Raw genomic sequence first — 72089 nt, 5'->3', positions numbered from 1 at the left:
ATGAAAATGAACTAATGAAAACACACAACTAAAGAATTGAAAACAATGAAAATCAAGAAACAATGAATAAAGAACAAGAATTAATATGAAACACGAATACTTGTAATCTGAAAAGCAAGACTTGAAACACATATATTCAGTAAGGAAAAACAAAACACTACACAGAATTTTAATGAAAGAAATGACAATAGGAAAAAAAATTATTAAACCAACAGGAATTAGAAATGATTCAACAAAATAGGAAATCTGTAATTAAAAAAAAAACAAAACCGTAACTCAAAGATTGAAATAACAAAAAATCGAATTGTAAACAAAACATGAAAAATGAAATACATTAACAGGAAATGACATAAAAAAATAACAGAAAATTAGACATTAATCAACAACAAAATCAAACAATGGCTGAATTGAAAACGTGAAATCATATGCAATGAAAGCAACAGTACATGAAAGCAATAGGAAATTAGGGAAGAATGCATCAAACAATTACTGAATCAATCAACAAAATCTAAAAAAAAAAAAAATACTGTAAACTAACAGATCGACCGATGAACAGAAGAAACATAATCGTGAATGTATATTTTTTTTTTCATTATCGTTTTTTTTTCAGTTTTTTTTTCTTTTTATTTCCGTTTTACAGATCTGAAGACTAAGAAGAAAAAGAAGAACAGGATTAATGGAAGAAGAAGTAGTTGAAGAAAAAAATATAGAAAAAAAAAATAGATCAGAAGAAGAAGAAAATAAAAAAAAATCAGAAAAAGAAGAAGAATAAGAAGAGGAATTGGTAGAAGAAGAAGAAGAATTGGAAGAAGAAGAAGAAGATGATGAAGAAGACTCACCGTGAACCGGAGGGGTTAGAAGAGAAGTCGGTCATCCACTGTGCGCCATCGCTGGAATGAGGATCCATCACCACCGGTTGCTGGAGTTTTAATAGAGGAATGGGGAGAAGAGGAAGGTAGGTCAAGAAGAAGCATCAGCGATGGTGGATGAGAGTGAGAAGAGAGGGAAAGAGGGGAAAGAGGGATTGGGTTTGGCGTACAGGGGAGACACCCCCCTTTTCATTTTTCTGGGTTTTAAAAACCTTTCAAACCGGCTGGAACCGGTTTGAAACAGACTTTTTCAGTTTTTACAAAAATGCAAACCGGTTCAAGCCGGTTTTGTTTATTATTTTTTTCAGTTTTTTAAAAAATGCAAACCGGTTTGAACCGGTTTGGTTTATTATTTTTTTTTTTAGTTTTTTTTCATTTTCAAAAATTACAAACCATGTAATGGCTTGTTTTTATATTTTTTTTTCAGTTTTTAAAAAAAAACAAAAACTATGTAAACTAGTTTATTAGAAAGTTTTCAAAAATTAAAATCAAAACTTATTTATAAAGAAACTAAAAAAAAAACTACTCTAACTATTTATATTTATATTTAATTTTTTTTTCTTTTCTAAAAAAAACAAACACTTAAAATGAATATAAAACTATTTTCTCCATTTTTTATTTTTATTTTTATTTTTAATAAAAAAAACTAAAACCAAACTACTATGACTATAACAAAAACTAAAATATGCATAAAAAATGTAAAATAAAACTATTTTTCATGCGTTTTCTATTTTTAAATCATTTTAGCATATTTACTCGAAAACTATCATAAAATTGGGTTTTTGAAACATTATTTTATAAAATCATGCATATCTTAATGTTAATAAACCCTGAATTATATGCATGATCAAATACCCCCATGCTTATGTTTTGCTAGTCCTCGAGCAAACTAGAAAAATGCATGAAATGAAAACTATCACCTAACTCACTTTCGTAGGAATCACGGTTGCATTTAGCTCATGCAACAAGCTCTTTCAACCCCTGGGTTACCCCAGTGGACGAGTAAGGTCTCGTGAGGGTTTGCAGTGATGCTACCCACAAACATCTCTATCATGTATGCAAAATATTACACATCCTCATAAGCAGTAGATAATCAAAGACTTTATTTTCACAAATATTTCCTATTATTTCAAAATCGAAATATAATTAGAGTCTTTTATGCACCACCACAGAAAAAGAATTTCTTTCACTTTTCTAAATATCACAATTATTTATGTTTTATTCTTAGAAAATCCAATAAAAACATATTATTATTTACTTATTCTCACTTATATGTTTTCTGCACAGGTTTTCTCAATCACACTTCTAAGCATTGAACTTTTCTTTCTTTTTCAGCTCTTTTCTCATTTTTTTCATTTTTTCACGCTTTTTCTTTTTGCGCACTTATTCTTCTCTTATAGCTTGCGTGTGGTCTGCTTCTATGCCTTGTGCAATGTCAATACCTTCTATACTTTTTTAATACAGACCAAAAGATATCAACTAAGACATAAAAGTGACTTCCGTCATTCACCTTTATAACATGAGAATCAAACATTTCAACTTGTATCTGTTCTCAGTTACTTAGGATCACGAAGTTTTCCACTCTCCTTTTCGAAAATGGAATTAAAAGTTTCAACTTACATCTAAGTTCCATCTACTAAGGATTGTGGAATTATCCAAACAACCTAACGCATGCTTCTTTTTTTCACTTTTTGAGCTCATTTTTACGCTTTTGTTCATTTGCTTAGTTTTTCAAAAATAGAACTGTGCATATTCATATTTATGATTCAAAATAAATTCTAACATGTATTTGTCATCATTTCTTTGAAATCCACATAAACAACCATAATTTTTAGATCTATGTCAGAAAAAAATTTCGTGGGGCTTAAAAATCCTCTAAAAACATCAGATTTGAAATAACATTCATATAAGTTCAAACTCTTTCTTTAAAAATTTACTTTTCATGAGAAATGTGTAAACATGTGCAAGAACGTAAACAGAAATATCAAGGTGTGCAAACTACACCCTCCCCCATGCTTGAATGACACTGTCTCAGTGACACTCCCCCATGCTTATATGAAACTACGTGAATGCACATGAGAAAAATAAATGAGGGAAAAGAGTAGAATGACCTGACATGAATTAAAAATACACGTTCTATGAATGTAATGAATGCAATGTATACATGACAAAACATGAAAACCCATGAATGAAACAAAAAGAACATGAAAAACTCATGAAGAAAAAGTAAAAACAACATAAAATCTATAAATTCTAATCAAATCTAATAATATACAAGATATGGGTTGCCTCCCATAAAGCGCTAAGTTTCACGTCCCCAGCCAGACGGATCCCTGGAAAAACCTTCATCGTCTATGAGATCAATGGACATGAAGTCAGACTCAACCGGGCTCTATGAAGAAAAGAGTGTCATTTGTGACACTACGCACTGTGTTTCCATCCCGTCTACCTCTAACTGTAGGATCATAACTCTCTCGACGTGAAGAACAGAGATTAGTCTCATTTGAGAGACTGGTCAAGAATCGAGAGTCTAGGACCGACCGACTATCAATGAATGCAACTTCAGACAAGTGGTGAATATGATCTGGCTTGACTTGGTCAAGCACCTTCTGCATCTGCACCTCTTGCTTACTAAAAACAATTGGTGATCCTACAGGCTGAGAAAATGGGGCTTTATATGATGATAATGCATGTTGTGAGTAAGGCCCCTTCTGTTGAGGTATCATGGAGATCGACTCGTCAGTAGAAATGATATGAGGTTCATGAGTCGATTCCTGAGTGGAGTGACACGCCTTCCCATACTGAAGGGATGTAATAGTTTTGATTTGCTCATGATGTGAATCAGTGGATTGCAAGTCAAATGACATGGAATCCTCTCCCTTTGAGACAACAGACTGACTATGAAGGTTCCTCTGGCTTTGCCTAGTGAAAGTCTCAACCAATTGTCCCATTTGAGTCTCTAGCTTAGCTATTGACTGCGTATGGGAGCTCAAAACTTGTAATATCCTATCTTGGAAGGATTTACTAAATGAAGGCTCATGAGGATGGGGTTGAGTATAAGCATGTTGGGATGGGGAATGAACCTATGGAAAAATGGGATGCGAGTAGCCTTGTGAAGGGTTACTGGGTCTATACTGTGTCTGGGAGGGCTGATGGGATGGGGAAATGAACTGGTTTCGCCAACCTGGGTTATATAATGATGTAAATGAATCAGGCAGGGGTATAGAGAAACCTTGGGCAGTATTCACCTGCTCTTGAACGAATTCAGGATATAATGGCGCTGCCGGACAATCCGCAACACAGTGTGCAGGGCTAGCACATAGCTCGCACACTCTTTCTACTGGATTTCTCGAGGAATTGGCTAGGAATTGATCTAACTTCCTAGTCAACTGGTCAACCTTGGTGCGCAAATCTAACTCGGACCCAACTTCGGAAATCCCAACTTTCCTAGGACCACTAGACAGAGATGTAGTCCTATCGAGCCGTGAAGACAAGGTATGATGCATCGTGTTTTCACTCAAGGTCTCGAATAGAGACCACGCCTCGTCCTCACTCTTGAGCATAAAAGTGCCCCCACAACACGAATCAACCATTTGACAGTGTTTTTCAGTAAGCCCGTCATAAAAATACTGCACCAACTGCCAACGAGGCACCTGGTGATGGGGACACTTGCGGAGAAGATCTTTCAATCTTTCCCAAGACTCGTGAAACTGTTCTCCCTCAATTTGAGAAAAACTGGTTATAGCTTTACGAAACTGGTTCGTCTTACTAATTGGGAAATATTTTTTTAAAAATTCTCTTTGCATTCCTTCTCAAGTAGTAATACGAACCGTCTCAAGAGATTTTAGCCAGTGCTTGGCTTTATCTTTGAGAGAGAACGGAAAGAAAGTCAACCGCATAGCATCATCTCCAAAGTTATTGATTCGCACAGTCGAGCAAATCTCAAGGAATTCGTCGAGATGACGATATGGGTCCTCATTGCTAAGGCCATAAAACGAGGGTAACATTTGAATTACACTGGCCTTAATCTCAAAATGGCTCGCTCCTACATCAGGTCTCGTGATGCAGGAGGCGGGAGTATACGTATTTGGCATGAAGTACTCCCTCAAAGGACGGATCAATTGATGATCGTCAGCCATTGCGTACACCTTGGAGTAGACCGGTGTAGCACACGTCCTAACTTTGGGTTTTCTACCTAACTAACGCACTAAGCGGCCAAACCACGCAAACCACAAAGAGAGTGAACTAAAAACAACAAAAACTAAACAAACACCACGCAGTTACACATAACAGAGATTATGCAAAGAAATATGAAATCTATGCGTACGGTACCAATCGTACACAATCACCTCTAAGGGGGTCCTAGTAGGTGGGCTGTGCAGAAAAGTAAGTTCTTCTCTAAGATATGCACATACGTGGTTCTAAACCTAAATGCAACACAAACACTAGGCAATAAAGTGAATACTAATATTACGCCGTTCCCCGGCAACGGCGCCAAAAATTTGATGTCTTCTTTATAATCGTTGTAATTTTGAAAAGATTTTAAAATGAAAAACATGTGAAAACCAGACATCAAATAATAAAAACCGGTTCTCACTAGTGGATGAGACCAGGTCGAACTCAGGGAATAGGAATATATCGTATTCAAGTACACAAATCTAAACTAATCTTTATTGCCGAATTATTGAAATGTAAAATGTTCAAGGAAAGGTGAAAACAACTAACTATTACAACAAATGAATACCCTTCGCAGAGGGCGTAAAGTGCAATATTTACAAACCCAATCAAATTCCTAATTCTAAAAATAAAAGCAAAAAGAAGCTTTATTCTTCGTACTTCGTGTCACGTAATCGCTTCCGCTCCAGGCCTGTGCTATCCTGCACAATTCAAATGAACACGAGCAGTACCAGAGATAGAAGTAAAAACAATATTAACTAGCTAAATGCTAAGAATACTGAAATATAGCATTACAAGAAACTAATGATCATTAAAACTATATTAAACTAATGTTAATTAACTAAGTAATTCTAACACTAATAGTAATATAAAAGACAATTAAGCAAATCTCACAAAACAGAGAATTCAATTAACTACTAATCTAATTATCAAAACATATGAAAATGAACTAATGAAAACACACAACTAAAGAATTGAAAACAATGAAAATCAAGAAACAATGAATAAAGAACAAGAATTAATATGAAACACGAATACTTGTAATCTAAAAAGCAAGACTTGAAACACATATATTCAGTAAGGAAAAACAAAACACTACACAGAATTTTAATGAAAGAAATGACAATAGGAAAAAAAATTATTAAACCAACAGGAATTAGAAACGATTCAACAAAATAGGAAATCTGTAATTTGAAAAAAAACAAAACAGTAACTCAAAGATTGAAATAACAAAAAATCAAATTGTAAACAAAACATGAAAAATGAAATACATTGACAGGAAATGACAGAAAAAATTAACAGAAAATTAGACATTAATCAACAAAAAAAATCAAACAATGGCTGAATTGAAAACGTGAAATCATATGCAATGAAAGCAACAGTACATGAAAGCAACAAGAAATTAGGGAAGAATGCATCAAACAATTACTGAATCAATCAACAAAATCTAAAAAAAAAATTACTGTAAACTAACAGATCGGCCGATGAACAGAAGAAACATAATCGTGAATGTATGTTTTTTTTTCATTATCGTTTTTTTTTCAGTTTTTTTTTTATTTTTATTTCCGTTTTACAGATCTGAAGATTAAGAAGAAAAAGAAGAACAGGATTAATGGAAGAAGAAGAAGTAGTTGAAGAAAAAAAAAAACAGAAAAAAAAAACAGATCGGAAGAAGAAGAAAATAAAAAAAAATCAGAAAAAGAAGAAGAATAAGAAGAGGAATTGGTAGAAGAAGAAGAAGAATTGGAAGAAGAAGAAGAAGAAGAAGAAGATGATGATGATGAAGAAGACTCACTGTGAACCGGAGGGGTTAGAAGAGAAGTCGGTCATGCACTGTGCGCCATCGCCGGAATGAGGATCCATCACCACCGGTTGCTGGAGTTTTAATAGAGGAAAAGGGAGAAGAGGAAGGTAGGTCAAGAAGAAGCATCGACGATGGTGGATGAGAGTGAGAAGAGAGGGAAGAGAGGGAAAGAATGGAAAGAGGGATTGGGTTTGGCGTACAGGGGAGACACCCCCCTTTTCGTTTTTCTGGGTTTTAAAAACCTTTCAAACCGGCTGGAACCGGTTTGAAACAGACTTTTTCAATTTTTACAAAAATGCAAACCGGTTCAAGCCGGTTTTGTTTATTATTTTTTCCAGTTTTTTAAAAAATGCAAACCGGTTTTGTTTATTATATTTTTTTTTCTGTTTTTTTTCATTTTCAAAAATTACAAACCATGTAATGGCTTGTTTTTATATTTTTTTTTCAGTTTTTAAAAAAAAACAAAAACTATGTAAACTAGTTTATTAGAAAGTTTTCAAAAATTAAAATCAAAACTTATTTATAAAGAAACTAAAAAAAAAAACTACTCTAACTATTTATATTTATATTTAATTTTTTTTTCTTTTCTAAAAAAAACAAACACTTAAAATGAATATAAAACTATTTTCTCCATTTTTTATTTTTATTTTTAATAAAAAAAACTAAAACCAAACTACTATGACTATAACAAAAACTAAAATATGCATAAAAATGTAAAATAAAACTATTTTTCATGCATTTTCTATTTTTAAATCATTTTAGCACATTTACTCGGAAACTATCATAAAATTGGGTTTTTGAAATATTATTTTATAAAATCATGCATATTTTAATGTTAATAAACCTTGAATTATATGCATGATCAAGGTTCAATTCTTATTTCTTTTCACAATATTGGGGCATCTTTTATTGTTTAAATTTTCATTTACACTTCAAAATATTCTTTTGCCATCAGGTTCCTATTCTTTTCAAAAATGCGGGACAATCCTGACATCATTCATTGGAGAAATGATATTACCTATGAGGGTCTTTCAAAAATCATGAAAATTTTTCATATTTTAGTCCAACCTTTTTCAAAGATCAACCCTCGTGTTGATCATCTTTTCCAAAAATTGGGTTTCAACCAATATATTCAAAGATCAACCCTTGTGTTGATCATATTTTCCAAAATTGGTTTTTCAAGCCATCACATTCAAAGATCAACCCTCGTGTTGATCATATTTTCTAAAAAAATGATTTCGAATCATTGCATCCAAAGATTAACCCTTGTGTTGATCATATTTTCTAAAAATTGATTTCGAATCATTACATTGAAAGATCAACCCTCATGTTGATCGTATTTTCTAAAATAATAGATTTCAAACCATTGTATTCAAAAATCAACCCTTGTGTTGATCATATTTTCTAAAAATTGATTTTGAATCATTACATTCAAAGATCAACCCTCGTGTTGATCATAATTTCTAAAAAAAATTAGTTTCAAACCATTGCATTTAAAGATCAACCCTCGTGTTGATCATATTTTCTAAAAATTAAATTTGAATCATTGCATTCAAAGATCAACCCTCGTGTTGACCATATTTTCTAAAAATTGGTTTTTAAATCATTGCTTCAAAAAATTAACCCTCATGAATGATCCCCTTTCAAAGATCAGCTCCCGCGGTTAATCTTTCTTTCTAAAAATGATTTTCTCATCTTCTTCTCTCATTTTAAAGATCCCACATGCAGGCAGGATCAAACTCTTTTTCTCAACTTTTATCAACTTTTTATTTATCAATCTTTATCAGTTTTATCAATTTTTATTCATTTTTATTGATTATTCATCCATTTTATTAATTCTTCTTGATTCTTATTTCAAAAATATCCTTTCAGGTTAAGGGATAAACCTGATGCCTCCTTTTAATGAGGTATTCCTGTTTATTATTTTACCCTTAAGGGATAAACCTGATGTCTCTTTCCCATGAGGTATTTCTTTTTCCTTCTTCTTTTCCCCCCATTTTAAGGGATAAACCTGAAACCTCATCCTACGAGGTCCTTCTTTCTTCAAGATAAGGGATAGTCCTGAATGACTTTCTCTTTTAAAGCTTCATTAATCTCTGCCAAATCTTTTTCTTTATCCAATTTTATCAATTTTATTTCTTTATCAAATTTTAATTCTTCCAATTCTTTAACAAAGTTTTTTTTTAATTTTATTCCTTTCCCATTCGGGATAAGGGATAATCCTGGAACCCCTCATAGGAGCGACAATGCTACCTGTGAGAATTCTTTTACAAAGATAATTTCCATAAAATCTTCTTGATTCTTCTCTTTCGTCAAATCTCCCATCAATTTTTATCTCTTCTCATTAGTTCTTCTCAAATTTTATTTTCTCCCCAGTCAAGATAAGGGGGCAATCAGATCACATGCAAATAATTCAGTCCTCTAAATGATCATTTTCAATCCCAGGTCTGGTCCTCGCACTGGCAAATTTTTAAAACTCAATCTTTTGATTAAAAACTTTCTGTCAAAAACCAGAGTTCCCACTTGGGCTTCTCCCTTTATTCTTTCATTTGAAGTTCCGAGTTTCGACTTGGACTTCCTTTTGAATCCAATCCTCGCGTTGGAAACCAATCATTTCTTTAAGAAATTTGAGTTTTCAAAACTCGGGTTTCTCTTTTATCTTCTATTCTCTGAAGATCCGAGTTTCAGCTCAGGTTTTTCCCTCTATTATTTTGTTTGAAGTTCCGAGTTCCGACTTGGACTTCCTTTTGAATCCAATGCTCACGTTGGAACCAACTGATTGCGTCGAGAATTCGAGTTTTTCAACTCAAAATTTCTCTCTTATCTTTTATCTTGAACATCCGAGTTCCGACTCGGGTTCTCCCCTTTTATTTTCATCTTCCTTTTTAAATACACGAGTCCCAACTTGGACTCTCTTCTTTTTCAAAAAACCCCAACTGCCAGGTGGGACCTTCTTCCAAAATCCAGCCTTCCGGCTAATCCATTTCAAAATTTCAAAATTCAGGTTTATTCTCTTTGAAAATCCTTCTATCCATTTCAGGTTAAGGGATAAACCTGATGCCTCCTGCTAACGAGGTATTTCTTTCCTTCCTTTCCCCATTCAGGATAAGGGGTTAATCCTGAAAATCAAGCCACATACAGCTTAACTATGATGGTTTATTTTAATCAACATGTTGAATCCTTTCTTCTTAAAATTGAGATCTTTTAGGTTGAATTCCTATAGAATCATAAGCCCGTAGGTTGAACCCCTGTCAAACCAATATGACTCATAGGTTAAATCCCTTCTTGAACCAAAATTCCTTCTTAACCCAGTCGATCGTTAGGCTGAACTCCTACTTATCAGCGAGCTTTAGGCTGAACTCCTACTAATTCACAGTTCTTAGGTTTAAATCCTTTAGGACCATTCCTTCCATCGATCTTTAGGCTGAACTCCTACTGATCAACGAGCTTTAGGTTGAAGTCCTACTGATTCACAGTCCTTAGGTTGAAATCCTTTAGGACCATTCCTTCCATCGATCTTTAGGCTGAACTCCTACTAATCAGCGAGCTTTAGGTTGAAGTCCTACTGATTCGCAGTCCTTAGGTTGAAATCCTTTAGGACCATTCCTTTCATCGATCTTTAGGCTGAACTCCTACTGATCAACAAGCTTTAGGTTGAAGTCCTACTAATTCGCAGTCCTTAGGTTGAAATCCTTTAGGACCATTCCTTCCATCGATCTTTAGGTTGAACACCTACTGATCAGCGAGGTTTAGGTTGAAGTCCTACTGATTCGCAGTCCTTAGGTTGAAATCCTTTAGGACCATTCCTTCCATTGATCTTTAGGCTGAACTCCTACTGATCAGCGAGCTTTAGGTTGAAATCCTACTGATTCGCAGTCCTTAGGTTGAAATCCTTTAGGACCTTTCCTTCAGTCGAGCTTTAGGTTGAACCCCTACTGATCCACGATCTTTAGGTTGAACTCCTACTAATTCGCAGTTCTCATTTTGAATCCCCTTCAGACCATTCATAAGTCAATCTGTAGGTTGAATTCCTTCTAAATCCATATTCCTTTTACGGTTCTTAGGTTGAATTCCTATTGAACCAAATTCATCTTTCAAAAAGTAGATCTGTAGGTTGAAATCCTACTGATCTATATTCCTTGGCAGTTCTTAGGTCGAATTCCTACTGAACCGAAATTCATTTCTTTCCAAAATTTCAGTCTGTAGGTTGAATTCCTATCGATCTATATTCTTTTGCGGTTCTTAGGTTGAACTCCTATTAAACCAAAATTCGTTTTTCCAAATTTTAATCTGTAGGTTGAATTCCTACTAATTCATATTCTTTTTATGGTTCGTAGGTTGAATTCCTATCGAACCACATTCATTTTTCAAAAAGTAAATCTGTAGTTTGAAATCCTACTAATCTATTTTCTTTTACGGTTCTTAGGTTGAACTCCTATTAAACAAAAATTTGTTTTTTTTTAAAAAAAAATTGTAGGTCGAATCCCTACCGACCAAATGTTCTTTTACGGTTCTTAGGTTGAATTCCTATTAAACCAAACTCATTCTTCAAAAATTCAGTGTATAGATAAATCCTTATTAGTCAAAAATTCTTTTGCAAATTCTTAGGTTGAATTCCTATTAAATTAACTTCATTTTTCTAAAATTTAATCTGTAGGATGAATCCCTACGGATCCAATATTCTTTACGGCTCTTAGGTTGAATCCTTGTTGAGCCAATGTTGTGTGATAAAACCAATATTTTCATGTTATTTCTTCCAAAACTTCGGCTAAAGGTCGCATCAAAGTCTATATTAAGTAGTTATTTCATAAAGGATTCTCAAAAATTTTGCCAATTTGCTAAAATGGGTGTTGATTCCAATATTTTATTACACAAAAGAATCACCTCAGATTACCTCTAATATTTCTTTCCAAAAGGGTGAAACTTTTTGCGAAAAGAGGTAAAATTCAAATCTTTTCCTGTTGATCAACCAAAAGGATGTAAGAAATGTCATCGGTATGATTAGTGAAAGAAATCTTCAATGATGTTGAAAAGCCAGAAGCGAATTGATATTGATCATGGCTATGGCGCATGTTTTAAGACGACTTTCTAGCAATCAGGCAGTGGAAATATCTCGAGCTATAAAAAGAATCCACTCAATCCATGTCTTCTCAAAGTTACAATCAAATATTCGCAAAAGGGATCTCTCAATTGTCGTCAAGATGAAGACAAATATGCAAGCTAGACCCCCGGGGCCAAAGAAGATTTGAATCATCTCCGAGATGAAGGAGTGTGTGAAGGATCCTTCCAGGGAAAGTTCAAATCACCGTCGAGATGAAGGCGAGTGCGATGAACCTACTGACAAACCCTAAAATATATTTGATTTCTACTATCATCTAAAGACCTTTTTAAGCCAAAGTCATCAATAGAATTCCTGAGATAAAAAAAAGGATCAGAACATCTCCAAGATGAAGGAGTTTGTGACGTACCCTTCCTTGAAGAAGAGAGAAAAGTCAGGACACATCTAAATGAAGGATGATGTAAAAACCCGAGAAAGTTCAATAACTCAAAAAAAAAAGAGTGCAAAAAGATCATCATGGGAAAAACATTCTGATATCAAACTGCTAAAGTTGCCAGAAGTCATCTTTCCTCATGCGAAATTCTTTTATCAATATCTTCTCACTACTTGCTTTTATGAAATTAAGAATATTTTTTCTCATTCTCATATCAGAGAAATGGATAGCTTCCTTGAAGAAAATTATCAACGCTAAAATTTTGAATCTGACTCTTAGAACTGAGGAGTTAACCTCATTTGGGGAAAATACTCTAGGTAAAAGAGGGAATATCTTTTGCACATACGTGCACATTTCCAAGTGTTTGAATCAGCTATAATTTTATCTTATTGGCAAAATTTTCTAGCTATTTCAAGAATAAAATAAACATTTAATATCCATTTTGATGCAACCTAGTGTTGTTTATATTTCCCAGAAGAGTTGCCTCATTTAGTTGAAGTATCTCTTCCTGTCCCATCACGGTTTTCTCATTGAAGAATCTGTATGGTCGTTCCCACTCAGGTTAAGGGTCAAACCTGAACCTTCTGCGAGAGGTCATTAATTTCAAAATCTATTTCAGTCTCAACAATGAGACGCCCCATTTCTTCCCCTTTTCAAAGCTTTAGGGAACCCTATTTTCCTCCTTTCGCAAAACCCCTTTCGGATTTGTTCGTCCAAACTCCGAAGGTCCCATTATGGTTTCTCCATTCGAGAAACCCGTATGGTAGATTTCCCATTCAGGCTAAGAGTTAACCCGGAACCTCGCTTCGCGAGGTATCTTCCTTTCAGGTTTGGGTTAAACCTGAGTCTCGTTCCAACGAGATCCCTTGTTGTGACAAGATGTTTTTGTTCGAGTCCCACCATGGTTCTTCCCATCAAGGAACCCATGCTTCATATATCCATCCAAGAAAGAATTTTACTTGAACTGCGTTTCATGAGGCATTTTTCCAAAAAAAATGTCCCATCAAGGTCTTCATGTACTCCTTTCCTCATTCAAATTCTTTTTGAAATATCTTCATCCCATCCAGGTTAAGGGCTAAACCTGAATCATTCCAAAAGAGTATCTTGTCTCACCCATGAGACCTGATTAAAATTCTGATTTTCCACCATTTCGAGATTTTCATCCGAAAGTCCCATCACGATTTCCTCATCCTCTATTATTCAGTGGTATCATCTTCGGGGATTTCGTCCCCCCAAAACCATTCAGGATAAGGTTTTAAGCCTGAAGAGCCATATTTTTCAAAATAATTCTTCCACACCCAGTTCAGATCTGCTGACTGGTGCATTTTCAAAATTTGGAGTGTTATCTTTGCCACTAAGCTCGGCTTTTAACCAGCTTAGTAGCAAAGAGGGGCATCTCTGAACACCCCAAATTTTTCAAAGTTTTGTAAAAATGTCCTTTTTGCCCCTGACTCCGTCTTCTGAGAAAACCAAAGCTAAAATTCAGTCATTCTTCAAATTTTCTGGATTAAATTCCATGTTGATATATTCAAATTCAATTCTGGATTCGAATCCAGTGTTTTAAATCCATATTTCCTCAAAACATTGGGTCCAAACCCATTTTCTGAAGAAATCAAACCCAAAATTCTCAAAAAACCCTTCTCTTTGTAAATATTTCTGAAAAATTATAAAATGACCTTTAAAATCCTCTATTTTTCTTAGTTTCATAGCTTTATATACTAAAATGAAGAAAAAGAACAAAAAAATTCAAAAAGAAGAGAAAAAAATTAGAAGTAAGCCTTTTATAAAAATCATTTCTTATAAAACACCTTTTAGCAAAATTTTCTTAAAAGAGCACCTTTTTGAAAAATTCATAAAAAAATAAAAACCCGAGGGACACCGTTACGAACTTCTTTTTAGAGTTTTGAGAGTTTTTGCAAGGGGTCGGTTGACTGGCGCCTCCCTCCACTCTCGCCTCTCTCTCCCTCTCTCTCTCTCTCTCTCTCTCCTCCATTGCCAACCGAATACCACTCGAACCTTCTCTTCCTCCTTAAAAGGGCACGCAAGAAGCCCCACTTCTTCATCCATCTTTCACCACTTCACCTCCCTTCAATCAAATATCCGTCTTCAACCTTCCCCCTTTCGGCATCTCTCACGAATTGCATTTCACCTCGCCATCCATCTTCTTCTTCATTATTCTTTTTCCCAACCTCTCTTCTTCCTTTACTCTGTTGGTTCTCTTCTCAATCGGCTGAAGAAGGCTGATCGTATAAACGTAAAGGCGAGAAGATAGCATCTTCTTTCAGTCGACTTGCGAAGGATCGACCCCACAACACTGAGTTACAGGTAGGTCCTTCTTCCTCTCTTCATTCAATTCTCAGTCGAGGATTTTCCTCTCTATTATTGCGTTTTCCTTTTTTCTTTTTTTTTTTAAATTTCCTTATTCATCCAAGGGCACAAATGGTGGGATTGACCTGTGTATAACAAGATCGACCCATCTGCTGCTACAGCAACAGAATGCTACCATTCTAACATTTCTTTCCTCTCTTTTCTTTGAATTTCCCCGATTTCTTTTGTGTGTTTTATATAAACTATAATCTGTTTTCTATATCTGTGTTCTTTTTTTTTTAACATATTCCTTCCCTGGCTTTCATTTCAATGCCTGGCTTTAAATTTTGTAAATGGTCTTGGATCCACATCTCTGGTCCGATTCACATTTCTCAGTTTTCATTTTATTTCATCCACTTTCATCCTTCTTTTGTTGTTCATTACATAGTGACTCCATACTTCTCTTGTGAATTCAATACTTTATCATCCTAGATCTAGATTTTGCATATGGATGTAGCATGTAGTTTACACCATACCGAATGTCCAGCAATGCATAACATGCAATGTCGATTTGCCTAATGGCAGTATCGACTTGCATTGTGCAACAAAATGTTAACCCCTGTTCCCTGGTTATCGATGTATTTCTTTTCTTTTCTTCTGCAATTTATTGTTCCATTTTCGATTGTCCGATTTTCTTTTTTTTTTTACTTATGATTATCGCAGTTGCTTCATTAACTGATCATTTTTTTTAGTGGAATGTTTATCTTCTTATAAAATTTTTGTTTTCATTGGCCTCTCATCCGCCTTATTTCATTTCTTTTTTTTCTTTTCTTTTATTTCTGTTCTTCTTTCCTCGTTCATCACCATCGTGGCTCACTGTATATATGAGATTTTCTTTCTAATGTATTACCCATCTGTGCTTTAGGCTTTTCAATTCAATGCGTTATTCTCTTCCATTTTCATATTAATCAAGGTATTGCATGTTTCATCAGAACGTCATATTGCATCAATTATAGCATATTGATCATGTAGATTCATTATAGCTTCTCGTTCTATAGGTGGAATCTGATTTACATATGTCTTCTGTGGTTTCGTAAATGCTATTGTGTATATTCCACATTTTGATTGAGATTTTCCCTTAAATTTGATGGTATGCCCTGCATCATCAACATTCCCCTTTACAGTAGCTTCTGAGAATTTTCATATGCATTTGTGTATATTTTCATCTCATATTCCTGGTATACATATAGTGGAAACATCTTTTTCGTACTGGCTCCCTGTTTCCAGCATTTAACCCAGCTTCCCCAGCTCTTATTGCGAAGCCGATCTGTTCTCGTCGCGAAATTTTCCCCCGTCTTCCCTTCCTTGCGGAAGAGAGAGGGAAACGGTTTCGCGCTTCAAACTTGACCGGATTTTGGAAATTGTTTTTGAAATTCTCGCCTCCGTTTTAAAAATTGCGGGAAAATCCATGGGATGGGGCTCGACCTGTCGGTACGAGGTTCGACCGTTCCTGCCACCTTTAACAGGGGTAATCGAACCAAGGACCAAAATTGTGCTTGACTTAGTTAAATCATCAAAATCGTGTTCTATCCTATATGCACAAAGAATTCATGCATGTGCTATGAGATTTTGGAAAATGCAGCTTGGGAAAACATGATGTATGCTTGGAAAATATTTGGAGTTGAAAAGAATCTCTCAGGAAAAAGCTGAAAGTCAATTTCTCAGGAAACTCAGATGAAAAAGATTTGAAATTTCAGGCAAGTTCATAAAGTTTTGGGAAAATCATGAATGGTTGAAAATCCTGGGAAAAAGGTGAGCATTTGAAAAGGGAAACACTTCTCAGGAAAACTCGAACTTTGAGAATTTTCTTAGGAAAATGATGGAAGATTTATAGGAAAACTTATTGGAGAAAGAAGTTCAAAACTTGGGAAATTGAAATCCTGGAAATCTTACCCTTGAAAATTGATTTTTGATTCTTGAGAAAGATTGGGAGACTCCTTTAAAATCTTAAGAGAATAACCTTTCCCAAGGAAAATCGAGGGAAAATTTGATCTTGGAAATCCAACTTAGAAGTTTCTTGAGAGACTGGTTTCTATGGAAAACTGTGAAAACTTGACTTGGGAAAACCGATTTTGGAAAATACTCAGAGTTTCTTGAGAAATCGATTTCTTAAGAATGAAATTTTCTTAAGAAAATCATGAGAAAACCAATGATTTCATGATGCAAATGATATGAATGAATGAATGCACTTTGAAAGATTTTCTAAGAAATTTGTTGGAAAATGTGCATTAAGTCAAAATAAATCCTTCGCATATCCTGACTGTAAGTATTATATTTGTTTTTCTTTGTGTAGCCGATTTCCATGTTTTGTCTTTTTCCTACACATTTGAAATCATTTCTTTAAAAAGCTAACTAAAGTCTTTTCAACAAGTATTATATTTGTTTTACTTTGTGTAGCCGATTTCCATGTTTTGTCTTTTTCCTACTTTTGAAATCATTACTTTTCAAGTTGTCTTGTATATGATAAAAGGTACAATTATTGCTTTTTGAAATCATGAATTATATCATGTCAAAATACCTTTTCCATAAAGGTTTGTAAGAAGGTACAATTATTGGTTTTCAAAAAAGGAGCTTTTTGAAACTATCGTATACTTTTATGAAATAGCTTTTATGAATGAGTATGTAATATGCAATATGCATGCTTCTGAAGGTTCTGTTACATATGACTCTAAAGAAGAAAAAAATCTTCAACTTGAGGTAGCCGATCTCTTTAGATGGTCTTTAGAAATGCATAGCTCATCAAGCTTTTTCTTCAAGGAGTATGATTGCACCATAGTTGTACTTGAACAGGAGGTCTCCATCCTTTTTTAGTGAGATATCCTTGCATCAAATACTCGTTAGATATATGGCAAAACATATCCAGTCATAATATAACATTTTTCAAGAAGACATATTATCATATCATATCATATCATATCATATGAAATCAAATAAGACAGTGTATCATATTATGTGACATCAAAACCGAGTTTCTCAACAGATCCGACGATCAGACTATTCAACTACGACTTACCGGGAACCAAATCACAGCCAATCAATACCCAAATACTCAGAGCCAATCCAGAGATGTGATCAATGTCGGACAATGAAATAAAAGCACCTAAATACTATAAAACAGAGAATCACAATATTAACGAAGAAATGCAACGACCAACGAAAATAGAAGATCAAATTCCAAGAACAGAGATAATAACATGAACGAGAAGTTTAAAACTTCTCAGAAAAATTGAAATGAAAGCAAAAGTCGAGAATCAACAGAAGAATAGAATTGGATCTAGATGAAACACATAAGATGATTGAATTTGTTAACATAAGCAGAAATTGGATAAAAGTGCAGATCAATAAAACAAACAAAGCACAAAAACTGCTAGAACGTGATTGTTCCTCTTGCTGTAGCACGAGGGTGGGTTGGTGTTGCACAGGCAACCCAACACCACCACTGGTGCGTAAATGAGACTGAAAATAGGGAAAATCAAAGGGAAATAAACAATAAAAAAAAACTACAGAAGGAGGAAAGAACACTTACTTGACTTGAAAGGGGAAATAAGGAGAAGATTAGAAAACAAAAGAGAAAAGAGAGAAGAGGCTCTTACCTTGTTACTGCAGGGGACCGGATCTCTTTCGAGTGATTGCAGAAAAGGTGCTTTGCAGGTGGTTGACTTTTTGTGAATGATATTTTTAAAACAATATTTTCAATAAAAACAATTGACAAATCGTCAACCAAAAGTAATAAAACCGACTTTCCACAAAAGTGGCAAGTACGGGTCGAATTCACAGGGAACTGAAACTATTCAAATTAATTCTAAAAAGTTCAATTTACTAATACACAAATTTGAATCTAAGTCAACAATTACAATTCTAATGAAATTACATAATAGAAACTACAATTAACTAAAAAAGCAAATTTAATTCTTCTTCTGCTGGCTAAGGGCAATTTTGTCCTTTCACCAAATCTCAATTTGTCACGCTGGACAAGATGAACCTTGTAATCTTTAATAAGCTTTTCGACCTAAAACAAAGAAAATAAGAAGTCAGTATACAATTACAGCAAATAAATCTAAAAATTAAAATAAACCTAATTCTACAAAAATTAACTAACTTAAATTCTAATTAACACTAAAAATCAAATAAAATATCAAAATAACTTTACTAAATAATTATTTTATGTCTAACTATGTCAATTGACACAGATGAACTAGATAAAATGCAGAAAAACACTAAAAACTCATGAAAATTAATAAAACAATGAAATGACTATTTTACCCCTAACTAGTGCAAAAGTGAATTCTGACAGCTTTTCGCAAACAGAGTGGTTGGAAAGGCAAACAAAGTCCAAAATTCCTGAAATTTCTTTTGTTCTTTTTTCTGACAGAATCAAGAATCTGATAGTTTGTACGGATTTGAAAAATTCGTTGTGGAACTCCAGATATAAGTGTCTCAAATTTGAGAAATTTCTGAAAATCGCAGGACCCGAAACTGAAAAAACCAAAAATGCTGTTTTTGAAAAATGCTTAAAAATCAGACCAAATCAACTTGAAATGAGCTGAATTTTGGTCCGCAGATAGTGAACACCTTAATAAATAGAATAGAGCAAAAACTTCTAGAAAACTTCAAAAATTTGTACATAAAATGACGAGTGCAAGGCAGGGTAAAAATCAGTTTCTTGAATCAATGCACTATTCACTTGGGGTAATTCACTTTTGACACTATGAATGTAATTTAAATGAAAACACAGTCCTAAATGCGGTTAATCTACTGTTAACTATAGGAAATAACAGAAAATAAACTCACTACACGACATGCACATGAATTTAAACAATTAATGAAAAATTTATTCTAAATTACACGCCTGCTTTAAACTAGCATAACCAACATGTAACACTAATTGAATTAATGTAATGAAATCAGTCTAATGCACTAACCTAAACTAAAGGTTGAACTAGAAACACACGAGGCACATTCAAAACTAAATTAGCATTAGAATTAAGAAAATCATTAAAGCAAATAAACTAATTAACTTAACTAACCCGAGGACCTAACTGAAATTAATCGAGAACTAGGGTTAATGGAGGGTGCGGTTTAGGGTTTGACTTTGACTAGGGGCACGTCTTCTATTGACTCATTAGTTTAACTAAGTTAGAAAATTAATAAAAATAGCAACCTAAGATTCTAAAACTAATTGATCAAAAATCGAAAATGACACAATAATGGCATGAACCTATCTACTATACACGCCTAAATGAAATGCATTTAATATTAATTAAGATCTACCTAACTAATGACTCAATTACTAAAACCTAAGGTTAATTCAAACTTACTAAGTCAATTAATACTAAAAAGGTTAAGACTAAATCTAATCTAATTCAATATAGAAAGTTGGAAAAGAGGGTAATAAATGAGCAATACGAACTTGGCAAGCTTGGACTATCCTCCTTAATTGTTTTAGAAATTAATTTAGAAAGCTTGAGAGGTGAAACCGTCCAGCTAGAGAGGCCCACACGGTTTTGAATTCTCTTCAAGAGAGATTTAACAATTACACTCCTTCCCAAAAATTGTGCTTGGCACTTTTAGAAAGTAATTTTAGAAATTAAATTTTGTTTCCAAAATCGAAAATACTCAATCCTCTCTAGCTTGGCTGGATAAAAACATTTACCAAGCTTCCCTCAATTGCATCCCAAGAACTTGGATGAATCAACACTTACCAAAAATCGTTGCTCAATCAAAATTACTCCAATGCCCTTCTTTCAAAAATTCGACATTACCTATGGACTTAACCTATACTATAAATATCCTAAATAAACTAAACCATAAGCACCATGGAATGCAGGTTAGAATGGGAATGTAACACACAATTTTCAAATGGATTAAATTAGCCAACATTCAAAATTCAAAACTATCCAAATAAGACCACTAGACGTTTTTGACATGAACACTCAATGCAATTAATCTAGACATGCTAGCTAACTTATCTAATTCAATAACCTACCAATTAAAACCTAAAGCTCTGCTGGAACTCTAATGGCAGACGTTCTTATTTGGAGAAGAAGACCTATCTAACACAATAAATAAAAACGACTTTATCTAAACTAAGGAAATCGATAATTTTTCTTGCTTTTTATTTTGAACAAACTCAAACGAAATGAAAAGCTAACTTAATTATTAACTAAATCAAATGGAAAAATGCTGAGACACGACCTATTGAAATTGCAGCAAAAATAAAACTAATACTAACTTGAAACGAAAACGAATTCATTAAACATGACACGACACACTCTAAACGATTGACTCAATGCAACACCAAAATTGAACACGAACAAAACCCAACATAAAATCAAACTAATTTAGACTCTAAATTACTGGAAAACCAACTGATCCTTTTTTTATCTCAGGAATTCTATTGATGATATTGGCTCAAAAGGTCTTTAGATGATAGCAGAAATCAAATATCTTTTAGGGTTTGTCGGTAGGCTCATCACAATTGCCTTCATCTCGACGGTGATCTGAACTTTCTCTGGAAGGATCCATCACATAATTAAAACACTTGGCTATAAAAAAAAACAGAAAACATAAAATGGGAAAATGCCAAAATTGACTAGACTAGATCTAGCCGATTTTCAGTTTTGGACTAAAACAACTATTTAGCACAATGATGAACGACACACTTCGAACCAAACCTGACTCTCACACACAAAAAAGACTGAAATATGACAGAGAAAACTCAGAACTCAGACCTGCATAAAATGCTAAATCGAGTAAACCCAAAACTAGACCATTTTCACTTTTTTTGACAAAAACGATTTGCAATTCATAGATTATATCTACTCCAGACTAAAACCGACATCCCAAAGCATAAAATAACATAAAAAGGACAGTGGTTTGCTGTCAAAGAACGGGAAAAATAAAAAGTTGGGCTGAAGGTAGAAGAAAGGACTTTCGGTGGACTCGAATCTATCTAAAAGAACGGAGAAAGAGTAAGACCAACCTCAAGGGCGATCCGACAACTGTGGGGGTGAAAAGAGCGGATTCAACCTTTGGAAACACGCCTCATTATCTTTGTTAATGCTGGAATATCAAAATGAAGCTCTCCTTTGCAGCTGCACCACGTTTGAAGTCCACCGAGGGCGAAGAAGGAACCGATTCTTGATCGGGTGGAGTAGAATATCGGATGGAGGTAGGGCCGAGTGTTCTTGTTGGAGTAGACGACACTCCATGCAAGAAAAAGTGTCTTCAACCTCTGCTACACCTGCAAAACATAGCAAACATGATCAATAACCAACAAGGCGGAAAAGAAATGAAAAGATATGAAACAAGACACGAAGAAATGCTTGAATCTCAAGCAAAATCCAAGTCTTCAATGGAGGTGGCGTGGAATGAGTGGGGAAGAAGGTGGCTGGAGCAAGACTTAGCTGAGGAGGCATCAATTCCAAGGCAAAAACGTCTAGGGTTTGCTGAAAAATTGATTTTATAATTTGGGTTCTTTTCAGAAAGAGGTTTATAAAAAAATATATTGCTAGGTGCCTCTTTTTGGAGTGGTTTTTTGAAAATATGTTCTAAATGAGTATTGGATCACGTGTGGGATGGATTTTGATGTTTTATCATTGATCAAAGGCCCACAAAGGTCTCTTTGGGTCGGATCTGGATCCGATCCACCTTGAAATTCATGCCCGAACACTAAAATAGTCATAACTCTCTCAATTTAACTCTGATTTTTCTGAAATTCGAACCATGACTCTTTTATGTCAAAATGCATCCAATCATGGGATCTAAACCTTAAAATCATCTAAAAATGCATGAATATCTTCATAACATGATGTGCATTTCATGCATCATCAAATTCCCCTATGCTTGAATGTTTGTTAGTCCCTTAACAAACAACTAACTATGTTATGCAACTGAGAAAATAAATATGCACTAAACCATTAAAAATCCTAACTCACTTTCATAGGAATCACGGTTGCATTTAGCTCATGCAACAAGCCCTTTAAACCCCTGGGTTACCCCAGTGGATGAGTAAGGTCTCGTGAGGGTTTGCAGAGATGCTACCCACAAACATCAATGACATGCAGAAATGATTTTTCAAAAATATTAGGAAATTAAGAAATCAGTTTGAGCAAATATTTCATGTAATGTACACTCTCAAAACAGATTTAGAATTCTTATGCCACCACAGTAAAAATCTTTTTCCTTCACTTTTCTAAAACTGTAATTATCTATGATTTTTCTCAGAAAGTCAAGTATTATCATGTTATCACTCATTTATCCTCACTTGTATATTTTCTGCACAGTATTTCACAATTATTCCTAAACAATGAAATTTTCTCATTAAGCTCATTCTTTTTCTTTTGATTTTCAATTTTTCTACCTTTTTCAATTCTTCTCATCTGAGCATTATTCTCACTTGAGCACTATTTCAAATATCCAGTTTCATGACCCGTGTAACGAGCTTTGGGTCAGTGACTCCCAGGCCAGACGACCTTAGGGCACCAGATACAGAGTATCCCTTGGACTTAATTGTTCGAGTCACTAGACCTTCTATTTGAATGAGTTACGTATAGTTTTCTTCTCATCATGTGCAATGAATCTATCTCTTAGGCTTTCTATGCAGTTCATGTAACAAACTTTCGAATTGGTGGCTCCCAAACCAGATGGCTTTAGGGCACCAGGTGTAAAACACCCTTCAGACTCTACTTATTTGAACCACAAAGGCCACATATATCGACTAGACAAGAAGATGATCTCCTTCGTTATCCTTTTCGTCAAGAGACTCAAACACTTCAATTTGTGTCTGAGTTCCACTACTAGGACTCGCGAAGACATCAACAACTAAACGTAGCTCTTTTCTTTTAAGCTCATCTTTCTAAACATCTTTTCATTGCTTGGTTTTCCTACAAAACATATTGTGCATACTTATACTGAAGTGATTCAAAACTTTCTAACATTTAAATACTATCTTTTCTTTGAACTTTCTCATAAATAACTACTCTATTTGGATCATATCAGAATTTTTTTTTTACATGGGGCTTAAAAACTTCTAAATTGTCAGATTATGCTAAAAACAATCATATATGCTACAAACTTGTTTTTAATGGCCTAATTTTATGAGTTTTTAGCTACCAGACATAAAAAAAAAATTTGTGTGCATCTAAACCACCCCCCCATGCTTGAATGACACTGACCCTAGTGGCATACAAAATAAGTAAACATGTAATGCAAATGCACACTGAAGAACAATAAAATAAATACGAGAGAAAGGATAGATACAACCTGATATATGTCGGGCTTCTGAAGTTGATTGACTCGACTTTGCATCACTCTATGACAATATAGTTTTCTGCTCATCTGGTCAATGGTCTACTCTGAAGCTGTGCCCTGTACCTGGTACTAATCCTCACTTGTATATTAGATAAACCTGTATGAATCAGAACAAATGTGAGTTCATATGAAATAAAATAAATGAACAAAAGCAAATGCTGAATGAAAAACAAAACTACTCTACTATTTACATATGATACAATCCTCTACTCAAATCCTTATGCCTTCGTGAGATCTCAGATCTCACACTCACCAGTCTGTAAGGAATCTGAAATGTAGGGATTTAGTCTTTGCCCATTCACTTTGAATGTACCTTGGGTTTGTGGATCAAATAATGTCACTGCCCATGTGGAAATACTTCTTTCACAATGTAAGGTCCATCCCATCTTGACCTTAATTTGCCTGGGAATAAATGCAAACGAGAATTGAATAACCAAACTCTCTGCTCTGGATCAAACACATTTCTGACAATGTGCTTATCATGAAATGCCTTAGTGCGAGCTTTATATAACTTGGCATTCTCATATGCATCATTCCTGAGTTCTTCTAACTCGGTGAGCTGCAATGATCTTTCTTTGCCAGCCTGAATGAGGTCAAAGTTAAATTTCTTGATAGCCCAATATGCTCTATGCTCTAGCTCGACAGGGAGGTGGCATGCTTTCCCGAAAACAAGGCGATACGGGGACATGCCAATGGGAGTTTTAAATGCAGTCCTATATTCCCAAAGTGCATCATCTAAACGCTGGGACCAGTCCTTGCGGTTCAGACGAACTGTCTTTTCTAGAATCCGCTTTATTTCCCTATTTGAAACCTCGACCTGTCCACTGGTCTACAGATGATAAGGAGTGGTGAATCTATGATTGACAGAATATCTTCTCAGAAGAGAAGCTATCTGTACATTCCTAAAATGCTTGCCACCATCACTTATCATCGCACGTGGCACACCAAAACGACTGAAAATATTGTGCTTGATGAACTTAAGCACCACTCGATGATCATTGGTCTTGGTTGCCACAACCTCGACCCATTTGGACACATAATCAACCTCCACTAAGATATACAAATTTCTGAATGATGGCGGAAATGGGCCCATAAAGTCAATGCCCCAAACATCGAAAATCTCAACGATCAAAATCGGGAGCAAGGGCATACATGTTCTCAGTCTGCTGACATCTAATGCATTTCCTACAGAACTCATGTGCATCCTTGTGGAGTGTGGGCCAAAAAAATCCAGTCCGCAAAACCTTTGCAGTTGTCTTTCTACTGCTAAAATGCCCTCCACAGGCTAAAGAATGACAAAAATTGAGGATGGACTCATACTCCTCCTCCGGAATGCATCTTCTGATGATCTGATCTGCACAATATTTGAACAACTCTGGTTCATCCCAATAATAATGCCTCACCTGAGATCAGAATCGCTCTCTCTCATTTTTATTCCAATGCTCAGGGATCTATCTCAACACTAGATAGTTCACAATATCCGCAAACCAGGGTAACTGCGATGTTCTAACTGTCATGATCTTCTCATCAGGGAAAGAATCACTGATCGGTCTCTGATCCTGCATGGTCTCCACGATCAGTCTAGATAAATGGTCTCCTACTACATTCTTGCTTCCCTTCTTATCTCAAATCTCAAGATCAAATTCTTGTAGCAACAGAACTCATCGAATGAGTCTCGGTTTAGTGTCTTTCTTGCTTAGAAGGTACTTAAATGCATCATGATCAGAATAGACAACCACCTTCGAACCAAGAAGATAGGACCTAAATTTATCCAATGCGAATACGACTGCAAGTAGTTCATTCTCTGTTGTGGTATAATTCATCTGAGCATCAGACAGAGTTCTACTGACGTAGTATATCATATATGGCTTCTTTTCAATCCTTTGTCCTAAAATGGCCCCCATAGTATAGTTAGAAGCATCACACATAATCTCGAACGGAAGCATCCAATCCGGAGGTCTCAAAATGGGCGCAGTAGTCAAGGCCTCTTTGAGTATCTCAAAGGCCTTCATGCAATCATCACTATAATCAAAGGGCTGCTCTTTCTCCAATAATGAACAAAGCGGTCGAGAGATTTTACTGAAATCCTTGATGAACCGCCTATAAAATCCAGCATGCCCTAAAAATGACCGAATCTGCCTCACAGTGGTAGGTGGAGTCAATCGAGAAATAGATTCCACCTTCGCTCTGTCAACCTCAATCCTTCTCTTGGACACAATGTGTCCAAGCACAATCCCCTCCTGGACCATAAAATGGCTCTTTTCCCAACTCAGAACCAGGTTTGTCTCCGTACACCTACTCAGTACTCGAGTAAGTTTCTAGAGGCAATCCTCAAATAAAGAGCCATACACCAAAAAATCGTCTATAAACACTTCTATGACATCATCCACCATGTCAGAGAAGATAGCTAACATGCACCTCTGAAAAGTTGATGGGACATTGCAGAGCCCGAACGGCATACGTTTAAATGCGAAGGTGCCATAAGGATAGGTAAATGTAGTCTTCTCCTAGTCGTCGGGATGGACAACTACTTGATTATACCCTGAATATCCATCTAAGAAACAATAGTAGCTCTGTTCTGCGAGTCTCTCCAAAATCTAATCAATGAATGGCAACGGGAAGTGATCTTTCCGTGTTGCTATATTCAGTTTCCTATAATCAATGCAGACTCGCCATCCTGTGGTGGTTCTCATCGGAATGCTTTCCCCTTTCTCATTCTCCACAATAGTGAGTCCAGATTTCTTCGGTACAACCTGAATCAGACTGATCCACTGGCTATCAGAAATGGGGTAAATTATTCCGGCATCCAACCACTTGACTACCTCATTCTTCACCACTTCTTTCATGTTGGGATTTAATCTTCTCTGCATGTCCCGCACTGGCTTGACTTCTTCATTACAATGAATCCTGTGCATGCAGAATGAAGGATCAATCCCTTTCAAATCAGCCACCCCCCAGCCAATCGCTGCCTTGTGCTCTCGTAAAATATCAAGCAATCTCTGCTCCTGCTCCTTAGTGAGCGGTGACGAGATAATCATAAGCAGAGTCTCACCAACTTCGAGATATGCATACTTGAGTGAATCCGGAAAGGGTTTCAGCTCAAGTTTCGAAGGAGACTCTATCAAAGATTTGGCAGGGGTCTCCGCAAGTGGTGGAAGAGGCTCAATGCTAGCTCTCCGAGGAGGTAATTCTGACGACACAACAGACACATCTACACTAACTCTACGACTATCCTCTCCTGTATGATACAAATCTAAGGAATCCTTTGTCATGTACAACTCTGGCTATGCTTCCACTAAATCATGTGCTATGTCTACCTAGAAGCACTCCATATCTCTCACTGGACCCATCGCAGCATTAAAAATATTCAGCCTGACTTTCCAATTGTCGAATGACAAGTTCATAGCTCTGGTTCTACAATTTATACATGCATTGGCAGTTGCCAAGAATGGTCTGCCCAAAATGATCGGAGTCTGGTGCTTGCTATTTACTTCTTTCATATCGAGGATAATGAAATCGACTAGAAAATAGAACTCATCCACCTTAACTAGCACATCTTCCAAGACACCACGCGGTACCTTGACAGAACGATCTGCCAACTGAAGTGTAATAGAAGTCGATCTCATTTCTCCTAGCCAAATGAATCATAGAAATATCCGGGCAGAATGTTCATGCTTGCTCCAAGATCGAGCAAAGCGCGTTCTATCCGAATGTTCCCTATGGTACATGCAATGATAGGGGCTCCAGGGTCCTTGAGCTTTGGTGGCGTCTGATGCTGAATCACTGAACTCACCTGCTCAGTCAGATGGACCTTGGTAGGAACTTTTCCTCTGGATTTCCTCTTCTAGGTACATAGTTCCTTCAAGAATTTGGCATACACTGGTACCTGCTGAATGGCATCGAGCAAAGGCAGGTTGATCTGCACATGCTTGAATATCTCAAGCATGTCTTGGACCTTGGTGCCTTGCTTTCCTCTAACTCCGGGAGATTCTAATGCTTTGGGATAGGGTGGTTTGGGGATATACACAGGAGGGTCCTCCTTTTTGTGAGAAGGCTCACTCCTATCCTGCTTATGAACTGGGGTGGAGGATGGTGATGATGATGATTGGGTCGCAAAAGATGATACACTTGACTCTAGCTCATCAGTCTTCTCTCTACTCTCGACGTGATACTCATGTCCACTCCTAAGGGCCATAACTGATTTAGCCTATTGTTGTGACTGAGTACTGTGCAGGCCTCCATTCATTTGATCCTTGCCCTTCGGGTTCATAACTGCCTGACTCGGCAAACTACCCTCAGGTCTCCTACTGATAGCCTCTGCTAACTGTCCCATCTGCGACTCTAACTTCGCAATGGACTGAGTATGAGAACTCAAAATCTAGATACACTTTTCGAAATCATTCTGATTAGAGGTTTTCACCTCTTCAAATGCTTAGAGAAGTCTCTCCTCGAAAGATGTCTGTGGGGCAGACTCTTGTGAGATTGGAGGAAGAAATGAAGAAGTGTTTTGAGGATAGCTCGACCTCTGAAATGTTTGAGTGAATGCTGGCGGCCGAGCAGGCTGAGAAGATGGGAGAAGCTGGGTGGAAGGCTGTGGATTCTTCCATAAAAAATTGGGGTGGTTACGCCAACCCAGATTATATGTAGGTGAAAATGGATTGTTCTGGGGTTTGGCGTAACCTTGAGCAGCCTGAACTTGTTCTTGCACAAATTCAGGGTACTGAGCTGCCAAAGGGCACTCAGTGATCTCATGTGCCGGATTAGCAAAAAGAGTACACACCTGCCGACTGGTAGATGGTCCCGCGAGAAGTTGATCCAACTTCTGAGCAATCATATCCACCTTGCACTGTAATGCAGTAGATGGACCAATCTCGAGGACACCACCCTTCTTCTGAATACTAGGTGTGGCTCTATCAGAATGAGAACTAGAAGCATGATGGAGAGAATTTTCTGCTAATGTGTCGAACAGTCTTCATGCTTCATCTTCGCTCTTCAACATGAAGGTCCCACCACATGAAGAATCAATCATCTGACGATTCATGTCAGACAATCCATCATAGAAGCTATGTACCAGCTGCCATCTCGGCACTTGATGATGGGGACACTTCCTAAGGAGATCCTTCATCCTCTCCCAGGTCTCATGAAACTGCTCACCATCTAGCTCTGAAAAGCTAGTGATGGCTCGCCTATACTGGTTCGTCCTACCGATGGGAAAGTACTTTCTCAGGAACTCCTGCTGTAGCTGATCCCAAAACCCTATTTCTACTGAATCTAAGGACTTTAGCCAATACTTGGCCTTGGCCTTCAATGAAAATGGGAGCAAAGTCAATCTCAATGCATCATCATCAAAATTCTGTATCTTCACTGTAGAACAGATTTCGAGGAATTCGTCTAAATGTATGTAGGGATCTTCATGACTAAGGCCATAGAAAGATGGAAGCATCTGAATGATATTGGCCTTAATCTCATAATGGGGTGCTCCTACATCGGGTCTCCGAATGCAGGATGCCTGAACATAGTCTGTGGGAGTGAAGTACTCCTTCAGAGCACGTGGAGGAACTGGAGCTGGAGCTGGAGGATCCATATCGCCCACTGTTGTCGAACTTCGAGGAGAATGTAGAATTCTCTCTGGGTTGTCAACAAATGGATGTAATGGGGTTCCCAAAGCTCTTCGCCCCTGCATACACTGTACTAAGACCAGATGTAGGCAACTGACCTAAATCTAACTCTAAACTAAGTTAAATACTGAAATTTAAAGAACAAAAGCAAAGAACAACTAATAATATTAAACTACTATGTCAGAACTATCTAACTATGCTAAAAGAAATAACAAAGCAAAACTAATCTAAATTACTGAAATAAAAATACAGGATATCACAAACTATGTTCTCTAAAACTCACATGTCTAATGGCTCCTTGCATAATGTATTTTTCAGTGAATCCTAGAGAAGCAGCACGTGAATCCTATATGTACTAACTAAGTTAAGCCTATATTTACTTAGTAATCCTACTAACTAAAAAAATAGGAACAACTAATTAACTAATTAACTAACACAAATTAATAAACTGAAATCTAAGAAATAACAAAATATATTCGTCGTTCCCCGACAATGGCGCCAAAATTCGGTTGACTTTTTGTGAATGATATTTTTAAAACAATATTTTCAATAAAAACAATTGGAAAATCGTCAACCAAAAGTAATAAAACCGACTTTCCACAAAAGTGGCAAGTACGGGTCGAATTCACAGGGAACTGGAACTATTCAAATTAATTCTAAAAAGTTCAATTTACTAATACACAAATTTGAATCTAAGTCAACAATTACAATTCTAATGAAATTACATAATAGAAACTACAATTAACTAAAAAAGCAAATTTAATTCTTCTTCTACTGGCTAAAGGCAATTTTGTCCTTTCACCAAATCTCAATTTGTCACGCTGGACAAGATGAACCTTGTAATCTTTAATAAGCTTTTCGACCTAAAACAAAGAAAATAAGAAGTCAGTATACAATTACAGCAAATAAATCTAAAAATTAAAATAAACCTAATTCTACAAAAATTAACTAACTTAAATTCTAATTAACACTAAAAATCAAATAAAATATCAAAATAACTTTACTAAATAATTATTTTATGTCTAACTATGTCAATTGACACAGATGAACTAGATAAATTGCAGAAAAACACTAAAAACTCACGAAAATTAATAAAACAATGAAATGACTATTTTACCCCTAACTAGTGCAAAAGTGAATTCTGACAGCTTTTCGCAAACAGAGTGGTTGGAAAGGCAAACAAAGTCCAAAATTCCTGAAATTTCTTTTGTTCTTTTTCTGACAGAATCAAGAATCTGATAGTTTGTACGGATTTGAAAAATTCGTTGTGGAACTCCAGATATAAGTGTCTCAAATTTGAGAAATTTCTGAAAATCGCAGGACCCGAAACTGAAAAAACCAAAAATGCTGTTTTTGAAAAATGCTTAAAAATCAGACCAAATCAACTTGAAATGAGCTGAATTTTGGTCCGCAGATAGTGAACACCTTAATAAATAGAATAGAGCAAAAATTTCTAGAAAACTTCAAAAATTTGTACATAAAATGACGAGTGCAAGGCAGGGTAAAAATCAGTTTCTTGAATCAATGCACTATTCACTTGGGGTAATTCACTTTTGACACTATGAATGTAATTTAAATGAAAACACAGTCCTAAATGCGGTTAATCTACTGTTAACTATAGGAAATAACAGAAAATAAACTCACTACACGACATGCACATGAATTTAAACAATTAATGAAAAATTTATTCTAAATTACACGCCTGCTTTAAACTAGCATAACCAACATGTAACACTAATTGAATTAATGTAATGAAATCAGTCTAATGCACTAACCTAAACTAAAGGTTGAACTAGAAACACACGAGGCACATTCAAAACTAAATTAGCATTAGAATTAAGAAAATCATTAAAGCAAATAAACTAATTAACTTAACTAACCCGAGGACCTAACTGAAATTAATCGAGAACTAGGGTTAATGGAGGGTGCGGTTTAGGGTTTGACTTTGACTAGGGGAACGTCTTCTATTGACTCATTAGTTTAACTAAGTTAGAAAATTAATAAAAATAGCAACCTAAGATTCTAAAACTAATTGATCAAAAATCGAAAATGACACAATAATGGCATGAACCTATCTACTATACACGCCTAAATGAAATGCATTTAATATTAATTAAGATCTACCTAACTAATGACTCAATTACTAAAACCTAAGGTTAATTCAAACTTACTAAGTCAATTAATACTAAAAAGGTTAAGACTAAATCTAATCTAATTCAATATAGAAAGTTGGAAAAGAGGGTAATAAATGAGCAATACGAACTTGGCAAGCTTGGACTATCCTCCTTAATTGTTTTAGAAATTAATTTAGAAAGCTTGAGAGGTGAAACCGTCCAGCTAGAGAGGCCCACACGGTTTTGAATTCTCTTCAAGAGAGATTTAACAATTACACTCCTTCCCAAAAATCGTGCTTGGCACTTTTAGAAAGTAATTTTAGAAATTAAATTTTGTTTCCAAAATCGAAAATACTCAATCCTCTCTAGCTTGGCTGGATAAAAACATTTACCAAGCTTTCCTCAATTGCATCCCAAGAACTTGGATGAATCAACACTTACCAAAAAATCGTTGCTCAATCAAAATTACTCCAATGCCCTTCTTTCAAAAATTCGACATTACCTATGGACTTAACCTATACTATAAATATCCTAAATAAACTAAACCATAAGCACCATGGAATGCAGGTTAGAATGGGAATGTAACACACAATTTTCAAATGGATTAAATTAGCCAACATTCAAAATTCAAAACTATCCAAATAAGACCACTAGACGTTTTTGACATGAACACTCAATGCAATGAATCTAGACATGCTAGCTAACTTATCTAATTCAATAACCTACCAATTGAAACCTAAAGCTCTGCTGGAACTCTAATGGCAGACATTCTTATTTGGAGAAGAAGACCTATCTAACACAATAAATAAAAACGACTTTATCTAAACTAAGGAAATCGATAATTTTTCTTGCTTTTTATTTTGAACAAACTCAAACGAAATGAAAAGCTAACTTAATTATTAACTAAATCAAATGAAAAAATGCTGAGACACGACCTATTGAAATTGCAGCAAAAATAAAACTAATACTAACTTGAAACGAAAACGAATTCATTAAACATGACACGACACACTCTAAACGATTGACTCAATGCAACACCAAAATTGAACACGAACAAAACCCAACATAAAATCAAACTAATTTAGACTCTAAATTACTGGAAAACCAATTAATTAAAACACTTGGCTGTAAAAAAAAAAACAGAAAACATAAAATGGGAAAACGCCAAAATTGGCTAGACTAGATCTAGCCGATTTACAGTTTTGAGCTAAAACAACTATTTAGCACAATGATGAACGACACACTTCGGACCAAACCTGACTCTCACACACAAAAAAGACTGAAATATGACAGAGAAAACTCAGAACTCAGACCTGCATAAAACGCTAAATCGAGTAAACCCAAAACTGGACCATTTTCACTTTTTTTAACAAAAATGATTTGCAATTCATAGATTATATCTACTCCAGACTAAATGTAAGACCCACAATTTTTCAGATAACTCTGAATAAATTCCTGAGGCATTTTTCCAGTGAAAAATAGCATTTTTATCGTAAAGCGAATCAAACTGATTCCTGCGATCCAAATATACTTAGGATATTCGTATCTTCACGAATATATGCTCAAACGCTCTGGAGATCATAACTTCCTCCCTGCTCGAAATCAAGAGATTCCTGCGAGCCAACTTTCTTAGTTGCATAAATACGAAGATAATGGCCTACTAAGAATTTTTCGAAAAAAATGCCGAAAACTAAACTTTTTTGCGGGACCCACGAAAATGTTGGTGGGACCCACATAAATATTCTTCAGAAAATATCTGGTGGGACCCACGAAAATATCTCATGGAAATATCTCAGATGGATAAGATCAAACAGTCAGATGGATAAGATCAAACAGTCAGATGGATAAGATCAAAGGGAATTTCTGAAAAAGCTATGGACTAAAATGGAAATTCTGAAACTTGGGGCTCAAGTTTCAGAATCTATAAATAGAGGAGCCCCCCTCATTTGAAAAATCGTCTAGCCCTCTCTCTCTCCTCCTTTTCCAAACCTCCCCTACCTAGCTTAGCCCACCTGACCTGGTCTGAGCCTGCCTGACTTAGCCTGAGCCTGCCTGACCTGGTTCTAACCCACCTGACCTAGGTCTGAACCCACCTGACCTAGCTCAAACCCAGTTGACTTGACTTGAACCTAGTTGGGTTGGAAGTCAAAGTCAAAGTCCTTTTTGGTCCAGCTTTTGGTTTGGATTTCTGAACCCAGACTTAGCCTACTTGGGTTGAGTTCGAACCTGCTGAACCCAGTTGACTTGGACCGAACCCTGTTTGGTTCAAACCACTTAGGTTGAGTAGCTTGACATACTCTACCTCTTTCTCAACTAAGTCAGCTTCATCTGACTTAGTCTGACCTCTCGAAGGAAGGCTCAAAGCAAACGAAGCAACTCGGAGCCGTTTCTTCTACGATTTGAAGTAAGTTCGCTTCATTAAACCATCTCTCTCAAGTATTTGATTGTTTGTATATAGCATATACTTTCTGAAGTAGTATCTTGCTTTAGTTCTTGGTTGAGCCCTCTAGGACACTTCGGTGTTCACGCGCTCGCCTCATAACTATCGTCGGATATATATGTTCGAATACGCTGTATATGCGTTCTTCAAAATAGTATCTCACCCTAGTTCTTGGTTGAGCCCTCTAGGACACTTCGGTGTTCACTCACTCGCCTCGTAACTATCGTTGGATACAGATCTAGGTGTATATCTGCTGATACTGCCGACGCGTCTTATATCGCACAGGCCATATAATTTACCTTTGCCGTCGCGTCGTATGATGCCAAGGCTCCCTGCTTTCTGTACTTCCGATTACTGCACTTCCGATTATGCATTTACTTACGCCGTCGCGTCGAACGATGCCAAGGCTCCTGCTTTTTGCAATGTATTTACTTACGTCGTCGCGTCGAACGATGCCAAGGCTTCTGCTTTATTATATATGTAGAATATTTCGTTCAGTTACACACCCTGAACAATAGTATATGCATTCCGCCGCTGTATAAAGCACAGGCTTCTGCTTATATTACATATATGGCGCGTAAGTGAGCGTTCAAATGGAGATCAACTCCAAAATCGCCCATGCGATTCCCTTACCGCTCCTCGTACAAGATTCTGCTTGACGAATGAAGCCCCTATTGGAAAGGCTTCGCCTTTTGGCAAAATGCTCTTTACGTAAAGACTAAATCAATTACGTATGGCCTGGCTATGGCCCAAGGTTCCTGCAACCTTGATGTATGCAAAGTACGCACAACGGTGCGCATCCATTTCCCGAGTTAAGCGTAGCGATTTCCCACCAAAGAGGGGAGATGCCGCTAAAATGGATAAAAGAAACGCACGCTTTCTCCGTAAAAGAGAGGAAGTGCTGCTGAAATTCCTGAAGGAGCTAAGAATGGATCAGAAAGAACGTAGTAGAAGTGCTACCCAGTTATGGAATGCCTTCTACGATGTAGAAAGGTTCGTCGCACCACTGCCGGTAGAGCAGAGAAGGTGTTGACAGAATGGTTGGCTGAAGAGCTGCCAAAACCAGTTAAGTGGCACAATGATGTCCTTTGTTGGAACGATGTCAGAATGACTCATCTCCCTGACACCTGCAAGGGCATCATACTTGTAAGAGTCGTTGCGCCAAAGTAGTGGTAGCGCCTTGACAAGGTCCTGAGCTCGTTGAGTAAAGATACGCCGAGTAGCCGATCCGTAGAGATTGGGTCATGGGCATGCTCATTAAGAATTATCAGACAACCAGACTCGTAAGGGCCGCTGAGCCGGAGTGTGTTGTTTCTACCGAAAGAGGTGAAGTGCTCGTCAAGGCCGAAGTGCCGAGAGCAGAGTTAAGCATGCATATGAATAAAACCTTTGTTCCACGGTGAAAACCGTGTGGTTGATTGGGGTCGGGTACATACTTCTCAAAGGCTGCCCTATAGGCATGCAATGTTCGTCAAGTAATTGTAAGACCGGCAGGCCCCTTTCAGAATTTCTCACCGAGGAAGACGGTGATGGCGCAGCCTTGAGTGACATATATTTCACCCGAACCTGATAGAGTTCATTGATGGCCTTCGTCACTCAGAGGTATGGAGGTCGTGGTTATCCTTAAATATCTAAGGATTGAACCCAACTACTGCAGTAGCAGAATGCATTCGGATACCTAGTAAGGATCTCTTCTGGTATGTTGTACCGTCCTACTAGGGGGATGGGGTCAACAGGCCTCTGGGGTATCTAAAATACATAGAATAATCAACCCCCAGATTGTCGCGTTGTCGCCCAGATATGAGTCCCCTAAGCCCAGGGGGGGTGCAATTATCGAAACAAAGCATTAGCTTAGGTATAGCGCTACTTTGAATGTATGAGTGAATGACGTTGAGTCAGTCCTGCATAACCTTTGTGAAGGTGTCATGGTCGGTATACTACTGGACCGATTGGGAAAGAACCCCATTGATATCCGTACGACTAAGTGAAGCTCGGAGAGCTGTCCTTAGATTCGTAGGATACGGATGTGCCAAGCATAAAGGCTTGTGCTAGACATCCATTCGTGACTCTGAGGAAGTCAAGGCTAAGTCGTAGAGACTTAAGAGGTTATTCTAACTCACAGCCCTGAAGAGGCTTATGCGAAGTCATGACGACTTGCGTGGATGTTCAACTCATAGCCCTGATGAGGCTTTTGCGATATACGCTAAGTCATGGAGGCTTGAGCATCGTATTACAAACTGCGACCCTGAGTGGTCTATGCATTTACTTGAGTTGAATAGATAGGTGTTTGCCTACTTACCAGACCATCAGTGGTTCTGACCCCGTTTAATGGGGATTTCAGGTGTTGAACCTGCGTAGCGATATGCGGAGTAAGGCGGCATCAAGTTCCAGGGTTTCTCTAGACAGAGTTGTACTGCTTCCTTTTTATTGAACCTTCACTGCTTTTCTAAGCAGTAGTGTTGTAATAAACATGTGCTTTCGATAAAATGGAACACTTTGGTGGTCAATGAGTTGCTTGGCCACATACCTGCAACGTGCTCGGAGTTTTCTAAAACCGACGACTCATTATCGTCTTATTCCGCTGCTAAAAGCTTTTCTAAGTTCCGCTGCAAAGAAAAAAAAAAAAAGAAATCCATGAAAATTTTAACTTAGCTTTATTTTGGAAATCCGGGGCGTTACAGAATTGGTATCAAAGCATGAGTCTGAGAAACCTGGTTCAAGATCCGTCATGTTTGCGGTATCGCACTGTAAGTATAAGTCTTATACTTTCTCTGATTTTGGGTATATTTGCGTGAATAGATAAATGGCTCCTAGGACGAGGAGAACCATGCCGAGCGAGGAGTCTCATACACAGGGCTTCCTGTTGGAGACACTCAACAGGCTTGTGTCTGCCATTCATGAATCAAGGCAAGCACCAGCCTCGCCTCGCATTGAGAACCTTGGAGGAATAACATATGAAAAGTTCCTCAAACTCGACCCACCTGTTTTCGTTGGCAGTGCCAATCCAGAGCTTGCAGAAAGCTGGATCGAGGAAACAGAGCGTGCATTCCTGGTATTGAGAGTACCAGAGGATAGAAAGACTAACTTCGGCACATATAGGCTGAAGGATAATGCACGAAAGTGGTGGGATACCACTAGGATTATCCAGTTCTCACATCACGAAGTCATCCCTTGGAATGATTTTCGGAGGGAATTTTTGGATAACTACTTTCCGATACACTCCAGAAATAAGAAGAAGATGGAGTTTCTCGAACTAGAGCAGGGTGGTATGAGTCTTATCGACTATACTACCAAGTTTCAGAACCTTGAGCGGTACTGCTCTCGGTTATTCGATACTGACCAAGAGAGGGCCGATAAATATATCAATGGATTTCGGGAAGGGCTACGATCTCGAGTGATAACTAGCATGCCCCAAACATTTCAAGCCGCTGTGGCAGCAGCTTCAAAGATTAGCGCAGACTGGGAGCGATGCAAAGGGGTCGTAGTAAAGAGATTGGTAACAAGTAATGGGAACAATAAGAGGACGTTCTCAGGTGGCCAGGACTCACGACCACCTTTTTATAAGAAGTATTTTCAGGAGAACAACTTTACTCCACCGGCCGAGCAGCCATTGCAGATGGTAGAAGCCAATCAGCCCTACCAACAACCTAATTTTCGATGCCCGAGGTGTAGCTCAGATCATCTAGGAGGGGTTTGTCCTCGCGATACGGGAGGTTGCCTGTATTGCGGCAAACCAGGGCATCGTGTGAGAGAATGTCGCAGGAAGGCCTCAGATCTTCAACAAAGAAAATATGGGATCTGGAGGACTCTTTCAACAAATACAACAACAACGACTGTCACTACCCAGGATAGAGCAGAAACCTGTGGCAGGTCGTGTTTATGCGGTGACAGCTGAACAACTCACGGATAATGATCGTATCAAGGAATTTGAATACCTTGATAGATAGAGTTGTAATGGGTAAAAAGCGATTGAAAGACAAGATCCAATGAATGCTTGAGACAAGTGGCTTATGACCTTGTGTACGGTCATCTGGATCGATATGTATCCTTGCTCTCTAAAGTAATTTTGGATTTGTCAAATTAAAATCTTAAGTGCTTATACGCAGAAAATGATGGCTATAGACTCCATGATTGAGAAATTAAGTTTGCGTAATTAGAACGTTAAAAGTTACTTAATAAAATAAACCATCGAGGAATTGTTCTCAAGAAGAGAGTCCTGTGAGGTTTTACATATTCAAGATCAGATCGTCTAGCCAGAGTGAGCCTGTGAGGGTATACAGCTCCGTGCGAGTGTATATGTTCCAAAACCAGTAGCTTGGCTAGTATGATTCTGTGAGGGTGTACTGATCCAATATCAGGTAAGTCTGACGAAGGCGAACCTGTGAGGAGGTACATTTCCAATACCAGGTAGTCTGACAGGGGACTTGTTCCAAAATGGTTAAATCCTAGTAAGAAGGATCTGTGTATGAAATAGTTACACGAGATGGCTATGTTGATAGCCGGTTGGAAGAACGTTGATTCAACAAACTATCGTGGTTGTAGCATGATTTGAACTCAGATATGAGAAACATACCTCATCGATCATGAATCATGATATGAGGTTATGATTGAAATGAATACGATGTTGAACAAAGTGAATAAAATTATGAATCTAATATATGGGAGAAATATCCCGAGTTACGCACTTAGTACTCTTAACTGAATTTCGCGGACGAAATTCCTTTAAGGGGGTAATGATGTAAGACCCGCAATTTTTCAGATAACTCTGAATAAATTCCTGAGGCATTTTTCCAGTGAAAAATAGCATTTTTATCGTAAAGCGAATCAAACTGATTCCTGCGATCCAAATATACTTAGGATATTTGTATCTTCACGAATATATGCTCAAACGCTCTGGAGATCATAACTTCCTCCCTGCTCGAAATCAAGAGATTCCTGCGAGCCAACTTTCTTAGTTGCATAAATACGAAGATAATGGCCTACTAAGAATTTTTCGAAAAAAATGCCGAAAACTCAACTTTTTTGCGGGACCCACGAAAATGTTGGTGGGACCCACATAAATATTCTTCAGAAAATATCCGGTGGGACCCACGAAAATATCTCATGGAAATATCTCAGATGGATAAGATCAAACAGTCAGATGGATAAGATCAAACAGTCAGATGGATAAGATCAAACAGTCAGATGGATAAGATCAAAGGGAATTTCTGAAAAAGCTATGGACTAAAATGGAAATTCTGAAACTTGGGGCTCAAGTTTCAGAATCTATAAATAGAGGAGCCCCCCTCCTTTGAAAAATCATCTAGCCCTCTCTCTCTCCTCCTTTTTCAAACCTCCCCTACCTAGCTTAGCCCACCTGAGCCCACCTGACCTGGTCTGAGCCTGCCTGACTTAGCCTGAGCCTGCCTGACCTCGTCCTAACCCACCTGACCTAGGTCTGAACCCACCTGACCTAGCTCAAACCCAGTTGACTTGACTTGAACCTAGTTGGGTTGGAAGTCAAAGTCAAAGTCCTTTTTGGTCCAGCTTTTGGTTTGGATTTCTGAACCCAGACTTAGCCTACTTGGGTTGAGTTCGAACCTGCTGAACCCAGTTGACTTGGACCGAACCCTGTTTGGTTAAAACCACTTAGGTTGAGTAGCTTGACCTACTCTACCTCTTTCTCAACTAAGTCAGCTTCATCTGACTTAGTCTGACCTCTCGAAGGAAGGCTCAAAGCCAACGAAGCAACCCGGAGCCGTTTCTTCCACGATTTGAAGTAAGTTCGCTTCATTAAACCATCTCTCTCAAGTATTTGATTGTTTGTATATAGCATATACTTTCTGAAGTAGTATCTTGCTTTAGTTCTTGGTTGCGCCCTCTAGGACACTTCGGTGTTCACGCGCTCGCCTCGTAACTATCGTCGGATATATATGTTCGAATACGCAGTATATGCGTTCTTCAAAATAGTATCTCACCCTAGTTCTTGGTTGAGCCCTCTAGGACACTTCGGTGTTCACTCGCTCGCCTCGTAACTATCGTTGGATACAGATCTAGGTGTATATCTGCTGATACTGCCGACGCGTCTTATATCGCACAGGCCATGTAATTTACCTTTGCCGTCGCGTCGTATGATGCCAAGGCTCCCTGCTTTCTGTACTTCTGATTACTGCACTTCCGATTATGCATTTACTTACGCCGTCGCGTCGAACGATGCCAAGGCTCCTGCTTTCTGCAATGTATTTACTTACGCCGTCGCGTCGAACGATGCCAAGGCTTCTGCTTTGTTATATATGTAGAATATTTCGTTCAGTTACACACCCTGAACAATAGTATATGCATTCCGCCGCTGTATAAAGCACAGGCTTCTGCTTATATTACATATATGGCGCGTAAGTGAGCGTTCAAATGGAGATCAACTCCAAAATCGCCCATGCGATTCCCTTACCGCTCCTCGTACAAGATTCTGCTTGACGAATGAAGCCCCTATTGGAAAGGCTTCGCCTTTTGGCAAAATGCTCTTTACGTAAAGACTAAATCAATTACGTATGGCCTGGCTATGGCCCAAGGTTCCTGCAACCTTGATGGATGCAAAGTACGCACAACGGTGCGCATCCATTTCCCGAGTTAAGCGTAGCGATTTCCCACCAAAGAGGGGAGATGCCGCTAAAATGGATAAAAGAAACGCACGCTTTCTCCGTAAAAGAGAGGAAGTCTTGCTGAAATTCCTGAAGGAGCTAAGAATGGCTCAAAAAGAACGTAGCAGAAGTGCTACCCAGTTATGGAACGCCTTCTACGATGTAGAAAGGTTCGTCGCACCACTGCCGGTAGAGCAGAGAAGGTGTTGACAGAATGGTTGGCAGAAGAGCTGCTAAAACCAGTTAAGTGGCACAATGATGTCCTTTGTTGGAACGATGTCAAAATGACTCATCTCCCTAACACCTGCAAGGGCATCATACTTGTAAGAGTCGTTGCACCAAAGTAGTGGTAGCGCCTTGACAAGGTCCTGAGCTCGTTGCGTAAAGATACGCCGAGTAGCCGATCCGTAGAGATCGAGTCATGGGCATGCTCATTAAGAATTATCAGACAACCAGACTCGTAAGGGCCGCTGAGCCGGAGTGTGTTGTTTCCACCGAAAGAGGTGAAGTGCTCGTCAAGGCCGAAGTGCCGAGAGCAGAGTTAAGCATGCATATGAATAAAACCTTTGTTCCACGGTGAAAACCGTGTGGTTGATTGGGGTCGGGTACATACTTCTCAAAGGCTGCCCTATAGGCATGCAATGTTCGTCAAGTAATTGTAAGACCGGCAGGCCCCTTTCAGAATTTCTCACCGAGGAAGACGGTGATGGCGCAACCTTGAGTGACATATATTTCACCCGAACCTGATAGAGTTCATTGATGGCCTTCGTCACTCAGAGGTATGGAGGTCGTGGTTATCCTTAAATATCTAAGGATTGAACCCAACTACTGCAGTAGCAGAATGCATTCGGATACCTAGTAAGGATCTCTTCCGGTATGCTGTACCGTCCTACTAGGGGGATGGGGTCAACAGGCCTCTGGGGTATCTAAAATACATAGAATAATCAACCCCCAGATCATCGCGTTGTCGCCCAGATATGAGTCCCCTAAGCCCAGGGGGGGTGCAATTATCGAAACAAAGCATTAGCTTAGGTACAGCGCTACTTTGAATGTATGAGTGAATGACGTTGTTGAGTCAGTCCTGCATAACCTTTGTGAAGGTGTCATGGTCGGTATACTACTGGACCGATTGGGAAAGAACCCCATTGATATCCGTACGACTAAGTGAAGCTCGGAGAGCTGTCCTTAGATTCGTAGGATACGGATGTGCCAAGCATAAAGGCTTGTGCTAGACATCCATTCGTGACTCTGAGGAAGTCAAGGCTAAGTCGTAGAGACTTAAGAGGTTATTCTAACTCACAGCCCTGAAGAGGCTTATGCGAAGTCATGACGACTTGCGTGGATGTTCAACTCATAGCCTTGATGAGGCTTTTGCGATATACGCTAAGTCATGGAGGCTTGAGCGTCGTATTACGAACTGCGACCCTGAGTGGTCTATGCATTTACTTGAGTTGAATAGATAGGTGTTTGCCTACTTACCAGACCATCAGTGGTTCTGACCCCGTTTAATGGGGATTTCAGGTGTTGAACCTGCGTAGCGATATGCAGAGCAAGGCGGCATCAAGTTCCAGGGTTTCTCTAGACAGAGTTGTACTGCTTCCTTTTTATTGAACCTTCACTGCTTTTCTAAGCAGTAGTGTTGTAATAAACATGTGCTTTCGATAAAATGGAACACTTTGGTGGTCAATGAGTTGCTTGGCCACATACCTGCAACGTGCTCGGAGTTTTCTAAAACCGACGACTCATTATCGTCTTATTCCGCTGCTAAAAGCTTTTCTAAGTTCCGCTGCAAAGAAAAAAAAAAAAGAAATCCATGAAAATTTTAACTTAGCTTTATTTTGGAAATCCGGGGCGTTACACTAAAACTGACATCCCAAGGTAGAAAATAACATAAAAAGGACAGTGGTTTGTTGTCAAAGAAAAGAAAAAATCAGAAGTTGGGCTGAAGGTAGAAGAAAGGACTTTCGATGGACTCGAATCTATCTAAAAGAATAGAGAAAGAGTAAGACCAACCTCAAGGGAGATCCGACGACTGTGGGGGTGGAAAGAGAAGATTCAACCTTTGGAAACATGCCTCATCATCTTCGTTGATGCTGGAATATCAAAATGAAGCTCTCCTTTGCAGTTGCACCACGTTTGAAGTCCACCGGGGGCAGAGAAGGAACCGATTCTCGATCGGGTGGAGTAGAATATCGGATGGAGGTAGGGCCGTGCATTCTTGTTGGAGTAGACAACACTCCACGCAAGAAAAAATGTCTTCAACCTCTGCTACACCTGCAAAACACAGCAAACATGATCAATAACCAACAAGGAGGAAAAGAAATGAAAAGATATGAAACAAGACTCGAAGAAATGCTTGAATCTCAAGCAAAATCCAAGTCTTCAATGGAGGTGGCGTGAGATGACTGAGGAAAAAGGTGTCTGGAGCAAGGCTCAGCTGAGGAGGCATCAATTCCAAGACAAAAACGTCTAGGGTTTGCTGAAAAATTGATTTTATAATTTGGGTTCTTTTCAAAAAGAGGTTTATAAAAAAATATATAGCTAGGCGCCTCTTTTTGGAGTGGTTTTCTGAAAATATGTTCTAAATGGGTATTGGATCACGTGTAGGGTGGATTTTGATGTTTTATCATTAATCCAAGGCCCACAAAGGTCTCTTTGGATCGGATCCGATCCACTTTGAAATCCGTGCCCAAACACTAAAATAGCCCTAATTCTCTCAATTTAACTCTGATTTTTCTGAAATTCGAACCATGACTCTTTAATGTCAAAATGCATCCAATCATGGGTTCTAAACCTTAAAATCATCTAAAAATGCATGAATATCTTCATAACATGATGTGCATTTAATGCATCATCAGCAGGGCGAGATCCTTCTTCAGCAGTTCAGCTGAAACAAAAAGGACTCCCGTAGCCCAGTGATCATGCATATATTTTAGGGATATTTCATATAAAAATATGCATGATTTCATGAGAAAATGATTTAAAAACCCTATTTTGTGCTAGTTTTGAGTAAATGAGTTAAAATGATTTAAAAATAGAAAATACATGAAAAAAAACTTTATTTTACATTTTAATGCATATTTTAGTTTTTGACAAAATTATAGTAGTTTAGTTTATAAAAATAACAAAAATTAGAGTTAAAATAGAGTTAGTTTAGTTTTTTTTTAAAACAAAAGTCAAAATGAGGCATTTTGTAAATAATTTTTAGAAAGTATTTTTTCAGAATTTCAAAAATTTCAAAATGAACCTCGGTGGCTTTAAAACTCAACGAAGGGGAAATTTTCAAATTGTCTTCTCCCTCACTTCTAACCCTTCCCCTCTACCTCTTCTTGCCTTTTCTTCCCCATCTCCCTTGTTCTCTCTTCTTCCTCAATCCGGTGGAGGCATCCAGCTACGGAGATGGCCTACGAGAGGAGTCCACCTCTCTCTTAACCCTTCAGTTTCACGGTAAGATCTTCAGCTTCTTCCTCTTCTTCTTCTTCTATTTTTTCCTCATTCTATTCTTCATGAGATTAGTTCAGCTGAAATAAAATCAAAATAAAATGAAATCGTAGCATTCATGATTCATTCTGAAAAATGTTTTATTTTACGGTATTTTGATTCAGATATTTCCAAATTGCATTTTAAACTATAGTTAAATGTGCATCGTTTCATTTTCAGATTGCATTTCAATCTTAAATCATATGCATTGTTTTAGTTCAAGTTAGTGTTCATCTGTATTGCTCAATCAAGCTCCAGAAATCAGTCAACTGATCTCTAATAATCGCTGCTATCAGTTTTTTTTTTATAGAATTCATTTTGGATTGCTCTGTATCTGCTACAGATTGAATATTGATTGATCATCTGGATCGATCAAAGCTGATTCATGGTTCTAATTGAAATTTACTCTGTCTTCGGCGATGAAATCATAATATCCGATTGGATGAGTGTCTGAGTCCAAATCGATCGGATATCTGAATCATTCCTAATACTGTGTTTTTTTGATTGTTGTGTTTTTAACATAAAAAAAATTGCCAGAGGTCTGTATTGATTTTCGCTTGATGTTTACTGCGTCTTCCAGTGATTGATTGTCGTTTATGGATTTTTCTGGCAAGCGATTGTTTGAAATCTAATTGAGTGTCTAAAGTTCAGTGATTAAATATCTTATTTCTATCAAACATCGATCAAATGTCTGCAGTTTTTAATTAGTAGTTATTGATCTCTGATCACCGTGTTTTTACTGTTTTCTGGCAAGTAACTTTCTGATCGTCGATCGAGGGAATTCTGGTAAATATTCAGTTGATTCCCAATTGATTCCAGCCTGCGTCAGTATTGCTTGATCAACTGAAGTAAGCCCGATTGAGATGTTTTCAATCGATTGAGATGTAAATCGATGAATTTTGTTTTCAATCTCTGATTACCGAAATTTCTTTTCATCACCGTGAAATTTTGTTTCACGGTGAAATTATTCAAAGTTTGGATCTGAGCTGATCCGTCAATTGATTAAAGTTCTGGTTACTATAGAATCTTGTGATTGATCAACTAAGATCAATCAGCTGCTCAAAATCTGGCAGTTATTACTGTTTAAACTTCGATGAGTGTTTGAATTTCTGATTTGATTTGCTTTCTAATTTCTTAATTGTAGCTGAGATACTTTGCAAGCACTTTGTCCAAAAGTAATTGATTTCTTGTTGTTCTTCACTCAGCAATTTCTCTGATTTTCCTATTTTTGTTCATTTTCCAGTTTCTAAAATCAAATTCCTGTTTTACTCTTAATTCATGTCTTGTTTTCTTTATTAAAATCCCTGTTTTCATTCTTTTCATTTCAGACTCTTGTTTTCTCTGATTGTCTTCATTCTTTGTTTTCAATGTTTCTATTTCATGTTCATTTTTTCGATTTACTTTGTTCAATAATTTTCCCTGTTTAGTATTTCCTAGTTTGTTGTTGAATTTTACTATTTTGTTACTATTTCATTTACTGTTTTGCTTTTCATTACATAAATCTCCTATTTTTTCCATTCCTTGTTTTTATTAGACATTAGTTAATTGAATATTAGTTAATTGTTAGATGTTAGTAAGTAATTAGCTAGATTTAATTAGTTGTGGTTAATTACTTTGTTATTAGCTTAAGTAGTTACATGTTTAGCATTTCTTAGTGAATTGTGATTTCATTGTTAGCATTTAGTAAGTATATTTTTCTCTTGTACTGCTTGTGTTCGTTTGACTTGTGCAGGATAGCACAGGAGTGTTGCTCAAGCACATACGTGACACAGAAGCGCAAGAGTAGAAGCCTTTTTGTTTTCAGTTTAGAATTAGGAATTTAATTCTGGGTTTGTAAATAATGCCTTTTACACCCTCTGCGTAGGGTATTCATTTGTTGTAATAAGCAGTTACTTAGACTTATTTTCTTTCATACTTTTGTCCATTTCGGCAATAAAGAGTAGTTTAATTGTTTGTTTGAATACGAAATATTTCCGTTCCCTGAGTTCGACCCGGTCTCATCCACTAGTGAGAACCAGGTTTTATTATTTGATGTCTGGTTTTCACATACTTTTCATTTAAAAATCTTTTCAAAACTACAACATATTTCAAAAAGGACATCAAATTTTTGGCGTCGTTGTCGGGGAACGGCGAAATTTGAGTATTCATTTTATTGCCTTGTGTTTGTTTATGTATTTAGGTTTAGAACCACGTGTGTGCATACCGTAAAGACAAGCTTACTTTTCTGCACAGCCCACCCACTAGGATTCCCTTAGAGGTGACTATATATGATTGGTACCACGCACATAGATTTCATATTTTTGCATAATCCCTGCTGTGTGCAACTGTGTGGTGTTTGTTTAGTTCTTGTTTTTAGTTTACTCGCTTTGTGGTTTGCGTGGTTTGGCCGCTAGCGCGTTAGTTAGATAGAAAACCCCAAAGTTAGGATGTGTGCTACATGAGTCTACTTCGAGGTGTATGCACGGGCAAGGATCACTCGACCCGTGCTAGTTGAGTCTCGAGTCCCTCATTAAGAGAGCCCCTCATCCTATCACCATGGCTGAAAATCGGTCGTTGTTCCGTACCCTTAGGGAGTACTTCATGCCCAACATATACACTCCTGCATCACGAGACCTGATGTAGGAGCAAGTCAATATGAAATAAAGGCCAGTGTCATTCAAATACTACCATCCTTTCGTGGCCTTAGCAATGAAGACCCATATAGTCATCTCGATGGTTTTCTGAAGATCTGCTCGATAGTGCGGATCAACAACTTTGGAGATGACACATTGAGGTTGACATTGTTTCCATTCTCCCTCAAAGATAAAGCCAAGCACTGGCTAAAGGCTCTCGATACAGTTCAGATTACCATTGGGAAGGAATGCAACACGAGTTCCTTAAAAAGTACTTCCCAATTGGTAAGACAAATCAGTTTCGTAAAGCCATAACCAGTTTCTCGCAGATTGAGGGAGAGCAATTCCATGAGACTTGAGAGAGGATAAAAGATCTTCTTCATAAGTGTTCCCACCACCAGGTGCCTCGTTGGCGACTGGTGTAATATTTTTATGACGATCTTACTGAGAATAACCGTCAAATAGTTGTTGCTGCCTGTGGGGCACTTTTATGTTGAAAAGTGAAGACAAAGCATGGACTCTCTTTGAGTCCTTAAGCAAAAATTCTATACACCATGCTTCACGATTTGATAGAGCCACACCTGCGCAAGATGGCGCAAAAAAGGCAGGTATTTTCGAGATAGGGATGCACATTAAGTTGAGTAACAAGGTTGATCAGTTGTCTCAGAAATTAGATCAGTTATTGTTGGGTCCCTCCCTTGCCATGCAGGTGTGTGCATTGTGCACGAGTCCTACACATTATGTCCTCGAGTGCTCAGTTACGCCACAGTACCCTGAGTTTGTCCAAGAGCAAGCTCAGATGACTCAAAACTTTGTTAGGCCCGCACCCAATCCATTTGCCAACACTTATAACCTGGGCTGGTGAAACCATCCTAATTTCTCATGGCGTAACTCACAGACCCAACCCCCTAACCTTTCCTAGAGCCAACCCTGGCAAGGCGGTTATGCGCCTGGATTTCAGAGATCAAGTTATCCCCTAGCCCAACCTGTTTATACTCAACCCCAGTCTCATGAGCCTTCGCCTAGTCAGTCCTTCAAGGACAAGATGCTACAAGCCTTTTCTGATATTAAGGCAAATTTGAGCTCACATACTCAGTCTATTGCAAAATTAGAGACCCAAATGGGGTAGCTCGCCGAGGCGCTTAGCAGGCGAAGTGGGGGGACACTGCCTAGCCAGCCTATAGTTAACCCTAGGGGTAAAGAGCCAATTCATAGCCTGCATATGATAGATACACATCAAGAGCAGGCTCAAGTAGTGATTACCCTTAGGAGTGAGAAGCAGTACCAAGCGAGGGAGGTTGCAGAAGAAAGAGAGAAGATAAGTGAGAAGCAGCCTATCCCTAATGTTTTACCTCAGAAAAGCGAGAGGGTTCTTTTATCTGAGTGTTCAAAATCCTACATTCCTAAAGCCCTCTTTCCTGAGGCGTTAGAGAGACCAAGAGCATTAGGTAAGTTGGGAGTGAACATGCAAGAGATGCTTGAGATATTCAAGCACGTGCATATAAATCTCCCTTTACTTGATGTCATCCAGCAAGTTGTTATCATCGCAAAATTTTTAACTTTTGCAAATCAAACTGACCTTTGAAAAAGTTTTTGAAAATAACTCGCCTCCGTTTTTAAAATGCGGGATAATTCCGAAGAACGGGACTCGCCTGTCGGTACGAGGTTCGACCGTTCCTGCCACCTTTAACAGGGGTAATCGAACCAAGGATCAATCTTATACTCTGCTCTGTTCAACTTGTTTAAACCATATTCTAATTTCTAAATGCACATAGAATCAGGCATGTGCTATGAATTTTCTGAAAATGCACATTTGAAAACATGATGTTTGCTTTGAATAACTGAAACACTTAGAATAAATATCACATGTAAAATTGTGAATTGGGATTTGAAATGTACTTCTGAGAAAAGTAAAAATCGGTTTTTGAAGAAATCTTGAGATTTTGTGAAAATCGATTTTAAGAAATGTGAAATTACTTTGGAAAACTTGATTTCTTTGAATTCAAACTTTGAAATTGAATATATAACTTGGAAAATCGAATTTGGAACTTGGGAAATACTTGAAATGTCATTGCCAAATCCATATTTTGAGAAAATCGATTTTTGAAATAAGATTTAGAAAACTTTGAGAAAATGAACTTCTTTGAATTGAGATTTGAATTGAAATTGGCAAATGCATGAAATGAATGAATATGGATTTGAGGAATTGAGAAATACTTTTTGTATTTTGAGAAATGCAGTGCATTTTTGAAGTTAGCCTAAGAGTGTAGGCTGAATGTGGCTAATGTGAAGATCATAAATCTGGGTATCATTCATATTCTGACTATGGCCATAAATACGAATTCCACCAAGTTTATAAACTTCATAAAAGCTAGTGTATGTGCCATTCGTGTAGACCATAGTGAGTTTGAATATACATGAATCATCATTCATCACACATTAACATTATTTAAAAAAATAAACTATATGCAATGCTGCCTAAGCTAAGCAGGAAATGTAAATTCTTATTCCAAAGTTTAATTTAGTTTACATCACTATTGAAATTTAAATACATGAAAAATAAAGTCTTCAATGTACCTGCAAAACTAGAAAGCTTGGTTAGTGAATATATGTTGGCTTTTCTAGGTTTATCCAGTAATATCTAGAAATTACTAGATTTTGCTAGATATAAGCCTTTTTGCCATGATTCTCTTAAATCAAAATTGATAAAATATGAAATAAAATTGAATAAATATGAAAGAGAAGATATGAAATTTCGAAATTGCAGTCAAAATGACCAAAATACCCCTAATAACAAGACTATGGCCTTGAAATTAGGGTTTTCAGAAAGATATTTGGTAAAATGCAAGTTTTGAAATTCAAATGCAAATAAACTAGGCTAAAATATGATATGACATACTTAAACACATAAAAACTAAGGTTAGGGATTTCGAAATTGAGGTCAAATGACCTAATTGCCCCTGATAGCAAGACTATGGCCTTGGAATCAGGGTTTTCTGAAATAAATTTTGTTAAAAACTTAGGTTTTATGCACTAAATGAAATCAAATGAGCATCAAATTAAACCTAAAGCATCCTAATATGATTATGAATATGATTAAACCCTAAAAATATATGCTTATGTACGAAAATCCAAGAATATCACAAATTTTGTGATTTTTGCAGTGTTTTGGAATTCTTCGGGGCCCTGTTTTGCAATTCAAGCCATTGAAGCATCAAACGGATTCTAAAAATCCTCAAAATTGGTATCTGCACTTTTTATAACCCGAATATCAAATTAGAATTATCAAAATATTTTTTGGCATTAAATTAATCTGAAAATAGCATCAAACCCTAAAAATATGTTATTTTTAACCTAGTTCACCAACCAGATTTAAAAACCTGACTTGATGTCTGGTTTTTCTGACAGAGTTCTCGAAGTCCAAAATCTCTGATTTTTTTACAGTAGTTTAATAACATATGCATGCATCACATATAAAAAAATCAGAAATTAACAACACATATTTCAATCTGAAACAGCATGCTCTTTTCTGTTCTAAACTAAAACACACACAGAAATTTGATAAAATCCAATAAAGCATGCATTAATCAATGAAAACAATAAAGAAAATACCAAAACAGTAAAATAAAATTGATTTCTCTGCTGGAAAACGTGTAATAAACATGAATAAGCAAATAAATAAATAAAATACAGGAAATCCATGGCTGGAATTTGCTTTCACCTTTGAAATCATGGATTTAACCCATTTAACGGGTAAATCTCACGTTTCGTCGGTTAAGAACATGAAAAACGTACCTCTCATCGATTCTAATGGATTAAAATCCTTGAAATCACCCTCAAACTGAGTTAGATCATCTTCTTGGGTCAATTTTGGGGTTCTTGGATGAAATCCATGGTTAAATCCATGAACACAAGAGTTTCCATGGTGAAATCTATTGAAAAATCATAAAAACTAATAAAATAATAATGAAATAATATTAAATAAACTCACCTTGGGGCTGCAGCTGCAATGGAGGAAGGTAGAGGTGCTGGGGAGGAGAGAGAGGCCACGAAAATTTAAGAGAAAAAGAGCTCCCTTTTGACCCCCCTTAGGTCCCTTTTTATAGTTTTTCAAAAAGTCACTTAATTAGGGTTAATTAAGAGGTTTTTCATTTTTTCAGGACTCTTTCTAATAAATCTACTAAGGGCAACGATTTTTTGTGGTTTCCTAACCCTAAATGAACTCTAATTAAACTCTAATTAATACCTAATTAAACCCTAAAAAGTCCAAATGTGACACCACCTAGTATGGACCCACATTTGGTTTTTAAAACCTGAATTTAAAACCTTTAAAAAAACAATGGTTTAAAAGTTAAATAAAATGGATTTTTAAAATTGATTTTGACTCCTCTAAACCCCTAACCTAACTAGAACATTGACTAACCCTAGTCTAACCTTGACTTCTTCAAATGTGGCGCCACCCCGAGCGGGCCCTACTTGAATTTTTTTCAAAAAATGATTTTAAAACTTGAAATTGAAGGAGTTTTCAAAAGATTTTCAAAAGTAAACTTAAAATTAGAATTTTTTGAAATGGCATAGGGTTCTAACCGAGTCAGAACTCCTCTTGATATGGTGCCAACTGAGTGGGCCCACATCGAGTTTTGAAGAATTTTGAAATAAACACTGAAAATGGCTTTGAAAAGGGGTTAAAATCAGTATTTGAAATTCAAGATCTTTGAAAATAGGGTATCAAGCAAACTGGAACTCCGAGTTAGAGTCCTGAACTCTTAGGACTCTGAGATTTTGGATTTTAAAAGCCAAATGAAGGAATTTTTGAAAAGATTTCATCTAAAATGGTGAAACAAGTCAGAAAATACTATCAGGGTTAGACTCCTAACTCGATCAGGACTCTGAAATAGAGTCCTGGATTAACTGGACTCTACCAAATGACCTAATTTTTTAAAACAAACAGAGAAGATTTAAAATGGAAATTAAACAGACTTCAAAACAGACTCCTGACTGAACTAGGACTCCGGGACAGAGTCCTGATCGGACTGAAACTTTAGATTTTTTTGGTATTTTCTGAAAAACAAATGAAAGAACTTGTCAAAACAGTAAAAACAATAATGAATACTGGAATAAAAAAAAGTTCTGATTCAACTGAGACTCTAAGGACAGAGTCCTGATTGAACTAGGACTTTTAATTTTTACATTTTTTGAGAAATCAAATGAGAGAATTTTGAAAAACAGTTAAAAACAGGATGAAATTGAATTTTGGCTCAGAGTCCTGATCTGATTAGGACTCTAAGAAAGAGTCCTGATTCGATCAGAACTCTAAGAATTTTGGTTTTCTGATAAGCAAATGATGAAATTTGGGCAAAGCTTTTGAAAACCAGTGAAAATGAAGTATAAAAATCAATTTTGGATAGATTCCTACTTCGATCAGGACTCTGGGGTAGAGTCCTGATTTGATCAGGACTCTGAGATAAAACCTCAGAATTTTGAAATTCTTTGATAAAAGTGTAATAGTTTTGGTAGATTGAAAGATTTCTGAAAGATTCTCTCAAAATTGAAATCATGATCAGAGTCCTGATCCAACTAGGACTCTCTGAACAGAGTCCTATTTTAACTAAAACTCTGAGTTTCTGACTTATTTTGAAAGATTTTAAAAGATTTGATTGAAAATGAATAAAATAGATGTAAAAGATTAGAGTCCCAATCCAATTGAAACTCTGAAGAAGAGTCCTGATCCGACTGGACTCTTGAAGAAGAGTCCTGATCCAACTAGGACTCTGAGATTTTGGCCAAAACAGAAAATTTTGAAAGGTTTTCTTCAAAAACAGGTAAAAAGGTAGTGAAAAGTAGAGTTTTGATCCGACTAGGACTCTGGAAAAAGAGTCCTGATCAAATTAGGACTGTAAGATTTTTTTGAGATTTTTGATAAGTGAAGGAATCCAGAAGCGACACCACCTAAATGGGCCTCATCTGAGAATTAAAATCAATTGAAATTGAGTTTGAAATGAATCCAGATTGTTTTCTGAGAAAATACTTCAAAATATAAGGTCCTGGGGGTTGGCAAATGACATAATGTTGATTAAAAACCCAGGTTTTAAAATTAATTTTGAAAGAAAAGTTTTAAAACCCGAATCTGGATTAAATATTTTGAAAACAGGAGTGTTGGATCTCGAAAATGAGATGGGATGACATGCAATGCTATGTGATGCAATGAAATGGTATGCCGAATACATGCAATGATATGCAATGACACATGAAATGTAAGTACTGGATGAGGGTGAAAATTTGGGGTGTTTACAGATGCCCCTCTTTGCTGCTAAGCCGGTTGAAAGCCGAGCTTAGTGGCAAAGAAAACACACCAAATTTGGACTATAAAAATGCCCCAGTTAGATGAATCTGACTGGGTATGAAAGAATTAGTTCAAGTGATGATGGTAGATATGAAATGAAGAATAAGGAGAAAATTTTACTTCGAAAAGAAGTGAGATTCAGGTTTTGCCCTTAACCTGGATGGGACAGAAAATACCTCGTGTAGAAACGAAGCTCAGGTTTGACCCTTAACCTGACCGAGAAATGAAAATGGAATACCTCATCAAAGGAGGCCCAGGTTTATACCCTTAACCTGATTCGGCAGAAAATGGAATACCTCATCAAAGGAGGCTCAGGTTTATACCCTTATCCTGATCGGGTAGAAAATGGAATACCTCATCAAAGGAGGCTCAAGTTTATACCCTTAACCTGATTGGGCAGAAAATGGAATACCTCGTCAAAGGAGGCTCGGGTTTATACCCTTAACCTGATTGGGCAGAAAATGGAATACCTCATCAAAGGAGGCCCAGGTTTATACCCTTAACCTGATTGGGCAGAAAATGGAATACCTCATCAAAAGAGGCCCAGGTTTATACCCTTAACCTGATTGGGCAGAAAATGGAATACCTCATCAAAGGAGGCCCAGGTTTATACCCTTAACCTGATTGGGCAAAAAATGGAATACCTCATCAAAGGAGGCCCAGGTTTATACCCTTAACCTGATTGGGCAGAAAATGGACGGAATCCTCGAAAGAAGAGACCATGATGAAACCTTCGGATTTCCGTACAATGAATCCGATAGGGGTTTTGCAAAAGGAAGTAAATTGGGGTCCCTAAAGTTTGAAAAGGGATTGATTTTGTGCGCCTCATTGCTGAGACTAATTAACTTTTGAAATTGCCTTTTGCTGAAATTGGTGGCTTAACCTCAAGCCGAAATTGGACTGTCTATGATGGGACAGTGGGGACACAGGGAAGTGTGCGAATCTGAGAGCCCGTGCGCTCAGATTATACCAAAGAAGGGAAGGAATTCTTGAAAACTCCCGTTATCAAGTCCTTAAAAAGGATAACAACTGATGTCAGGATGCGCCAAAGATGAACCTCAAGCTCTCGCTTCATGCCAGGATAGCTAGAAAATATTGTCAAAATGTTGAAAATCATTGTTGATTCAAAATAATTTAAAATGATGCACATTGTTTTGAAAGTGTTCCCTCTTTTCTACCTGAAGTATTACCTCCGACTGGGCTTAACTCCGTAGAATCAAGATTCGAATTCAAATTGCTTGCGATTGGCTTTCTTTCAAGGAAGCTATCAATTTCCTTGATATGGACGGGAAAGAAAGTATTCTTGATATTGCGAGAGCTATTGGTGAAAGAATATTGATAAAAGAATTTCACAAAATTAAAGAAGATTCTTGATAGATTTGGCAGTCTGATATCCTGGGATTCTTTTCTCATGATGATCTTTCTGCACTCTCTTTTTAGCAGATTGGAGCTCTCTTGGATTTTTCGGGAATTACATCATCCTTCATTTTGGAGATGTCTTGACTTTTCTCTCTTTTTCTCTTGGGAAGGGTACGTCACAAACTCTTTCATCTCAGAGATGTTCTGATCCTTCTTTTCTCTCAGGGATTATCTTGATAGTTATTGGCTCATTGGTTGAGAATCTCTTGATGATAGCTGGAATCAAATATCTTTTAGGGTTTGTCGGTAGGCTCATCACACTCGCCTTCATCTCGACGATGATCTGAACTTTCCTTGGAAGGATCCGTCACAAACTCCGTCATCTTGGAGATGATCCAAATCTTCTTTGGCTCCGGGGGTCGACTCGCTTAATTCGCCTTCATCTTGACGACAATTGAGAGATCCCTTTTGCAGATATTTAATTGTAGCTTAGGTGATTGAGGAGATATGAAAATTGAGTGGATTTTTCTGTATCACCCAGGATATTTCGACTGCTTTATTTTTCAAGAATGGTCTTTAAAAATGTGCCATTGACTGCGATCAATATCAATCACTCATGGCTTTGCAACAACATTGAATTCTCTTTGATGGCCATATCGCGGATTTATTCTTCATCCTTTTGGTTGGCCAATAAAAGGATTTTGAACTTTGAATCCTTTTTCGTGAAAGCATTGCCCTTTCGGAAGTAATAGTGGAGGTATTCTGAAGTAATAATTTTGTGCAATAAAGATTTTTGAAATCAACAAATATTTAATGACAAATTGGCAAAATTTTCTTGAAATCCTTTTGTGAAAGCGAGCATTTGAAGCACAACGCAACACATCCATGACAAAAATTCTCTTCTCCTTTCCCCAAAGGAGAAGATTCATAAATTAGAATTGGGAATTACTCCTCTCTTCCCTGAAGAGGAGGTGTTTGCAAAATGAACTTTCTAAGAGAAATTAAGCTTTCGTTAGAACTTCCTAACATTAGGCTTCTCTTATGGAAAGGGGGGCGAAATTGGTGAGGTTGGTAAATTGGTCATGAAGGAACGAGTTCATCACACTCTCCCTGAAAAGAGGGTCCTTCATGATGAAATGGCCTAGTCTAAAATTATGGCGTCACAAGGAAAGCAAGTCTCCGTCGAGTCTCTCCCTATAAAAAGGGTTCCTTGTGTGAAATTTGGAATTTTGTTTTGCAAACGGTTCACAAAGACACGAGTCCCTTCAAACTCTCCCTGAAAAGGGGCTAAGTGAACGAATTGGATAGCATGCGAAAAGAGCGAGCTCCCTTGAACTCTCCCTATAAAAAGGGTCTCTCGCAAGAGAAAATAATTGAAATTGGGTATTGGGTGACTCAAAAGGGTCAAATTTTGGAAATTGGAATTTTGAAATTTGATAATTGAAATTGGAAATTGGAAATTGGAAATTGGAAATTGGAAATTGGAAATTGGAAATTGGAAATTGGAAATTGGAAATTGATAATTGGAAATTGGAAATTGGAAATTTGGAAATTGATAATTGAAAATTGGAAATTGATTGACCCGAAGGTCGAAATTGTGAATTGGTTTACTGAGAATGACATGGGTTCTATAGGGATTCAGCCTAAGAACGACATTGGTTCTATTGAGAACGACATTGGTCCCGTAGGGGTTCGACCTACGAACTATCAATTCCATAGGAATTCAACATAAGGATCATAGCTTAAGAAGGAATGATTCCAACTTGTGAGCTTTGACTGGACCAGGTGCTAAACTGGGTTTTTGAGGGAAGATTCGAATCAGAATTCAATTCTTCAAGGAAAACTAGATGAATTGGATTTTGAAAGACAATTCGAGTCGGAACTCAGATTTTATAGACCAACTCGCAGGATAGTTTGAGTAGAAGTTCAAACTTGTAAAGGAAAGCTAAGCGAATTGGATTTGAAAGAAAATTCGAGTCGGAACTCTGATTTTCTAGACCAATTCTGAATTGGATTTGGAAGAAGATTCGAATCGGAACTAGACTCTTTTAGACCAATTCTAGAATCTAGAGGAAAGAAAATTATACGAATTGGATTTGTAAGAAAATTCAAGTCGGAACTTGGATTTTCTAGACCAATTCTGAATTGGATTTGGAAGAAGATTCGAATCGGAACTCGACTCTTCTAGACCAATTCTAGAATCTAGAGGAAAGAAAATTATACGAATTGGATTTGGAAGAAAATTCAAGTCGAAACTTGGATTTTTTAGACCAATTCTGAATTGGATTTGGAAGAAGATTCGAATCGGAACTCAACTCTTCTAGACCAATTCTAGAATCTAGAGAAAAGAAAATTATACGAATTGGATTTGTAAGAAAATTCAAGTCGGAACTTGGATTTTCTAGACCAATTCTAAATTGGATTTGGAAGAAGATTCGAATAGGAACTCGACTCTTCTAGACCAATTCTAGAATCTAGAGGAAAGAAAATTATACGAATTGGATTTGTAAGAAAATTCAAGTCGGAACTTGGATTTTCTAGACCAATTCTGAATTGGATTTGGAAGAAGATTCGAATCGGAACTCGACTCTTCTAGACCAATTCAAGACATTTAAAGGAAAGAAAAGTTGATAAGTATAAAGATGACATTTGGGACTAGTTCAACTAGCACGAGCATCAGATTTTGGAAGAGTACCAGTACGAGCACTGGATTTTGAAAGATTACCAGTACGAGCACTGGATTTTAAATGGTTACCAGTACGAGCACTGGGTTTTAAATGATTACCAGTACGAGTACTGGATTTTGAAAGTTTACCAGCACGAACACTGGATTTTTGAAAAATTACCAGCACGAACACTGGATTCTGAGGAATTACTAATGGATTTTGATGGAAAATTTTCAGTCTTCACCCTTACGACAACTTGGGCGACTGTCGGAGCCTCAGGATTTATCCCTTATCCTGAATGGGGAGTTCAATGCAAATTGATGTAGATGAATGCAGATGAATGCGAATGAATGCATGCAAATGTAAATGAATGTAAATGGGTGCACATGTGTGCAAAATAAGAGATTTGTTTGATCCTGCCTGCATACAGAAAGTTTTGAAGCCAATTTTCAAAATAATGCCCCAGTATAACTGGGGAGTGAGAGTTTGGATGAAAGGATAAGTAGTTGATATTTGATGAGAATTCTCTGAGGATAATGAGGTAAAAACTGACAATGAGCTTCTTGGTTGATTAGAGAGGCACTTTGAAAAAGGTTACCCCTTATAAGGAGATATTTAAACATTTGCAAATGAGGAATATAAAAGATGACGCCAGGCCATAAGAAAGATTGACAAATTTATTAATGCATTGAAGAAGGAAATAACAAATTGATAGAAGAACTGGGACTACATTGTCCCTTCAAAATGACAAAATGATGAAAGTGACATAGTCTCGACATTGTCAATTTTTAGAAAACTTGCTCACGATGGTCGACTGGTATCTTCCTCATCTTCAATAAGGATATTCTTGTCAATGCAATCTTGAATGATATTCTTCAGGACGAAACAATTCTCAGTGTCATGTCCCACTGCCCGATGAAATTTGCAAAATTTTCGTTTGAATCTGCCCATGATGGTTGCGGGATCAGTTGCTTTAGGTAAACGGATCATATCTTTCGCGAGCATGTATTCCAAAACACTCTCTAGTGTCTAGTCCAAAGGGGTGAACTTTCGATCCATACTCCAATCCTTGCGCTTTGGCTTTTCTTGATCTTTCTCTTTATGCTGAGGACTAGATTGAAGAGGCTTATCATTGTTGGAGAACTTTCCTTTTTGGCCCTTGGATCCCTCTGAATAGTGATCATGATTCTTCTTATTGCTTTTGCTATCATTGGCAGAAAGAGTGAAGTGAGCCTTCGGAGATCTTACTATATCTTTCGCGAGCATGTATTCCAAAAAACTTTCAAATATTTGATCCAAAGGGGCCATCTTGCGGTCCTGATTTCGATCATCATGTTGTACCTCTTGCCGAGTGCTTGATTTCTGCTGAGACTTGGCAAAGACAGTCGACTGGTATTCTTTCTTACCCTCAACAAAGAAATTCTTGTCGATATAATCTTGGACGATATTCTTAAAGATGAAACAATGTTCAATATCGTGCCCCATTGTTTGGTGGAATTTGCAGAAGCGGTCTTTCCATTTCCCTAGGGCGACCAGAGGATTAGCAATTCTTGGAAGCTTAACCATTCCTTTGCTCAGCATGTATTCAAGGACCTCTTCGAGGGGCTGATCTAGAGGAGTGAATTCGCGATCGTAACCCCAACCGTCATGCTTTTTCTTCTCTTTCTGTTGACTTAATTTTTCACTCTGCTTTAAAGATTTCTCTTTCTGACTTGTATGATTGCCTTTGTTATTTTTGCAATCACTGCGATCGGCATCAACAAAGAAGATGAGTTTTGTCTTCTTTTCTGAATCTTGATTATTCCTGATGGAGGTGATGCCATCATGGAAATCTTTGTTCCTGAAGACCTTCTTTCCCTTGTCATGAGCTTGCAAATCTTTAATCATCTTGGCCATTTCCTTCAGCTGTATTTGGACTGGATCATCCATTGCTTGATCTTTCAATTTATAGGTTGTCCCTTGCCTATGAGGAGATCTTTGAAGTGCTTGCCAGACTTCATACTCTTCATCAGTGCCACCTACCGATTCTGATTCATCAGATGCATCCTCGTGTTGGATATATTTCTTGGATAGTTTTAAAACTTTCTTGGCTGACTGGCCTTTTGCCCTCTGCTTGACCTGGATCTTTTCTGTACTAGCTTCAGCTTGTTCTGTCAACATTTTGGTCATCATCTCTTTGAACATAGCATATATCTGAGGATCAACATCATCCTCTGCTTGCTGACCTTGACTTCTGACTGATCGGGGTGAGTCCATTTCCTCTTCTGAAGTGACTGAGTATGCAACGCCTTCAACTGATGAGGTTTTCTTTTCGGACCTTGTCTGACCCATCGAGTATCACAAATGCTCTCCTGAATGTTACTGATGCTCTCTGCAAGGTAGAACTGATGATTAGGCTTTTGAAGGAAACTTGGTTGGAAGAAAATATTTGTTGAGAATTTTGATAGACAATTGAAATAATATCCCATTACTAGGGATCGAGTCGTCGCTGGGATTAGGACAATTGTGTTGTCATTCCTTTCCAAAATAAACAACTGAAAATATGCCTTGTTACCTAGGCGAGGTCGTCAAACCAAGGTGAAATGTAGAATAAAGGAATTTTATTGAGGGGAAAAACATGATTTTATCAATAATACACTTAACAGAGGGGAGGGGGACAAACAATTTTCCACCACTCCTGATAATCAGAAGACACACGAGGACCAGGAAAAACAGTAAGATTGACAAAGGAATCCCAGCCATGCCTGGCAGAATGGTATGCTCCGGACCACTGATCTAATGCAAGGTCGAATTCTGGCAGAACCCCTGCTAGTGGACGAATCTCTACGTGCTTCTGCCTCTGAGAGAACTGCCTGACACACCGCTCTGGATGATAGTATGCGCAGAAGAAGGGGCCAAGTAGCCTGAACCGCTTGCCATAAGCGTAAGTATATCTGGGAGGTGATTCCTGACGATCAAAGTAGTCCCATACGACTTCTTTCTCCTGAAGGTTGTCGATCAAGAATCGGTATCGCGCAACTGGCAGAAGCTTTTTACCATTGTATCTGAAGGAACTGGCTCGAGCTGGCACATGCTGGAGTTACCAAGACTGCAAGGCATAGGTGCATCCTTCGACTAGGATCGACTCTCCGAGTGTGAAACGAGTCAACTCTCGGTACAGGAAGGCGAGTGCGACCATGGCTATCGAGAGGCGGCTGGTCTGTCGACTTCCCCACCTCCTTAAAAGCTGAACTATTCTGATATCCATATAATTTCGTCCATCGGGGAAGAAAGCTAATCCCACCGTGCACAGAACCATCGCATGCTAAATTCTTTCTCGAGCTGTTCTGGACAACGAGCTGACTTCTATGAATATCCCATACTGTTTGTAGATTTCGAGCAGGTCCACATATTCGTTTCCATCCTCCTCTATCAATGGCCAAGACTTGCGTTCTGTCATGCGAGCTAAGGCATCCTTAGGGTCCAGACCCTTAACATTAATCAGAAACTGTTTCTCCAATGGATCTCCAGGCTGACCGGCTGGCTCGGGCAATCCCATAATCTCTGAAAATTCATCCATCAGCACCGTCATCTCGCCCCATGGGAACCAGAAGGTAGAAGTGCTCGGATTCCACCGCTCTGCTAGTGCATGGATCAAATTGCCGTTGATTGTCTGCTTTCCCACTGCGGACGCCAGTTCTAACCCACAATCGTCCAAGTGGTCCGGAAACATACGAGAGAAATTCTTGAACCATAAATAGTACCACCGGGGAAAGAAGGATCCGGTGCTGAGGACTCGATGCTCGGGAAGACTTTGTCGCACCTCGTAGGAGATGTGACCCTCAGGGAAGACTGAATCAAGCTGACTGGATGCCATCAGACTGGAAGACATAGAAAATTGGAATAAGACTTGGGAAAATACAGGAATTTTGAAAGAGAATTGCAGACAGGATAAAATGAAGCAGAAAATTCGAGATCCAGAAGAAAGGAAAGATGGGAAATCACCTGGAGTTTTGAAGAAAATAGAGGAATTTCATGAAAATCGTCCAGGGTTTTAATATTTCATAAAATGGAGTATTTGAAAATCGTCCAGGGTTTAAAACATGGACAGTATATGGACATGGATTGGAAATCGTCCAGTATTTTAGAAAATATGGAAAATATGGAAAATAAAAACGAAATGACTTTAACACATTTAAACACATCCTACACAATCAAGTATGCACATACAGCATTCCCTAAAAGCTGACTCTAGATGCACAAATTTTGAAATAGCTGTAGGACCTTAATCCTAACTCTAAGGTTCAGATCATCTGTGTCCAATCCAGTTATGCCTATATACTCAAGCCAAGGCTCGATGTACGTGGCATAAAATCAAATTCTCCGGTTCTAGGTTCAAGTTTTCCAACATCCTTGAGCACCTGCCGATATACGTTGGACTATGGCCCTTGGTACATGGCAGGGGGGTTTTCACCCAAATAAGTGGCCCAGTTGTGAGGCTCTGTCCCGAACTATGGTTCTGGAAGAGAGCCCAGCAACGTGAAGACCGGGACAATATAGGTGGGGTGGTTTTTGAAAAATATGAGCACATGCAATCAAATCAGAAGGCTCTAAAACCTAAAGAGATAGATATTTTGAAATATTTGAAGAAGCAAACATTGTTTTCATACAATTCCTAAATTGAGGAGTGTTGTATTAGACCTAAGTCTATGTGAGCATGAATAATTCTCCTCAATATGGTCCTACCAAACCATACCTAGTCTATATGCATTCCATGTCAGCTGGGTTCAAGTCTAGGCTCCTAGGTTCACATGATATCATAAAGCAAAGCTGACATTCCATGGAAATCGATTTTGACAATTTGAACTAAGTAGAGAATTAGATTGATCAGGCGAAGACAGGTCCCATCACGGTCGTCAAACCTTTTATCATCGCAAAATTTTTAACTTTTGCAAATCAAACTGACATTTGAAAAAGTTTTTGAAAATAACTCGCCTCCGTTTTTAAAATGCGGGATAATTCTGAAGAATGGGACTCGCCTGTCGGTACGAGGTTCGATCGTTCCTGCCACCTTTAACAGGGGTAATCGAACCAAGGATCAATCTTATACTCTGCTCTGTTCAACTTGTTTAAACCATATTCTAATTTCTAAATGCACATAGAATCAGGCATGTGCTATGAATTTTCTGAAAATGCACATTTGAAAACATGATGTTTTCTTTGAATAACTGAAACACTTAGAATAGATATCACATGGAAAATCGTGAATTGGGATTTGAAATGTACTTCTGAGAAAAGTAAAAATCTGTTTTTGAAGAAATCTTGAGATTTTATGAAAATCAATTTTAAGAAATGTGAAATTACTTTGGAAAACTTGATTTCTTTGAATTCAAAATTTGAAATTGAATATATAATTTGAAAAATCGAATTTGGAACTTGGGAAATACTTGAAATGTCATTGCCAAATCCATATTTTGAGAAAATCGATTTTTGAAAAAGATTTAGAAAATTTTGAGAAAATGAACTTCTTTGAATTGAGATTTGAATTGGAATTGGGAAATGCATGAAATGAATGAATATGGATTTGAGGAATTGAGAAATACTTTTTATATTTTGAGAAATGCAGTGCATTTTTGAAGTTAGCCTAAGAGTGTAGGCTGAATGTGGCTAATGTGAAGATCATAAATCTGGGTATCATTCATATTCTGACTATGGCCATAAATACGAATTCCACCAAGTTTATAAACTTCATAAAAGCTAGTGTATGTGTCATTCGTGTAGACCATAGTGAGTTTGAATATGCATGAATCATCATCCATCACACATTAACATTATTTAAAAAAATAAACTATATGCAATGCTGCCTAAGCTAAGCAGGAAATGTAAATTCTTATTCCAAAGTTTAATTTAGTTTACATCACTATTGAAATTTAAATACATGAAAAATAAAGTCTTTAATGTACCTGCAAAACTAGAAAGCTTGGTTAGTGAATATATGTTGGTTTTTCTAGGTTTATCCAGTAATATCTAGAAATTACTGGATTTTGCTAGATATAAGCCTTTTTGCCATGATTCCCTTAAATCAAAATTGATAAAATATGAAATAAAATTGAATAAATATGAAAGAGAAGATATGAAATTTCGAAATTGGGGTCAAAATGACCAAAATACCCCTAATAACAAGACTATGGCCTTGAAATTAGGGTTTTCAGAAAGATATTTGGTAAAATGCAAGTTTTGAAATTCAAATGCAAATAAACTAGGCTAAAATATGATATGACATACTTAAACACATGAAAACTAAGGTTAGGGATTTCGAAATTGAGGTCAAATGACCAAATTTCCCCTGATAGCAAGACTATGGCCTTGGAATCAGGGTTTTCTGAAATAAATTTTGGTAAAAACTTAGGTTTTATGCACTAAATGAAATCAAATGAGCATCAAATTAAACCTAAAGCATCCTAATATGATTATGAATATGATTAAACCCTAAAAAAATATGCTTATGTACAAAAATCCAAGAATATCACAAATTTTGTGATTTTTGCAGTGTTTTGGAATTCTTTGGGTGCCCTGTTTTGCAATTCAAGCCATTCAAGCATCAAACGGATTCTAAAAATCCTCAAAATTGGTATCTGCACTTGTTATAATCCTAATATCAAATTAGAATTATAAAAATATTTTTTTGGCATTAAATTAATCTGAAAATAGCATCAAACCCTAAAAATATGTTATTTTTAACCTAGTTCATCAACCAGTCTTAGTCCAAGACCCGAACCAGGGGTCAAACCTCCATGGAAATCTATGAAATTTTACAGAGAACAAATAGACAAAAACAGAACTTTTCCTTTTTACATATTTGAAAAAGCTTTTAAAATCAGGGAGATACCCATCCTACAATCCGGACTTGAATATATTGATTTTAACTTTGGTCCTGACTGATACTTTCAATTGAAAATTCTGGGATAAATAGCAGTACTCATTGAAAATATCTGATATTTTAACAGTAAATATTTGACAGAAAAATAATAATACTCACTTTTTAGAGATCATGAATCGGATCTGTAGTTTGGGATTTATGAACAACACAAGCCTGATTAGGGTTTTGGTAAACCCTAACGAGTTTTAAATTGAAAATCAAAGTCTATGACAGAGGAAAAATACTAAACAGTAATAAAAAAAATTTAAAATTTCACAGTAGACATATCTAATCATAGAGAATCCATGGCATTTTACAGATCTAAAATCGGATATAGGATGAGAAAAATATCATCACATAAAGTTACCTTCTTGATTTTAACAACGATTTTAAAGATTTAAAAACCCGACTTGATGTCTGATTTTTCTGATAGAGTTCTCGAAGTCCAAAATCTTTGATTTTTTTACAGTAGTTTAATAACATATGCATGCATCACATATAAAAAAATAAGAAATTAACAGCACATATTTCAATCCGAAACAACATGCTCTTTTCTGTTCTAAACTAAAAAACACACAGAAATTTGATAAAATCCAATAAAGCATGCATTAATCAATGAAAACAATAAAGAAAATACCAAAACAGTAAAATAAAATTGATTTCTCTGCTGGAAAACGTGTAATAAACATGAATAAGCAAATAAATAAATAAAATACAGGGAATCCATGGCTGGAATTTGCTTTCACCTTTGAAATCATGGATTTAACCCATTTAACGGGTAAATCTCACGTTTCGTCGGTTAAGAACATGAAAAACGTATCTCTCATCGATTCTACTGGATTAGAATCCTTGAAATCACCCTCAAACTAAGTTAGATCATCTTCTTGGGTCGATTTTGGGGTTCTTGGATGAAATCCATGGTTAAATCCATGAACACAAGAGTTTCCATGGTGAAATCTATTGAAAAATCATAAAAACTAATAAAATAATAATGAAATAATATTAAATAAACTCACCTTGGGGCTGCAGCTGCAATGGAGGAAGGTAGAGGTGCTGGAGAGGAGAGAGAGGCCACGAAAATTTGAGAGAAAAAGAGCTCCCTTTTGACCCCCCTTAGGTCCCTTTTTATAGTTTTTCAAAAAGTCACTTAATTAGGGTTAATTAAGAGGTTTTTCATTTTTTCAGGACTCTTTCTAATAAATCCACTAAGGGCAACGATTTTTTGTGGTTTCCTAACCCTAAATGAACTCTAATAAAACTCTAATTAATACCTAATTAAACCCTAAAAATTCCAAATGTGACACCACCTAGTATGGACCCACATTTGGTTTTTAAAACCTGAATTTAAAACCTTTAAAAAAACAATGGTTTAAAAGTTAAATAAAATGGATTTTTAAAATTGATTTTGACTCCTCTAAACCCCTAACCTAACTAGGACATTGACTAACCCTAGTCTAACCTTGACTTCTTCAAATGTGGCGCCACCCCGAGCGGGCCCTACTTGAGTTTTTTTCAAAAAATGATTTTAAAACTTGAAATTGAAGGAGTTTTCAAAAGATTTTCAAAAGTAAACTTAAAATTAGAATTTTTTGAAATGGCATAGGGTTCTAACCGAGTCAGAACTCCTCTGGATATGGTGCCAACTGAGTGGGCCCACATCGAGTTTTGAAGAATTTTGAAATAAACAATGAAAATGGCTTTGAAAAGGGGTTAAAATCAGTATTTGAAATTCAAGATCTTTGAAAATAGGGTATCAAGCAAACTGGAACTCCGAGTTAGAGTCCTGAACTCTTAGGACTCTGAGATTTTGGATTTTAAAAGCCAAATGAAGGAATTTTTGAAAAGATTTCATCTAAAATGGTGAAACAAGTCAGAAAATACTATCAGGGTTAGACTCCTAACTCGATCAGGACTCTGAAATAGAGTCCTGGATTAACTGGACTCTACCAAATGACCTAATTTTTGAAAACAAACGAAGAAGATTTAAAATGGAAATTAAACAGACTTCAAAACAGACTCCTGACTGAACTAGGACTCCGGGACAGAGTCCTGATCGGACTGAAACTTTAGATTTTTTTGGTATTTTCTGAAAAACAAAGGAAAGAACTTGTCAAAACAGTGAAAACAATAATGAATACTGGAATAAAAAAAAGTTCTGATTCAACTGAGACTCTAAGGACAGAGTCCTGATTGAACTAGGACTTTTAATTTTTACATTTTTTGAGAAATCAAATAAGAGAATTTTGAAAAACAGTTAAAAACAGGATGAAATTGAATTTTGGCTCAGAGTCCTGATCTGATTAGGACTCTAAGAAAGAGTCCTGATTCGATCAAAACTCTAAGAATTTTGGTTTTCTGATAAGCAAATGATGAAATTTGGGCAAAACTTTTGAAAACCAGTGAAAATGAAGTATAAAAATCAATTTTGGATAGATTCCTACTTCGATCAGGACTCTGGGGTAGAGTCCTGATTTGATCAGGACTCTGAGATAAAACCTCAGAATTTTGAAATTCTTTGATAAAAGTGTAATAGTTTTGGTAGATTGAAAGATTTCTGAAAGATTCTCTCAAAATTGAAATCATGATCAGAGTCCTGATCCAACTAGGACTCTCTGAACAGAGTCCTGTTTTAACTAAAACTCTGAGTTTCTGACTCATTTTGAAAGATTTTAAAAGATTTGATTGAAAATGAATAAAATAGATGTAAAAGATTAGAGTCCCAATCCAATTGAAACTCTGAAGAAGAGTCCTGATCCGACTGGACTCTTGAAGAAGAGTCCTGATCCAACTAGGACTCTGAGATTTTGGCCAAAACAGAAGATTTTGAAAGGTTTTCTTTAAAAATAGGTAAAAAGGTAGTGAAAAGTAGAGTTTTAATCCGACTAGGACTCTGGAAAAAGTGTCCTGATCCAATTAGGACTGTAAGATTTTTTTGAGATTTTTGATAAGTGAAGGAATCCAGAAGCGACACCACCTAAATGGGCATCATCTGAGAATTGAAATCAATTGAAATTGAGTTTGAAATGAATCCAGATTGTTTTCTGAGAAAATACTTCAAAATATAAGGTCCTGGGTGTTGGCAAATGACATAATGTTGATTAAAAACCCAGGTTTTAAAATTGATTTTGAAAGAAAAGTTTTAAAACCCGAATCTGGATTAAATATTTTGAAAACAGGAGTGTTGGATCTCGAAAATGAGATGGGATGACATGCAATGCTATGCGATGCAATGAAATGGTATGCCGAATGCATGCAATGATATGCAATGACACATGAAATGTAAGTACTGGATAAGGGTGAAAATTTGGGGTGTTTACACAAGTCCCTGCATATGCAAAGTTTCTCAAAGAGCTTTGTACGCAGAAAAGGAAGTTGAGGTCCCATGCACAGAAGAAGATCTACTTGACTGGGCAGGTCAGTGCAGTATTGCAACACCAAACCCCACCTAAGCTCAAGGACCCAGGGATTCTGATCATCTCGTGTGTCATAGGAAACATTACTGTTGAGCAAGCATTGCTCGACCTTGGGGAAAGTGTCAATATCTTGCCAGGTTTCTTTTATGACAAATTTAGATTAAAAGAGATAAAGCCAACACCTCTGACTTTGCAGCTCGCAGATAGATCGATCAAGATCTCGAGAGGGATACTTGAAGATGTTTTAGTCAAGGTACATGATTGTTATTTCCCTGTAGACTTCATGATTTTAGATATGGAGGGAGCTGATAGCATACGACAGACCCCTATTATTCTTGGTCGCCCCTTCCTTGCCACTGCCAATGTGTGCATTAATTGCCGCACTGGTGCGATGGATGTTTCATTTGGCAACAGAAAGGTAAGGTTGAACATTTTTCATGTTGCATTAGGGTCTGTCAGAGAGGAGGCTGCTTTCGAGGTTGATTTCATCCAGGACCTTGTAGAAGCAGAACATGCTTGATTATTGAGTGATCCACCTCAAGAGGAGGATAATAAATCACTTGAAGAGGATCACCTAGGATTACTTGAGAATCAGACAGGTGATTTGAGTTGAATTTGGCACTTCGAGTCATTTCTTGATTTGGACGGGAACACAGTGCGCAGTGTCACAGATGACACTATTTTTCATAGAGAGCCCGATTGAGCCTTACTTCATGTCCATTGATCTCATGGATGATGAAGGGTTTTTCCAGGGATCCGTCTGGCTGGGGACGTGAAACTTAGCGCTTTATGGGAGGCAGCCCATATCTTGTATATTATTAGATTTTCCTTTAGGATTTGTAGATTTTATTTGGTTTTATTTTTTTCGTTTTCCATTTCTTTCTATGAGTTTCATGTCATGTCATGTATACACAACATTCATTTCATTCATAGAACATGCATTTATATTTCATGTCAGGTTCATTCTACTCTTTTCCCTCATTTATTGTGTCTCATGTGCATTTACTTAGTTTTATATAAGCATGAGGGGGAGTGCCACTGGGACATTGTCATTCAAGCATGGGGGAGGGGGTGTAGTTTGCACACCTTAAATATTTTTGTCTGCGTTCTTGCACATGTTTACACATCTCTCATGAAAAGTAGGTTTTTAAAGAAAGAGTTTGAGCTTATATGAATGTTATTTTAAATCTAATGTTTTTAGAAGATTTCTAAGCCCCATGAAATTTTTTTCTGACATGGATCTAGAAATTATGGTTGTTTATGTGAATTTCGAAGAAATGATGATAGATACATGTTAGAATTTATTTTGAATCACAAATATGAATATGCACAGTTTTATTTTTGAAAAACTAAGCAAATGAACAAAAGCGTAAAAATGAGCTCAAAAGAGCATGTGTTAGGTTGTTTGGATAATTTCACAATCCTTAGTAGATGGGACTTAAATGTAAGTTGAAACTTCTGAATTCCATTTCGAAAAGGAGAGTAGAAAACTTTGTGATCCTTAGTAGCTGAGAACATACATAAGTTGAAGTGCTTGACTCTCACGTTACAAAGGTAAATGAAGGAAGTCACTTTTATGTCTTAGTTGATATCTTTTTGTACGCATTGAAAAAGTATAGAAGATATTAGCATTGCACAAGGCATGAAAGCAGACCACACGCAAGCTATAAAAGAAGAATGAATGCGTAAAAAGAAAAAGTCTGAAAAAAAAGAGCTTAAAAAGAAAAAAAGTTCAGTGCTTAGAAGTGTGATTGAGAAAAACCTGTGCAGAAAATATATGAGTGAGGATAAATAAATAATAACTTGTTTTTATTGGATTTTCTAAGAATAAAACATAAATAATTGTGATATTTAGAAAAAAGAAAGAAATTCTTTTTCTGTGGTGGTATATAAAAGACTCTAATTGTGTTTTGATTTTGAAATAACATGAAATATTTGTGCAAATAAATTCTTTAATTACCTACTACTTGTGAAGATGTGTAATATTATGCATACATGACAGAGATTTTTATGGGTAGCATCACTGCAAACCCTCACGAGACCTTACTCGTCTACTGGGGTAACACAAGGGTTGAAAGGGCTTGTTGCATGTGCTAAATGCAACCGTGATTCCTACGAAAGTGAGTTAGTGATAGTTTGATTTCATGCATTTTTCTAGTTTGCTCCAGGACTAGCAAAACATAAGCATGGGGATATTTGATCATGCATATATTTTAGGGATATTTCATATAAAAATATGCATGATTTCATGAGAAAATGATTTAAAAACCCTATTTTACGCTAGTTTTGAGTAAATGAGCTAAAATAATTTAAAAATAAAAAATGCATGAAAAATAACTTTATTTTACATTTTAATGCATATTTTAGTTTTTGACATAATTGTAGTAATTTAGTTTATAAAAATAACAAAAATTAGAGTTAAAATAGAGTTAGTTTAGTTTTTCTTAAAAACAAAAGTCAAAATGAGGCATTTTGTAAATAATTTTTAGAAAGTATTTTTTTAGAATTTCAAAAATTTCAAAATGAACCTCGGTGGCTTTAAAACTCAACAAAGGAGAAAACTTCAAATTGTCTTCTCCCTTATGCCTTCTCCCTCTCTTCTAACCCTTCCCCTCCACCTCTTCTTGCCTTTTCTTCCCCTTCTCCCTTGTTCTCTCTTCTTCCTCAATCCGGTGGAGGCATCCAGCTACGGAGATGGCGTACGGGAGGAGTCCACCTCTCTCCTAACCCTTCAGTTTCACGGTAAGATCTTCAGCTTCTTCTTCTTCTATTTTTTCCTCATTCTATTCTTCATTAGATTAGTTCAGTTGAAATAAAATAAAAAATAAAATGAAATCGTAGCATTCATGATTCATTCTGAAAAATGTTTTGTTTTACGGTATTTTGATTCAGATATTTCTAAATTGCATTTTAAACTATAGTTAAATGTGCATTCTTTCATTTTCAGATTGCATTTCAATCTTAAATCATATGCATTGTTTTAGTTCAAGTTAGTGTTCATCTGTATTGCTCAATCAAGCTCTAGAAATCAGTCAACTGATCTCTAATAATCGCTGCTATCAGTTTTCTTTTTTAATAGAATTCATTTTGGATTGCTCTATGTCTACTATAGATTGAGTATTGATTGATCATCTGGATCGATCAAAGCTAATTCATGGTTCCATATGAAATTTACTCTGTCTCCAGCGATGAAATCATAATATCCGATCGGATGAGTGTCTGAGTCCAAATTGACCGAATATCTGAATCATTCCTAATATTGTGTTTTTCTGATTGTCGTATTTTTAACATAAAAAAAAATCACCGGAGGTCTGTATTGATTTTCGCCTGATGTTTACTGCATCTTCTAGTGATTGATTGTCGTTTATGGATTTTTCCGGCAAGCGATTGTTTGAAATCTAATTGAGTGTCTAAAGTTCAGTGATTGAATATCTGATTTCTATCAAACATCGATCGAATGTATACAGTTTTTTATTAGTAGTTACTGATCTTTGATCACCGTGTTTTTACTGTTTTTCAGCAAGTAACATTCTGATCGTCGATCGAGGGAATTTTGGTAAATGTTCAGTTCATTTCCAATTGATTCCAGCCTACGTGAGTATTGCTTGATCGACTGAAGTCAGCCCGATTGAGATGTTTTCAATCGATTGAGGTGTAAATCGATGAATTTTGTTTTCAATCTCTGACTACTGGAATTTCTTTTCATCACCGTGAAATTTTGTTTCACAATGAAATTATTCAAAGTTCGGATCTGAGCTGATCCATCAATTAATTAAAGTTCTGGTTACTGTAGAATCTTGTGATTGATCAACTAAGATCAATCAACTGCTCAAAATCCAGCAGTTGTTACTATTTAAACTCCGATGAGTGTCTGAATTTCTGATTTTGATTTTCTTTTGTGATCATCGCAAAGTTTTTCCTCTCGTAATATTCTCTCTTTTCCTTCTCAACCTCTATTTCCTCCTTTTTCGAGGGAGAAAATAAAAGGGCAGAAAGAAAGAGAGAAGACAAAAAGAAAGAAAAGAAGAGAAGAGGAACTCTTTTGCGGGGTCTCACTTGACCTTAATTTTGAAAATATTTAGAAAATAACTCGCCTCCGTTTTGAAATATTTGTGGGAAAACTGGGAGACGGGATCCGCTCGTCGGTACGAGGTTCGACCGTTCCTGGCACGTTTACCAGGGGTAATCGAACCAAGGGTCGAATTCATGCCTTTTGCTTTGCTAAGAAATTATCTAAGAATTTATTCTAAGTCTAAATGCACAAAGAATCATGCTTGTGCAAATGCAAGGATGTATGCTCTTTCAAAAAATGATTTTGGAAATCTCCAAGTATTTCTGAGACGAATCTGATAATAGAGTGAAGAAAATGGTTTCTAACTTAGAACTTAAGATTTAAAGTTCTAAGTTTTTGGAATAATCAGAGTTTGGGGAAATAAATCTGGATTTTGAAAGAGATGATTTTTGAAGTTTGAGATAAAAGGACAAGAAAAGAAATTTCAAAGTCATAAA

Source organism: Nuphar pumila, chromosome 4 (assembly GCF_984573655.1).
Source record: "Nuphar pumila chromosome 4, dmNupPumi1.hap1.1, whole genome shotgun sequence".
Lineage (NCBI taxonomy): Eukaryota > Viridiplantae > Streptophyta > Magnoliopsida > Nymphaeales > Nymphaeaceae > Nuphar > Nuphar pumila.
Note: the sequence above shows the minus strand (reverse complement) of the source record.